This window comes from Phlebotomus papatasi, chromosome 3 (assembly GCF_024763615.1).
Source record: "Phlebotomus papatasi isolate M1 chromosome 3, Ppap_2.1, whole genome shotgun sequence".
Taxonomy (NCBI): domain Eukaryota; kingdom Metazoa; phylum Arthropoda; class Insecta; order Diptera; family Psychodidae; genus Phlebotomus; species Phlebotomus papatasi.
In genome coordinates, this window is record NC_077224.1 from 2,675,109 (window position 1) to 2,747,197 (window position 72,089).

General features: G+C 33.3%; 2 protein-coding genes across 4 annotated transcripts in view; both read right to left on the reverse strand.

Moving 5' to 3' along the window:
• Positions 1-502: 502 nt before the first annotated feature.
• LOC129806443 (G1/S-specific cyclin-D1) lies at positions 503-57,046 on the reverse strand. 2 transcript variants are annotated; one of them, XM_055855036.1, is made up of 7 exons: positions 55,453-57,046; positions 55,101-55,351; positions 40,944-41,165; positions 32,811-32,979; positions 10,161-10,303; positions 5,780-6,713; positions 503-4,176 (listed from the first exon to the last, which is right to left on the reverse strand). In XM_055855036.1, the coding sequence occupies exons 2-6, from the start codon at positions 55,347-55,349 to the stop codon at positions 6,519-6,521; spliced, it is 978 nt and encodes a 325-aa protein (XP_055711011.1). In that variant the 5' UTR covers positions 55,350-55,351; positions 55,453-57,046; the 3' UTR covers positions 503-4,176; positions 5,780-6,518. The 2 variants fall into 2 exon arrangements, with proteins under 2 accessions (XP_055711011.1, XP_055711012.1); XM_055855037.1 differs by having other exon boundaries at positions 5,869-6,713; positions 55,101-57,046.
• A 7,821-nt stretch (positions 57,047-64,867) lies between these two features.
• The window catches only part of LOC129806412 (protein lava lamp), a 38,780-nt gene continuing 31,558 nt past the window's right edge, over positions 64,868-72,089 (reverse strand). Inside the window, exons 3-5 of one of the 2 annotated variants that reach the window (XR_008752162.1) lie at positions 71,855-72,089; positions 65,910-66,111; positions 64,868-64,900 (exon numbers count right to left, since the gene is read on the reverse strand). The exon at positions 71,855-72,089 is cut by the window's right edge and continues 6,264 nt beyond it. Coding sequence is in view for 1 of the 2 variants with exons in the window: in XM_055854978.1 (XP_055710953.1) it covers positions 66,009-66,111; positions 71,855-72,089 (338 nt within the window). In the remaining variant the exon portion in view is untranslated. Of the gene's footprint in view, positions 64,901-65,687; positions 66,112-71,854 lie in introns of those variants that run through there. The other variant, XM_055854978.1, reaches the window with a different exon arrangement.

The following is a 72,089-nucleotide window of genomic DNA, read 5'->3' on the forward strand; positions in this document are numbered from 1 at the left end:
AATTTTAATGTTTTTTCACAATATTGTTGATTAGCAGAAACCACAGAACAATTGGAAAACTCCCTGAGCATGTAGATATAGAAGTTCAAAAATTATTAATCGTTTAGATGGTTACTATTATATTGGTTCAATCGGGTAGTAGAAAATTTGAATTGGGATTGTCAGTAAATTTCATTATGAATTTTAGACAACAAGCTTTACAACAAAAACCCGGAAAATATTTTACTGATTACAGCGAAATCTTTGATTGAGTAAAAAAAAATTGAACTAGTTATTTGATGGGTATCATCAATTTTACATTTTTTTACATTTTAACTTTACATGTTAAAAATGTAGCACACGTTAAAGGTTTTTTTTACTATGTAAAAATGATGTATGTAAAAAATTCGCCCAACTCTGGTTGGGGAAGAGACTTGAAGAGAATGCCAGGGCTATTGGAACAATTCCTCAACATCAGCAGCCGGAATCATGAATCCCAAGGCGAGGGGCAAGAAAAGAAGGATTTTCAGGAATTACCCTTTTTATTATTATTTTTTGTTTTCACTATATACATCACCTCTGCATCTCCTATAGATATCCCTCAATATACAGGGAATTCTTGCAATTTATCAACAAAAAAAATACTTAACATTGTATTTTATTTTCTTCCTCATCGATTCCTCACCTTCTCTTTCCATAAATTAATATTTTGTTTCAGTACTATGTGTCATTTTTCTTTTTTTTTTAAATAATTTATTATTAAAAGAGTTGTTTGCTAGTTTTTTTCCACCTCTTCTCCAACATCGACTCTCAATCTTATTTTTTTCATTTTATTAAAAATTAAAACATTGCAGTAAACGCTCTAAATTAGCGCGCTCTAATATGGCAGTTTAGGGTTTTAAATGGTTGTTGGTGTACACTCAGAAAAAAAATAGAATGAGAAAAAAATCCATTCGCAAAAAAGTAATAGAATTAATAAAAAATATTTAAAGAATATTTGTAGAATATATCAATAGAAAAATATATAATGCATCATACTCAACTAAAAGCTTTTCTTTTTCCTCTTTTGAATGTTTTTTCTTCTTTTTACATAAATTCAGTTGATAGTTCTTTGTTTTTCTTTTATGATATATTAATTATATAAAATAGTTTTAATAAAATTTTTCTTTTGCATTTCTTTTTAAATACCGAAAAAAATATATAAAAATTCGCATTGGTTTTCTTTCATTGTTTTCTTGTATAAATTATTGTGCCTGAAATGCAAGATAATTTGTAAAAACTTCACTTGACAGTGTTGACAGTTAACTTCGAAAATTCATTTTTCATTTTTGAAGATCCATCTTTCGAAATTGCGCCTTGCTGCAGTTCGAGAATCACAAACTTCAAGATTAATTTCGGTATTTGCGAAAGATTCTATTTCGAAAAGCTAATTTCGAGTTCGAAAAAAGACATTGCTTAAACATCTGAAGATTGTTGTACAATTCTAGTTTTCATTTATTAAAACTGTTGTTTAGGAACTTGGAATATTGCTTTTCGAACTTAGCGGTGATATTCTTCATGCGGAGGCAGCCAAAAGCCCGAAAGCCAAAATTCGGAGTGTTCAAGATCATGAAAGGGAGGAAATTATTCGAGCTTTTTGGCTTTCGAGATATTGACCGGAACCCACTTTATGACCTTCCGAATATCCAAACGAAATCCAATAGTCCAAGTATCTGATCACAAAAATGATATTTACCATCTTTTCCTTCCGAGAATTTAACGTACTTCTCCGTCTCTGAATTTCGAAATCAGTAATCTGACTTTCGTAATCTGACTTTTCGATTATTCAAGCAAGACTATCGAAATCACCGAAATGTTCATTACCGACCTTTTCTTCTAAAAATCTTTTTGTGTATTCCTTGTCATTAGAGAATGTTCTTCCTCATTTAAACTTTTCGAAATTCCGTTTTTAAATCACTCATTTTCGATCTCCGTGATATCATATTTCCTTGATCTTTCGAATATTCAAGCGCAATATACAGTTGAAATGCTATATATACGATTTTCCCTAGGAATATTTATTTTCGAACTTAGTGAAATCGTAACTTTTCAATTTTCGAATGTTCAGTCCCAATACTAGAGTTCAAGTCCTGGAAAAAAAATCTTTAATGGGCTTCTCTCAAGTTTTCGAAATGAGAAAGTTCGAAAGAGTGGGACAGAATTTCGATTACATAAAATTTTCTTGATCTAAAAGATGTTTCGAAACCATTTTAAATCGAAATCTGAAACTAAATTTGTGATTCCTGCTTTAGAATTTTTCTTTTTCTAAAGCAGTTTTTTTCTTTTTAAATTTCTCAGACATTCCGAAAGTTTCTTTTCCGAAAACTCCCTTTCAAATTCACTTAAGACAACCGTTTTTGTAAGAAACTGTTTTTCCTACAAAATTTATCCTCGGAATACTGAGGATAAATAGTTCAATTTTCGAAAACGTTTTAGTAGTAAACGAGTGTTTTTTTTTTCAAATTTTCGCAAACACTCCGCAAACTGTTTTTCAAACTTACTGAGGGCAACCAAAGATCCATTAAAGATTCTTATGAAAGAAATTTTGTAATCAAAAATTCGCAGACATTCCGAAAGCTTCTCTCAGAATACTGAGGATTAATACTTCAATTTTCGAAAACGATTTTGTAGTAACCGAGTGTTCTTTTCAAATTTTAGCAAACATTTCGTAAATTGTTTTTTGAATTTAATGAGGGCCATCAAAGATTCTTATGAAAGACATTTTGTTATCAAAATTTTGAAGTCATTCCGAAAGCTTCTCTCAGAATACTGAAGATAACCATAGATCAATTTTCGAAAATGTTTTTGTAGTAAACGAGTGTTCTTTTCAAATTTTCGCAAACACTCCGCAAACTGTTTTTCAAACTTACTGAGGGCAACCAAAGATCCATTAAAGATTCTTATGAAAGAGATTTTGTTATCAAAATTTCGCAGACATTCCGAAAACTTCTCTCAGAATACTGAGGATAACCATAGTTCCATTTTCGAAAATGTTTTTGTAGTAAACGATTGTTCTTTTCAAATTTTCGAAAACTGTTTTCGTAGGGGACAGTTTTGCTTTTCAAAATTTCGCAGATATTTCGAAAGAGGTTCTTTCGAAAACTGACTTTCTTTTTTGACTTTTTCGATCAAATTGTGTCAAGTCAAAAATATCATCATTTCAGGCATATTAAAAGTCTTATTTGCAGATTTCGTCCATCATCTCCCATCAATTTTATATTACTTGGATTTTATTGTCCAATGAGGAACACTCTTATTCTTTCGAATCATCTTGTATAAAACAAAAAAAATTCACAAAATAATAAAAAAAATATTTACAAAAAAGTGATTTTTTTTTCAATTATATTTGTGTAGAAATAACAGTATAAGCATAATGTTAAACTTAAACGATTCCTACTGGACTACATTTTTAAGAGTTTTCTCTTGTTTTTTATCTATCGTATTTGCATTATATATTACATGATATAGGATTTCTAAACACTATGACTATTTTTTTTCTTGCTTCTTTTTGCATGTTCGACAAATTCTTGAAAAATTTGCAAACATCTCCCACCGCAAAAGCTCTTTCTTGTGCATTTTTGTTTTTGCATCTCCTTTCTCTTGGGACGAGCACCGAAGTTTTTTTTTTGATTTTTTTGGGAAAATTGAAAAATAAGGGGTATAGGGGCGTATCTTTTTTTTCAAGAGTGTATTTTTTTAGAGAAAGGAGAGAAAAATGCGAAAATGCCTTTCCCGACTCTGAATTTAAAAAAAAAAAATGCTAAACTTATTTTGTATTTCAGTGTTGGATTTTTTCTATTTTTGTTTTTTGTTTTTTTCAGTTTTTTCTTTATTTTTTTTTAAATATAAATAAGCGTAATGAAATATTGTTGATTGTTTTTTCTGTCTTGGGATGGTATTTTTCTCCTTCTTCTGTAACATTGTTCTCATGGCGCTCATTTAAGAACCTCCATGGAAAAAGATTGCGTTGTTTAACAAAAAAAAAAGAACTACAATCAATAAATCAGAAGTGCTAGAGACGGAAATTTCTATACAGCTTTTTTTTTCATTCTTCATTCTCTTCAATCTTCATCTTTTCTCGCGAGTCAGCTTAAGTTTTTTAGCTAAATATTAGTTTTCTTGTTCTCCCTCCTTTACTTTGGGGGAGCTTCCTTCCTTCTTCTCAATACCAAAAAAAAAACTTCTACAGTGAGCGAAATTCAAATAGGGACGGCCTTATAATTGTGTGGTGTGGGTGGTCTGTAAATCGGATCGACCTAATATTTTTTTTTATAATATAGGCCTATCCAACAAGCAGGGCTGTGCTTTTACATAGTAAAAAATATTTTTTACATTTTACATGTAAAAAATATGTAAAAATGTAAAAAATATGTAAAATGTACAAAATGTGTAAAATGTAAAAAAGGAAAATTACGCATTTTTGAATCTTTTGAACATTTCCTGTAAGCAATACCAATATTGATATTTCTTATGAGAAATTTCAAGGAAACATTTTTGGGAAAACCATGAAACAAATTTCATTTTGAAAACCCATATGAAGTAATTGAACGATTTTGTACACATAAAACATACTGCCTGTAGTAAAAAATGTTAACTTTTTTCTAATTAACACTAAACCTATCGACTGTTTTTGGCCGTTTTTCGGTCAAGTGACAAACTGCGATAATGTAGGATTCTCAACAAATTTGTTTTGTAAAAGATCAATAAATTAAAATTTGAATGCTGAAAAATATGTTACATGCATATTTCAGGAAATTCATAAAGTTTGATAGGGGCATTGTACCGTTTAAAGTATGTGTTTATTTTAAATCGGTCAATTTGACTGGGTCTCGGTAGGTTTAGTATTAAAAGAACTTCGTCCTTTTTTCACAGATAGATATTTCAGAATGTTGTCTATATTAAATCCTTAAAATGTTAAGCTTTTTGACCATTAACGAAAAATAGAATAAAATTTTATATTATTAGTAAACTAAACATGTAAAGCAATGAGACATAAAAATATGATTATTTCACTATTCGTAATTGGCAAATGACGTGACTTGATCAATCAATTTTTAAAATAAAAAAAACTTTATTATTTTTTATAGTAATTATATAGACTATTTTTTATGAAATTTTGATATAACAATAACCGGCACTGCTTCAGCATAAATTGGTTAATATTGTGTTCAAATTGCGCGCAACTTACGCTTAAAATAATTTCACTTGTATGTAGTGCACTCATAGCTTCAACACGAAAAGAATAAATTACAAATAAAAAGCGCACAGTTTCAGCACAAAACGGTTAAAATTGAATATAAAATCCGCACAGCTTTCAAATGAAACGTTTAACAATTTAAATCGTTATTACTCGAATTCTGTGCAGCTTTCATTAAAAATCGATGTAATATCATAATTTCTGTGTGAATTTTTGTTTAATACGTTAGTCTCATTTTAGTAATAAAACGCAATGGTTTTTTTAGAATATTATCACAGAAATATTCATTACCACAGAATCAGTGTTAGCAAGGAGACACTGATTCACGAAGAATAAGATCTAAAGTCCATAATATTAAAATAATTCTCATTGATCTGATTTGTTTCACTTTTATTTAAAAAATCGGGATCGTCCCTATTTGAATTTCGCTCAAAAATCACCTAAAAATTTGATATTTGGCTGGCGTTCACGCACGAACGCAATTGCGCGTGGGTCACTACCATAAAAAGTCTTGTTGGATAGGCCTATATTATACAAAAAAAATATTAGGTCGATCCGACTTACAGACCACCCACACCACACACTTATAAGGCTGTCCCTATTTGAATTTCGCTCACTGTATGTAACATTCTGAGAAAAATCGATATTATTACCAAAAGAGTCAGATTTTATCTCGCGCACGCACTTCTTCCTCGATCTCCCTCAATCTTCGTTTTTTTTTAAAGTTACAATAGTAAACTTATAGTGTTATAAAGCTGGTTAACAATATACTACATAAATAGGTTTGGTGTTTTGGTCCCGAAAGAAAAAACATAAGACATTAATATAAGACATATACATAACAGATATTTCTGTTTCTATTTTTTTGATATATTTAACATGGGAAGCCCACAAAAAAAATCGCACAATCTCCTTTTTTTTCTCTTCTCAAATATATTAAATTGCAAGCACTAGAGAATTTATTTTTTTTCATTAAACTTGTTCATTTGCTGAGCAAATTCACCCCAAAAAAAAAATAGTTAAAGGAATTCACCAGCCGGGAAGTTCTCAAAAGGGGATTGACCTTAGGGCAGGGATCATCTGTATTTAACGGCAAAAAGATTTAAATTAAGGTACCTTCTTTTGTTTTTTGTTTTTTTTTAGCGGAAATCTTTTCTTTTAGCACCCAACAATTCACTTTGTCTCTCTCTCTCCTGTTAATGTTTGCAATCATATTTTTTAAATTTGTTTTTTTTTTAGTGTTGTGTCCGGGAGCCATTTCCATCTCTCAACTCTGACCACTTTCTTTTGAGAAATATAAATCCTAAAAATTAATATCCTGAATGTCCACAGGAGTACCATTGCACTCAGACTTGCACTTCTGTGGCGTTCCCGGAACACCCTGATGCTTAATACATGGACTACTTGGCGGGGTGTGATAGTAGTATTCGGGAGATAGTAACTTCTTCTGCTCCTGATATACTCTTTCCATTCGTGCCATACACTTGTTAAGTACTTCCTGCTTGACAATAATTTTTTTTTTGTTCATATTGCCAAATACGCGAACAGCAAGAAAAAAAAAGAGAACAGAATGAACCCATTAGTCACATGAAAAATCGGCCCCCTGGATAGCATTTTCTTAATCTTCAAAAGCTAACCCAAGAAGCATTTAAGCGGTCTTATATCGAATATCTTATAATAGAATTTTTAGAAAGCTTGAAAAACATGCAAGAGAGCATCTTAAGAAGCGAAAACCTACACAGAAAAACAAATTTTGTAAAAATGTTCGTAAATGTTTGTGAATTCCTACGGAGGACTTACGAAATGCTCGTGAATCGTATAACCTACAAATAAGTTCGTAAAAGTTTGTACTTTTTTCACAAACATTGTTCGTAAAATTATCACTTGACGAACATTTTTTGTACTTTTACAAACATTTGTTCGTAAATGTTCGTAAAATATTCGTCAGATAAACAAAAATTTACGAACAAATGACAAAATTTTACAAACATTTTTTGTGTGTTTACCAACTTTTACAAACAAATATTTGTAAAAGTACAAAAAATGCTCATCAAATGATCATGTTACGAAACAATGTTTGTGAAAAAAAGTACAAACTTTTACGAACTTGTTTGTAGATTATACGATTCAAGAGCATTTCGTAACTCCCCCATAGGAATTCACAAACATTTACGAACATTTTTACAAAATATTTTTTTCTGTGTAGCAATTTATAAACCATTTATTACTAAAGTTTTATAAAGCACCTGATATGGAATATGCTAGGATACGTATAAAAAGAAGAAGAATATCTTATAAAAATATTAGAATAAAGCCATTAAGGTAAAGTGTCCTCGAGTCGACCGGTTCCTCAAAATTGTTACTGATTCGTATTTATTTATGGAATAATTGACCTATTGATGTTAGATCATACGACAAATATTAGTGCAAATATAAATAAATTGAATAAATAACTCTACCGATCGAATTGAGGAACCGGTCGACTTGATGGCACTTTACCTTAGATACTTTTTAAATTGACCAAACAATTTAAAGGATAAAATGGAATATTTTGTAAGACTATGATCATTAAAGTCTTATAATCGAAAAAGTAAAAGGACATTGGGCAAAAGTGGTCTATGGCGCGTCCACCAATGAGACATACAGTACCGTTGAAAACATTAAATACACCCTTCGTAAGTTTAAGTACACCTGTTTTGGACCGGGAAAACGCTGTAATATCCAGTTCTATTGACTAAAATACTTTGATATATAAACCTAAGAACAGTTTTAAACAAAATTTGAGCAAAAACATTGGCTATAAAAATTTATAATTTGAGGATCAGTCAAAAATAAGCTTTTTGGACAAAAATGATCTAATATTAAAAATAGCTCTTACCGTGTGAATAGACGGAATTCCCACGACATATTTTATTCCGAACGGGAATTCCTTATGGAAATCCCATACTGAACTGTCAAATTTTTACCATCTGCTCTATGCGCCTCTGGTGGACTTCAAGCGCAACACAAAAACGCTCCGAAGATTTGAATTTTAAATTGTGTATTTTCTGAATATAAATAACAGAATGTGTATTTAGAAGATATTTCACGTACTTTATTTTATTAAAACGGCTCTATTATATTACGTGTTGTCTTTTATACTCCATTATTAATATGACAAAGTCTTTGGAATAATGCATTAAATTAGCTGTAGATTTATTATTCCAACTAAAGTGCTGATAATTTCAAATAACGTGTTGCAGAGAGATTGTTCGTGTTATTTAGTGAAAGACGTCGGTAAAATATTTTAAAACTCCATTTTCAATAAATTGAACGATAAAAAGAATATTTTTCTTTTATTTCAAAGTAATATTTTATATCCGAAAATTTAATTTCTAAGGTTTCCGGCTATAAATCCTATTAGTGAACTTCGACACTTTTTTTTTACTATTCTTTGTATTTCCTTATCTAAATTATTATATTCTTTCAGTTTATAATAATGGGATTTCTTGAAAAAGATATGTTCTGAATCTGCCTTTCCAATCATTAAAACCTCTTCTGAAATGTTATTGATGAATATTTAATTCAATCTAGAAACACTAATATTTTCAAAATTATTATATTACTATTATTCGGTTTCAAATTTGCTTTCAAAATAAATTTTTCGATCACTACAGTAGATCTTACAAGTTTTTTTCATATATTACTTGCTTAAAAACACTCCAAATTAAATTTTCGGAATTTTCCGGAAGCAAAAAGCTATCTCGAGTGACATAGCTTATTGCCATTTTGGGCATTATTGTAGTTGATTTTCAATGAAATTGATGAAATTGCGATACAAAATGTTACTTTTTTAAAATTATTTTTGTTAGATATATTCAAAATTTTATCTCAATATTATTTAAATTTTAGAAGATTACCTCAAAATAAGTCTCTGGAGCGCATAAAATAAATTTTTTAATAGAACTTCGCACTATTATACAAGAATCGTATGTATATAAAAGATAGAAATTGATATATGAAACTGAAAAAAATAAATTGGCGTATCTTATGATAGTTTTTATAAAATAATTGTGATTCTAGTTTCAATTACATCTTCTGGACTACAATTTTGTGTGTTGCTTGTTTTTTACGAAATATTTTCAACACTGATCGCATTTTCAGACAATCTTGCTGAATATTTTGTGTGAAAGTAAAGTAGCTAGGATATATTATACATCCTGCAAAAACATCCTTGATAAATAATTCAGTGATTCTCGATGGTTTAGAGATGCAAAACGATTTCGCAAAATTGAACACTTCACTCTCCAACGGAAAATCACCATTTGAAATTCAAAATTTTTGAACGCGTTAGGGCAGTTTCTTGCACTTTTGCTGAGGACGCTGGTATAGCAAATTTACCACTTCCTCGTGGGAATTCCATCTGTTCACACGGTTACATACTAAAACTGATCTAATCTTTTAATAATCGGTTAATTTAAGCTTTATACTATTAGCAAATATTATTAAGAGTAAGAAAACTGAAAAATTTTGCCGAGGGAATATTTTTGATATGGTTTGTGGTCGGTTCCCGATGTAATCTGTTCTTAAAGGGGTTTCTTCTTTAAATATTAAAATTTCCAGCCCAAATTCTACTTTTTCATATATTTTTTTTTATTATTTTTCAAACTGCTTCTTATTATTGTTGCAATTTTATTTCTTTTACTTCATTATTTTATTTAAAAAAACAAATTCGACAAATTTATCTCGCTCAATTTGCCAATTTCGCCATTTTGGATTTTCTACAAGAGGACAAGAAGAAGGAAATGCTACTTGGGAAACTTCGTGACACAAGTCAAGACGTTTATGCCATTGAAAAGTAATTTAAGCAGCTCCTAAATAAAAAAAGCTAAATATTCTGCCCACCACATGCGATCATTAGAGAACTCATATGTTTAATAAAGTGAAAAAAAACCAATAGTCTTACCTCAGTAATGTTGCCCTTTAGAATACGATCGACTAATTCGCGAATTAAATAGCACTCGTGCACCATGTCGCGCTTCAGACCATTCACAGAAACAACTACACTGGCAGCTGCTATCGTGCTGGGGAGGAATTCACAGAAATTTTCTGGAAATAAATAAAACAATGTTGTTTTTTTTTCAATAAATAAATAAAGTCCATTGGGACTTCCGTTGGGAATAGGGTGTTTGTCTTGCAACTGAAAGAGCGGAACTTGAGATGGGGTCAGGAAGGAAGGAAAGAAGGGAAAGACGTTATTAGATAATTTTGTGGTTTGATGATCTATCAGGTGTTTTAACCAATTTGTGGGTCATCTTCAAACGGTAAAAGTTGTTTAGAATGATGATGGTTTAATCGAGAGACAGCTTAGTGGAATAATGTTGAAAATGCATTAAAACGTTTTTCTGGAGATTTTAGGACTGTAATTTTACCATGAAGACCTTATAATCAGATATCAAAGGATACCGAAGTTTACGCTTGTTTAATGAAGATGAGAAATCATGTCCTTCCTCTACTCCAGGGGTATGCAAAAAACGTTTGAAACCAAATAAAATTCAAAATAAGTTTGTTCAGGTAGCGTTATGACTAGAGCTGGCCAAAATATGCAAAAAAAATCTTGGAAATATGCGACATAAAAATGCACGAAAAATCATAAAACATGCAAGAAAAATATGTATTTATATAATTCATTTTTTAACCCAAATAAGAGTGTTTTGTAGAACTTTCACATAAAAACCTTTATCCTTTGTAGTACACTCTTAGAAAAATTTAGTCCCAACTGCCTCATATACAGTTATGGAAACTATAAAATATAGTAAGCATAGACCCATCCATATATTTAGCTAGGGTGACGAAATGAAATAGTTGACCAATATTAGTTACAGTATCTATTTCATTTAGTTATCATAACTAAATAAGATTAGTAACGGGTACTATAACATATTAGTTCCAATAGTCAGCATAAACGACCTTAGTTGTGTGTAAAATAACACGCACAGACCAATCACAAAACGATTTAGATTGGGCTTAAAAACACGAAAAGCATAAATATAAAACAATTTATGCTCTTAAAATCACGCAGAGCTCAATGATACAACGGTTAAAATTGCGCTTAAAAAAGCGCAAGCGTGATTTTAAGCATATTGATCGTTATATGATTTAGCTGTGCGTGATTTTAAGTGCATTAACCGATTTTTCATTGAGCTGTGCGTAATTTTAAATCAATTTACCGTTTTATGATTGAGCTGTGCGTGATTTTAAGTGCATTAACCGATTTTTCATTGAGCTGTGCGTAATTTTAAGCCAATTTACCGTTTTATGATTGAGCTGTGCGTGATTTCAAGTGCATTAACCGATTTTTCATTGAGCTGTGCGTAATTTTAAGCCAATTTACCGTTTTATGACCGTTTTACGTGTGTGCTCTGCATGTATTTAAGCACAATCTAAACCGTTTAATGTATATGCTGTACGTGTTTAAGCGTAATTTTGAGCGTTTTATGTTTACTCTGTGCATGTTTTTAAGCGCAATCTTAATCCGTTTTACGTGTGTGCTGTGCGCGTTTTTAAGCACATTCTTAACCGTTTTATGATTGAGCTGTGCGCGTTTTAAGCACATTCTTAACCGTTTTATGATTGAGCTGTGCGTATTTTCAAGCTCAATCTGAACCGTTTTATGATTGACCTGTGCGTGTTTTTAAGCGCTTTCCGAAAAACCGATCTAAGGATTTCTTGTTCTTTTAGAATATGATACAGAAACTGTAATTGAATATCATTTCATCCTTATACAATAACTTCAATTCATTCCTTCTATCAATTGTATCAACGTGAAATGTTAAAGAAAAACATCTCAAATTATTTTGCAGATAATATGTTTAAAAAATGGTAATTAAAAAATCTTTAGTAAAATTAGCGAGAAGTTCTATCTAGTAAGATTAAATATTAAACAACACTAGTACGCTTTTCTAACTCCTTTAGCAGCTTTTTAAATCATTGGAGTGGTAAATGGTAGTGTCCTTTCTATGGGGTTCGAGCAGAAATAATTGAAACAGTATGGGAAAGTGGTCTGCCTTTAAATGCGGCAGCCTTTGGACATTTATTTTTCTTCCTTATTTCCTAAACCAAAAATTCTATTTTAATAATCGAAGTTAATAGAAAATAGTTGTATTGATTATAGTTTAGACGTTTAGAGTTTAGGGTTTTTGATTTGGAAAATAAGAGAAAAATTAAAATATTGAATGGCAGGCCACTTTCCCCTAAAGAAGTTTACTTTTCAGTTGTTGAATATCAAAATTTTCTACAGGTACAGAAATTACGCTTTTGCAGATGACATAATACATTCCTAAGAAATATTTAAAGAAAAAAAATTCGACTAAGAGTGTTTTCTTCGAATTTGTCAATGTGGGTGATGTTAGCATCAAGTAGTGTAAAGGGATTTTTTTTATATAACTGGATCCCAATATGAAATAAAGGGTCAAATAGGGCCTGAGCACCCTTAATAAAAACATGCAAATAAATATTTTGGCCAGCTCTAGCTATGACCATTGACGTAGACGTTTCATTTGACATTTGTTCGGTTTCAAACGGTTCTTGCTCACCTCTGCTCTACTCATTTTTTTCATTTTCTCCGACAAAATTCGCTATAGCGACCGAAATATTTGTTCGTTTTGGATAAATTTAGCTTTTTTGGAAAGGTATTGAATTAAAATATCTAAAAAAGATTTTCTTAATGTCCTAATTTTTCGATTTTGAGAGACTTTCCATAAAACATTGATCCATACAACATAAAGCATTCATCCAACTTTATAGTCCTATAAGTGGATTACTCATATCTCTTGGAATTTATGAATGAAACCACAAAACTGAGTAATGAAAGACAAAACCATCCATCCACTAAGCTAATTCCAAGTTTGAGATATCCTTGCAAAAAAACAGAAAGGCAGGAATTGTAATAAGATCCTCGTTGGATCTTTTTTTTCTCCTTAGGAGGAATTTAGAAGAGATGTTCAAAAATTGAGAAACTGTGCAATGAATCTCAAGACTTGATCTCTCTTCGGAATATTTTGTTTTTTTTTGCGTCCCATCTCTCGAGGCACGCAGTTTATTATATGTAGCCCAAAGTTAACAACAGTTGAAGAAACGAGCAGAAAAAAAAGAAGTCCAACATTATTCTCATCTTTGCGGTTTGACCGGGCCCAGGGGGCTTTCTATAGCAACACCCAGAACCTTCATCTCATCCCAAGAGAGCATTAACAGTCATTTGTGTGGAGATGAAACATGGACAATATTTCTGTTTATGTTGGCACATTGTGTGCCAAGATTGTGTTGATGCTGATGAGGGAGAGGCAAATGAAGTGATCGCCAAAGGAATCCCAAAAAAAAAAATTTATTTCGTCGGCGCCTCAAAATTTGTCTTCTTTCCTGCCTCCCATTCCTCCTATATGCTCTCATTCTTATATCTTGGGCCTAAATTATTTCAATGGGGTGATAAAACATATACACTTTCTGAGTCTCTCACACTCTTGCTCCTGACTCCCATCAAGTGCATGTGATGGATCGATTTTCACCATGTCAGCCAAACCAAAGGGACTGAACCCCTGAAATCTTCAGGGCAGACTTCCCTCATTGGACCTTTAAAGTTTCTGGAATGCATTTAAAAGGACCGTGACGAATTGCGAATGGTGTTGTGATTTCCCAGAAAGAGGCATAAAAAGGATCATGTTGGGCAGATGGAAGATTTTATGTGCTTCAAAAGTGCTTGGGCAACCTCTATTTGGTTGTTACAGTCACATAAACTATTACAGAAGCCTCTCTTAGACAGATCCTGGAATCTTAAGTGGAAGAAGGGTTGCAAAGTTAAATATTTTAAACTTGATTCAAAGGCCTTTCAAATGATTCCATTCTTGTTCAAATCGGTTAAGGAATACGCCTTCCAGAGCGGATTTATCCTTTGATTTTGAAAAAAGATCATTTCAAAGAATTTAAAGTGGTACTACTCGAAGTATTTGAGGTTATGTTATACAAAACACGCATGATTGTTACGAAAAGCTCCAGAATTCAAAGGCCTTTCAAATGAATCCATTCTTGTTCAAATTGGTTAAGAAATACGTCTTCCAGAACTGATTTATCTTTTGATTTTGAAAAAAAAACAACACTTCAAGATATTCACTGCCACTATTCAAAATGCCACTATTCGAGATATTTGAGGTTATGTTATACGAAACACGCATGGTTTTTACGATAAGCTCCGAAATTCAAAGCCTTTCCAATGAATCCATTCTTGTTCAAATCGGTTAAGGAATACGTCTTCCAGATCTGATTTATCCTCTGATTTTGCTAAAAGAAATCATTTCAAGAAATTCAAAATGCCACTACTCGAGATATTTGAGGTTTTATACAAAACACGTATAATTTTTACAAAAACCTCCAGAAATCAAAGACCTTTCAAATGAATCAATTTTTGTTCAAATCGGTTAAGGAATACACCTTCCAGAGCTGATTTATCTTTTGATTTTGAAAAAAAAAATCTTCAAAGAATTCAAAATGCCACTCGAGATATTTGAGGTTATGTTATACGAAACAAGTTTGATTTTTACGAAAAGCTCCGGAATTCAAAGGCCTTTTAAATTATTCAATTTTTGTTCAAATCGGTTAAGGAATATGCCTTCCAGAACAGATGTATCGTCTGATTTTGAAAAAAACAACACTTCAAGATATTCAAAATGCTACTACTCAAGACATTTGAGGTTATGTCCGGAATTCAAATGTTTTTCAAATTAATCAATGTTTGTTAAAATCGGTTAAGGAATACGCTTTCCATATCTGATTTATCCTATGATTTTGGAAAAAAATATTAGAAGGAATGGTCCAACGCAATTACTGGAGATATTTGAGGTTATACTGCACGAAAATTCGTTTGTACGATTAAAGCGTGAAAGTAATAGGTAATTCAAAAACCTTTTCAAAGTGTCTAAAAAATAATAGCATGACTATTTTTGACTTAACCAGTTTTGCTTAAATAAAATTCTAAGACGTAATTAAGTTCTCTGAACTAATATCGGTAGATTATGGTTTTTCTGCGTAGAGATCGCAAGATCTTCCGATTTTGAGACAGATATCGCGCGATTTCTCAGACTGAAATCGGAGAATCGTGCGGTTTTTGCACAGTGATCGCGACATCTTATAATTTTTTGTTCAAAGATCGCAATATCATGCGATTTCAGCTCTGTATTTGAAAGATCATGTATTTCTGGTAGAACGATTTCTACACAAAAGCAAGATCGGATCATTTCCGCACACAGATCCTGAGATCACGCGATTTCTGCATGGGGATCGTACGATCGTCAGATTTTTAGTTCAGATAACGTACAATTTTTGCATTAATATCACAAGATTAAATGATGTCTTTATAGGGTGTACAAAATCTTACGATTTCTTGATCAGAGATCGCAAGATCGCACGATCGCACGATTTCTGCCTTGGAATTGTACGATCGTCAGATTTTTGGTTCAGATTCGTACGATTTCTGCATTAATATCACAAAATCAAATGATGTCTTCATAGGATTTGTTAAATCTAACGATTTCTTGCTCAGAGATTGCAAGATCGCGCGATTTCTGCCTTGGGATTGCATGATCGTCAGATTTTTGGTTCAGATATCATACGATTTCTGCACTGAGATTATAAGATCGAATGGTGACCTAATACAGATTGCAAAATCTCACGATTTATTACTCAAAGATCGCAAGATCGTACAATTTCTGCACAAAGATCGTAAAATCACACGATGTCTGCATTGGAATAGCATGATCGACAGATTTTTGGCACAAATATCGTACGATTTCTGTATTGAGACCACAAGATGGAACGATTTGCGGAATGGACGCAATTTTTGGCTCTGCTATATTATGACTTCAGCATTGACATTCTCACAAATTCAGCCAATCGATCCTTTTAGAGAGATTAACAGTGAAGCGTATACTTCGGGAGCAAAGGCCATAAGGAATCAATTAAATAGAACATGCTCTTCAGAGTGAAATTAGACGCGTTTCAAATGTACAACTTGGTGGAACGTAGTTTATCCTCCTAAAGGTTTAAAATTAACCTTTTTTCTTCAAGATAAATCAATCGATGTTCAAAATCAGCTCTGAAAGGGTTATTTTTAACCTTTCGGAGGATAAAATCTGCACCAATTTTTCAAAAGTTTACTTTTGAAAAAGTTTCAAAAGTTTTTTGTATTAGTAAATGGGACAACTTTTTGGGGACCCCGCTCTGAAGCACAGTGATACTTTGCCAAGAAAACACCTTAGCACGAGATGTTTTCTTCAGAATTAACATGAACTAACTCTGAACGAACACAGTGATTAAACTATTTCTGTAGTGTTTTTCTTCACTGAGAAAAAAGGGAGTGCGATTAACTTTTTTTCCTCGTAACTTTAACACTTTTTAGGTGTAAAAATATATCAAAATTTCTTAATGTTAATTTTACTCCTTTTTAAGTGTAAAATTAACATGAAAGAAAAATAACTTTAACCCATAATACACTTAAAAAGGGTAATATTTACACAGTTTTCGGATCAATACTGCAGGGTCAAATTAACACTTCCGGAATGTTATTTTAACTTTTTCGGATTTCTCTCAGTATTGGTAGGGTAAATTAAGCTAATTCAAAACCTGCTCCAAATGGAAATTTTTCCCTATTTCAAATGGAAACATCATTGTTTTCATAATAAATACAGTACTAAACTATTATATTTATATGTTTTCTATACCTCAGTTTCATTATTTAGTTAACTTTGCTCCAAATAAAGCAAAAATCCATTCATATTCACAAATTTTAATTTGTTATTTTTTTGGAGAGATTTTCTTATTTTTTTAGATGGGAAAGGTGAAAAGACCAGGAATAAGAACAAATCCTGCACTCAGGAGAAACTCAACAAGGTTTTGGAAGCCTTTCGTCGCGGTTTTAGTTACACTCTTTGTCTCCAATTAGAAACTTTCCCTTGTCTCCATTTGGATTAATTTGATTCCAATTGAAGCATTTCACACTACCGTATTTTTCTTGTATTTAAGAAGTTTTCAAATTATATCTAAAGAATTTTCATTGAACAGTAACATTCTAGAAGAGCCAAGGAGCAAATTTATGTAAAACTCTTTTCAGAAAAAAATTGAAGTTAATGTGTTGAATCTTCTGTCAAAGTTAAAGCGTCTGGAAATGGTTTTGAATTAGGACATTTACCCTATATGTACCTTCTAAACCTCAAGAATACCCTGAACTCCCTCCGAAATTCGAGCACCCTAAATTGGATGGTTAGTATCTCGTGTGATCTTGCTCCCAATAGCCGATTATGTGGTCCGCATGTGAGAAGTCAGAGACGCAGATTGTGCTCCTGATTTTGTCTGTGGTCCCATCGTTTCTGGACCCATGGCAATCAAACTTTTTTTTTTGGGGAAAACGAAGAGGTAATGTGGAGAAGACGACCCGTGTACACAATCCCATCCTCAACATCTCACATGCAAATGAGGTCGTGCCGAAAATAACAATAAGCTATTGGAATTTTTCTTGTGCATTTTTCGTGTGGTTATTAGCTTTGGCGCAGCTCTTTGAGGATTGAAAATGCCTATATAAGAGAGGTATAGAGAGGAGCCCAAAACAGTCCCAGACGCCGCTTACGGATTGGAGAATGAGAGAACAAGACAAGGATTTCTTTTTCCAGGCGCGCGGTTTACGATTGTAGATCAATCTCACTTGTTCTTTTCCATCTTCTTCTTCTCCCTTGACTCTGACCAAGAGAACACACCTTCCCTCCCAGCCCCCAACCATATACCCACGACTTTGGTCCTAAACTTGTGGCTGCTGCACAAAATATTTCTCGGAAATTGTAATTTGATTTAGTGTAGTTCCTTCTCACGTCGTCGGCGTCTGTTGGTGTGTACAGAATCTCTTCTCAGGCTCTCTTTTTTTTCTGCCCTCCACCTCCCCTTATCCTCCTTTGTTTGATAGAATTGTTATCACCAGAGGAATTTTCTGTGTAATTTTCTTAACATTCCATGTATTATGTAAATCATACGCTGCGGTTGAGGGTGTTTCCAGCAGTGAGAGTGAAGGAGTTAACATGACCATTCAGACAATTTGCAATCAAATCCAAAGTCAAGAGATCTTATTTTAATGTTTTATGCACTAAAGTGAAACTGACTATCGTACTGATCTTACAAATTTAAGATAAAGAAACGTTGTAGATTCATGTGTTAAATCTACCCACGAATCAACTTCCTTTTGATCGTTTACATCTGACGGTGTTAAAATCGGGTTTTTGAGCTTTTATCGAGTGAAACTGTCTGTGATATGTTACCAAAATAATGTAATTACATAAACTATAGATTATGATCAGTTCTAACTAATTAAACTTCAGTAAATGATTATTTTTTAAACCAACTAGAAATACAATTGAAGTGAATGATTATCTTCATAACGAGTAATAAAGAAGAATTTGGGTTAAATTTATCACAGAATGGCGTATCAGTCTTGATTTAAAATAAAGAAAATGTTGTACTATAGGTGATCATAGTTTAATGTGTTAAATCAACAGATGTGTCTACATCTTTTCAATCCTTTATATTTGATGCAAGTGCAATTGGGTTTCGGGAATTTTCAAGGAAATGTTAATTTTACCCTGCAGTATTGATTCGAAAACGGTGTAAATGTTACCCTTTTAGGTGTATTGGGGGTTAAAGGTACCCTTAAAAAGTGCTAACCAAATATATGGAAACGGCATTTCCTGGTGAATTTTCGTTTAGGATTAGCAAAATTCACCTATCGGTTAGCATTTGGTGCTCGTTTGGAAGGCATTGGATTCATAACCTCAACATGGCAGTTGTCCTTTCTCTGCATCTTATAGAAGTATCGCAGAAATCTTATAGAAGTAGGTAGTGAAAATCGAAGGAAATACATTCCTAGAAATGCCCTTCACAGATTGCTCAGGAGACTGACAGAGGGGAGCGCCTCTCCAGATAGCAAGGGACCTATCAGATTGGCTACTAGAATGTGCAGAGAACTTGCATCATTATTACAAAAGTACAATTGCTGAACAGAGCAGATTTCCCGTGTGAAATTGCAAATTCTTTTCTTAATGTTATTTCTAGAACGTTTTTGATACTTGGTGTTGCAAACAAAATGCATTAGAAGATCAACTTTTTCCTAGGTGTCCGACTTTTCAAATTTAACCCTAAAGTGTGGTGGTTCAACACACGTTTAGTTTATATTTATATCAGCGTGTGTTTTGGGATCTCAATGGGGCAATAGGCAAGACCGTTGGCTCTTGAGCGGTGAGATCTCTGATTCGACTCTCACAGCTATGAGTTCGAGTCTCGCCACGTGCAAGCAACTGAATTTATAGAAAAAATACATTTTTTACTGTGATAAAACGTAATAAAATGTACCATCTCTGCCCAAAAAACTTCAGAAGCACGGCAGAAGCATTTACTACGGAAAAAGCGTTCCTGGGCGATCTACACTGAGTGAGAGAAATCCAAAAAAGTTAAAATAACATTTCGGAAATGTTTATTTTAGGTGTATTAGGGGTTAAAGTAACCCTTTTTTTATGTTAATTTTACCTTTAAAAGGTGTAAAATTAACATTAAAAAATTTTGATATATTTTTACACGTAAAAAGTGTCAAAGTTATGAGGAAAAAAAGTTAATCGCACCCCCGTTTTTTCTCAGTGTACGGTCAGCAGAATCTTCCAACACGGGGCGCATTGTAATAATTACATTGTAATAGTATATACATTGTAATAGTAATAGTAAAAAGTGTCTCGGCACGATTAATAATAATAACGTGTAGTGTTTCTAAACATAGTGATTACAAAGTAAAGAAAAAGATAACAAGGATAAACGTTGATTTGCTTTTTACTGTGATTATTCATGTACAGTTGCTCAAATTTGTATTTCGACAAAACGCGTAATCTGAAAATGTGTAATTTAAATTTTATATAATGGTAAACTGTGTAACCAACTGCGAATGATTACACAGTTGTGTACATTTTCTTACATGTTTCGTGTAAGATTAAACAGTTTTCAGACAAAATCTGTCCAAATTACACAGTTTTCAAACAAAATACGTACAAATTACACAGTTTTCAGACAAAATGTGTACAAATTACACAAATGTGTATCAGTACACGATTACTAATATGTAAAATTTACAATGAAAATTATGGTAAAGTAGCTGAAAATATTTTACCGTGTAGGGTATTTTCGAGCCCTTCTTTTACACCCACATGTATTGAAGCAACACATAAAACTCATAATTGAGTGTTTAGCATACACATTTAAATTAATGGAAGAGTGGTACATTCTCCTGAATTTATTCTGCAACAATATTTCTTAGTTTATGCAAACTAGCTTAATAACCCTGTCCAACTGAATAATTGTTGCAATGGATCATATTTATGGTGGATGTTATTTGACTCTTTGGTATGTTGCGTGGCTCATGCATTCCTTATGCTCAACATCGCACCAAAAGTCCTCTATTTTGTGGTCAGAGATCCATCTGTACTGGACCCTAGGAATACCAACTTCTTGACTCCTTTTAATGTCCAATTGTATGGACACCTCTTGGTTTCTCCCTCTCTCTGATCAGTTAATCTTATACAGCTTCTTTGTGCGTTTCTCTTTTAGAGAGGATTTTTTCACTCTGGCAATTTTCCCACACAGACCCCAAGCCACCGACACTTGACGTCTTGGTGGGCAAATTCAGTGTTTGGAGAACACGAAGAGAGCACAATCATCCCGCACCAAGGCAATCCGGTCGCGCGGGATGATGGAGTTTTTGCTCTTCGAACCCATTCTTCAGCCGAGCCAACATTCACGCACCATATTCATTTATATTTATATAGATTTTTTTCGTATTAATGCTCAAAACAGCCACCGACCTCCCTCATTTCCAGCCAACACTGGGAAAAAAAGCACCACATCTCAGGGACACGCGGCCTCAAGAGGATTGAGCTCTCTTCCCTGTTCTCGTGAGATCACAAGGATTGAATATTCAACAAGTGGGCATTTTTGCATTTTTGCACCAAAGATCACTAATTACCTTTTTCTTAGGAGTGATCATCATGTTTACATTATTATTGTTAAAGACTGGATTGTGTTATTTATGGCAAAATATTGTTTTTCTCCTGCCCAGAGGAGGTATGTCAATGGATAGTATTCTGTCCCAAGTACAAGACAGTTGAAGTTTCTTGAAATTAAAACTAAAAAAAATTCATGAGAAACCAAAGAGTAGAACGTATTAGCAAAGAGGTAATGATTATTTCCAATAACAGTGGAATCTATTTTAAGATCTTCTTTTTAATATGTCCCGAGGCTAAATTCTACACATAATTGTTAATTTTGCATTGAATTTGCACAGTTTTATGTGTTTATTACCTATAGCGATCTGTCTTCAAAAAACTCTTCAAATTTTAATTTAATGCAGTAAATAAATGTCTGTATTTTCGCGTGATTTGGATTTAGAAACGCAAATTTTGAGGTTATGAGAGATATTTTCGAGAACACATAATTATGGAGCCCCGAATGGGGCTAAAATATTATGAAACAGAGGTTCTTATTCTCTTATTTGATAAAAATAAAAATAAAAAATCATTTTAGAATTTGAGGTTATAAATGACATAACCACAAAAAACGTATTTCTCTTCAAAACAGTTCATTTAACAGTTCATTCTCATGCCATACTTCATAACATTTTAGAAACATTAAAAATATGCTAAGCGAATTTATATTGTAAAATAAACTTTTGTTCTTTGTCTTAATCTTTGAGGTTAGGGGTAACATAACCTCAAAGTTTTGAAATTAACGATTTAACAAAAAAAAAAAAAAAACAAAATGGCGAATCTTGGAAAAATTACAAATGTATTAAACATGATGAATTTAAATTTTAAATAATCTTTTAATCTTTGTATTGATCATTGAGGTTAGAAGTAACATAACCTCAAAGTTTTCAAATTAACAATTTAACCAAAAACCAAATAAATGAAAATCTTGGAAACATGAAAAATATGTTAAACATGGCGAATTTAAATTTTAAATAATCTTATGTTCTTTGTCTTGATCTTTGAGGTCAGGAGTATCATAACCTTGAGGTTAGGAGTAACATAACCTCAAAGTTTTCAAATTAACGATTTAACCAAAAAACAAAATGAGGGAAAGTCTTGGAAAAATTAGAAATATGATAAATATGATGAATTTAAATTTTAAATTTCAATTTTTTCTTGTTCTTTGTCTTGATCTTTGAAGTTAGGAATAACATAACCTCAATGTTTTAAAATTAGCGATTAACCCAAAAAAAAGAACAAAATGAGGGAAAATCTTGTAAACATTAGAAATATGTTAAACATGATGAATTTAAATTTTAAATAATCTTTTGTTCTTTGTCTTGATCTTTGAGGTTAGGAGTAACATAACCTCAAAGTTTTCAAATTAACGATTTACCCAAAAAACAAAATGAGGAATCTTAGAAAAATTAGAAATATGTTACACATGATGAATTTAAATCTTAAATAATTTTTTGTCCTTTGTCTTGATCTTTGAGGTTAGGAGTAACATAACCTCAAAGTTTTCAAGTGAACGATGCATCTAAAAAAAAAAACAAAATAAAAGAAAATCTTCAAATTAGACAGAAAGTCTTTCCTAAAATGAAAGATTTTTAAATTTTCCATTCAAGAAATTGCTCTTCTAGGTTATGTACCGCAAAATCCTGATAGAATTTAACCTCCCAAGCCTTAGAGTGCTCAATTAAAACCCTTTCGCCGGTTGACTATTGATGACAAAAACACAATTCATTCATGGCAATCACAAGAATGCGCTAGTGAAACAAAGAACACCATCACCAATGGTTAAAATATCAAAATTAACCAGATTCCATGAAGAGGAGCGCATTCCATCCTCTTGCATGTACTTCTAAGAATCCACCCAAACGATAAAACGGGCATTTAAAACTGCTAAAAAGTACATGGAAAATTTGCTGATGCTAAGTGCGCGAGGAGTAGTGTTTATCAGTTTGAACTTGGATGCATGTTGTTGGGCGACAAAAATTTTACAAACATTGTATATGTATCTCTTGGGAATTCTTTCTTGGGACTCTGATTTTTTCTCCAAGTGCTTTTTTTTTGCAGTAAACATGAGCTCAACATGCGCACACATACAGCCAAAGGAACTACGATGAGCGACGATTAATATAATTTCATTCATAAAATTTTGCCGGACGCAGACATCCGTTGAGGAAAAAAAAGCATCACTGAAGCACTCTCAGTGCATCCAGAAGTGGAGGAACAAGCCGCGAGCGGAGAGTGTGGCAAAAAAAGGCGAAAGACTTTGGGGATTACATGGAGAAGGGGTTATCTGAGGGGATTCCTAAATGAAAAACAAAAATGCGAAATAGTAGAATCAACCAAGATCATTTGAGTTGCTCAGAGCAAAAAGGGTCTATCACATATGCTTTTTCCTATTAAAACAGTAGAAATAGAAATTTTCACTTAAGAATATACTTCAGTCGAGTTAATTTAATTTGCAGTGATACTGTCATTTTGGGGTAGTAGTACTACTTTTGTTAGATATATTTGACAGCAATGGGAAAATAATTGTTTAAATTATTTTTTTAGCAAATCTTTTTAATTACTTCAAAAGATACTAATATTATAGTAAGGTGAGGTAACTGGATCGTTTTCCGAACAGTGCTACTTAAACGCTTGTTTTTAGACTGATGAAATTCTTTTTTACACTTTTTTAACTTGACTAAAAATTGTATAGAAAATATCAGTTATTTTCTATTAATATATATAATACATTTTGTTTGATAAATTCCAGTTAAAATATTGTTATTTTCCCTTAAAATTACGACTAAACATTTTTAGATCCATAAACAAGTCATAATATAATCTATTTTTGAGTGAAAATGTATAAAACTATGTCAAAAATTTCTAAAGTATATTTATCTTACATATTCATGCCATTATGTTCACATAATGTCGTGAAATTGTATGAACATCATGTTCTGATTTTGTGAAAAAAGTTTTTAAAGTTGATTTTGTGAAAAAATTTGTGAAAAAAGTGATGTCTCACATTAATTAGAGTGTTTAAATGCACAACCGTATGCAGAAAAATCGAGTATACAGATAGAAGGCATTAAATTCGTCAAAGTAAGTGCAAATGATGAAAAAGTAGTGAATTAACACTTCGTTTGTGAGAGCTAATATTTTCTTCCCTTAATTGCAGTGTACCGCAAGTACAAGCATTAGGACAGCTTCCAGATCATTTTTTATGAAATCAAATTGCAGAATGAGTGCCCAGAATGCAGAAAAAGTTTATCAAAAGCATTAGGGTCGGAGGAACGTCTGTTCGACAGGGAACCCCTATTGACACTTTTGTCAAAATGTTGAAAATTATTGAATGTATCTAGTAAAATATAAGTAATATAACGGGTTTTCTGTAATATACCTTTTACTATAAACAGAGATGTTCAAATTTCATATCCCAAATGGTACAGAGTAGGGTGTCAATAGGTGCTGACACGAGTTCTTGAAGTGTCAATAGACGTTCCTTTCACCCTATCTTTCAGTGTTTTGACATTTTTGCTATATAGTGATATTATTGTCGTAAGAAGTCTACAAAATGTAAATATGATATACGACATCTTGTAAATATAATCACTAAAATATATAAATGTGTTTTATTTTCTGCTTTTCTTACTTATTCGGGTTACAATACCTTGATTTTATTTTATCAGAACAAAATGAAGATTATGGCGTGGAAAAATACAGAAAACTGGCGACGCCAGACTCAAATTAATGGAAAAATTATACACAAAACATTGCAGTGCAATTATATTTGACCAAATTAGTGTTTAAAGGGCTATATTCTATCAATACACGCAGTAAAAATTTGAGAACCATAAGTTTTTTAAATGATGTAATGTAAAAAGCAATAAATTTATTCAACTTTGTTGTATTTAATTTCTCAGCTTTCCCTTAAGAATTTCAAGTCGGGAATGAAATTTTGTTCACTAATATTTTAGCCTCTAACGGAAAACAATTATTGCATTAAACTTTCATACGCGATAAAAGTGAACGAGGCACAAAAAATGTGACTGAATCGTTGAGGATAAATATTTATTCATTTGAGGAAAATATTTGACCAAGTCTTAAAGAAAAATGGACAAGGAATGACAGTTCTTCAGTCGATAGTTATAATATTGGTATGACAGAGTGATTATATTTTATTTAGTCATAAACAATACATTTTACCGTACACGATGACTTGATTAACTCTAAAATAAAAAATTGTTATATTTCGGCTATAAAAATTCCCCATTCACCCGAATATGGGCCTGTTTTATACGTTTATATAGAAGAAATTTGTAAAGTCTTCGCCATCATTTTCGTATAGATATCAGACATATCTACTCATTTATGGCGATAAATGCTCCTTGCATTCAATTTGCGTATGATGTATAATACCATGGTAAGGACTGGGTTAAAATACTAATTTCCACTCATTTCTGGTAACACTCATTGTAGAGCATAACAGAACAGTGAATTTTTCTCTTTACCAATATACTTCAGTAGAGATAAAAATTCTATTTGAAATGATTTTTTAGCCACGCCCCTTGCTTGGTAAAATCAACAAAAGTTTTTATAAATACAAAATTATGCAAAAGTTCTAAAATGAAATAAAGTTGTTAAGATACAATAGCATTACAAAAAGTTAATTAACAGTAATGCATTTTAGCACAGAGCATAGTAATTTTAACAAATTAATTGTTCCGAGTGTTGTATCCTCCCAGAAAGGGATTAAAGAGTGCAATTTGCGGCACCATCACAGCAAAAAATATTCAGCCTCAGGGGCCCCCATTGCTTTAATACAGTCTAGACGCGAGTGAGAGTGCAAGATGAGAAATTGCAAATCTCAACGCAACATCCAATGGTCATGGGCATTTGTTATGTAATAATTATCTAAGGCACATAAACAGCTGACACTCATTATTTTCGCACACATCTCACCAGAAGCAAAATCACATACTAAGACCGCGTCTCCAATTGAGAGACCACATCTTTGCTCCAGCAGCCTCTTCTCAAAAGATCAGCTGCATCCGTTGGTTGTTTTTGATCTTTTATGGTCGCTCACTCTCGTGAAAATTTCACACTCTCCCCCAATTTTTTATTTTCGTATAATATTTCTGTCAATGGGGCTCTAACACTCTTCAATGAAATTCTGCCAAAAAATTCTTATGAGCTGATTCATCATCATTTTATGAGTGGAACCGAGAAAGAGCCCAAGTGACACTCTCCCGGTCATTATTTGGGTAGAATTAACTTTAAGTGATTCACATCTTGGTCCCTTTTGTTCCCATTACCATCAATCATTTAGCTCTTTCCCGCAGCTTTTACTTCTTTTTTTTGCATGGATTACCAAACTGGTACAATTGAGGATGTTGGGAGACATTTATGCCAGAATTAATATGCATTAAAATTTAGTGCTCAAATTTGGGTACTATAAAGATCGAGGAAATTTGCACCGGATAACCCTAATTCTAGCAGTTTTGAAAATTGATATTTTTAATGAATGGTGAACTGCTAGAATGTTTTTCTTACTATACATTGCTAATTACAGCAGTTTGATATTGTTTCTAGAGAAAATTTTAAGGAGTAGGAGACATATTAAAACTGCTAGAATTAGGATTGACATGTACGTTTGATTGTAAGCAGAATAATAGAACACATGGTATGCGTGCAATTATTCTCTCCAGCCATGATTGACTACCTGCTTTCTGTAAGCTTTTCTTTAATTCTAGCACTTAAGGATCGTTTTTACCAATCGGATTGATGCAGATCATACTTAAGTGGCTAGAAGCAGAGGACATAATCACCCGAATCTATGCTAATTAGGTATATACACTCGGTCCCGGCATTACGCACTTCTGGATTATGCATCTGACGGGATTATGTATATTTGTCTACCATTGAGAGTCAACTTGTGAAATCATTCTTGAAATACGCCTTAATGTATACTATTTTGTGACGCGGGAAATTTGAAAACACTGCTTATTTTTCAGGATAAGACTTAAATTTCTTTTATTAAGGTAAAATTTTTAAATATTCTAACAATTTATTGAAGAACTCTGACCAAAAAGTACTGTTTCTTAATAAGCAAAGCTTTAAACACTTGAATCTTTTTGTTTGAACTACTTTTACTCCGCGCGAAAATCGTTCTACTGCCGATTTATTCAAAAGAAATCTCCTGTGGGCATGCAAATTTTCTCGTTGCATAATGCCCTTTAATGTGGTTTATTTCGGTCCCGAAAATGTGCTTAATCCCGGGACTTAGTAATAATCCTACATCAGATTTTTTAAAATGTCAAAACTGCTAGAATAAGGATTGCTTTATGCATTGCAAATTAAATATACAGCTTTGCGTAAAAATAAATGCTACTATAAATTATAACATCTATTTGAAATAAAATAAATAAATGTGAAGTCTGATTTAAAAAATTAAGCAAAAGGTAAAACTACTAGAACTATGGTTTCTATATGAAACGATAACGGTTTTATGCTATAGTATGATATAGTGATATGGTGATATGGTGATATGATATGGTTTCTATATGAACGATAACAAAAAAATCTTGTTATCGTTCTTTTCGTGAATAAAATGGATTCCAAAACTGCTAGAATAAGAATTGTACTACGTAACTGGTACAGAAAATTTTGTTATATACTTTACAAAAGCATCCTAATTACAATCTTTCAGCATTGAATATAAAATAAGGAAAAAATCTTGTTATCACATATTTCGTGAATAAAACAAATTCCAAAAGTGCTAGAATAAGAGTTGTCCTATGTAACTCAAACAGAAAATTTTGTCATATACTTTACAAAAGCATCCTAATTACAATCTTTCAGCATTAAATGTGAAATAAGGAAAAAATCTTGTTATTGCTCGTTTCGTGAATAAAAGGAATTCCAAAACTGGTAGAATAAGAGTTGTCCTATGCCACAGTTATGACATATTAGATATTAATTACAACCGCCTAACATTAAAAATATCAAATTGGATAACGATCTCTGCCAGCTCTCGTTTCCATTCTAGAACATATTTAGAAGCTGCTAGAATTAGAATTGGCCTGTGAAACTTACATTGAAAATGTTGTGTATATCTAAAACTATCATGTCCATAGCATTTTGTTACTAAACAAGACCTGTAGTGTCGTCCTCTTTAATTTTATAAATAACACTAAAATCAAAACTGCTAGAATCAGGGTTGCCTCATATACCCGTTTAAGGTGTATTATTTGGGATTAAAATTTTAAAGATAAAAGAATTAAAGGGATTGTTTGCAAAACTTTCCGATTGATCCGAAAATGGCGTAAATATTATGCTTTTTAGGTGTATTAGGGGTTAAAGTTACCCTTTTTCATGTTAATTTTACCCTAAAAAAAGGTGTAAAATTAACATTAAAAAATGTTGATATATTTTTACACCTAAAAATGTTAAAGTTATGAGGAAAAAAGTTAATCGCACCTCCGTTTTTTTCTCAGTGTTAAAGTATTTTGAATTCTAAGAACACGAGGATAACTTTTAAAAAATCCATTGAGCAAAAAAGTTAAGAGAACCCTAAGCCCTTGTACAAAGTCTACTTCTGAGTGAGACAAATTGGTCTCATTGAGAAATGGTCAGTTCTTAAGGTATGGTCTGAGTTGGAGCACCTCTTCCACCTCCCTCATTATCATCCAGCCCATTTTTTCTCCCTCTTCGAGCGCGCGATTTTTCTCGGGGAGGTGCAGCAATTTCATCTTGTAAATCTCATTAGCGGCCTGGTAAGTCTTTAATCTTTCTCCTCCTCCCAAAAAAAAAATGCCAACCAAGTCAGGGCATGAGAACAAAAAGAAATAAAAGAGATCCCAGTACAAGTCAATCGCCACTTAATTGTGAATGGATTTTCGAAATTGATTCCATACAAATTGGCATTTTTGTCTTTTGACCAATATAAATATATATTAATTCCTCCAACTCACAATCATCACGCGCGCGTACATTCGCGCATTTTTTTGAGAGTTGAAGGCCCCTAAAAGAGTGGAAGGAAATCGCGGCGACAAAATATTCCCACACATTAATTCTCTTCTTTTAACGTGTTTTCATCTCAATGGTGAGTCCACCGCCTCTTACCCCACTTCCCGGGACAAAATGCCTTACATATATATATACCACTGGAAGATCTTCCACATTATATGCTTATATATGTTATGGATAAAAAATGAAAGTAAATACAAGAATGCAGAGTTATTTGCCATAAGGATCACGTTTGACTCGATGTTTTAGCTCACTTTTTTTGCCCATGACCATCTCTCTTCTTCTTCTTCTTCTCCTCTGTCGTTTTTGTGTGCCCCTCGCGGGCCACCAGATGAACAACTAACCATCGCCAGAGACTTCTCTCATTCATATATGGGGAGAAGAAGAAATGACTGAGACTAAGAATGAGACTCCGCAACTGCTGTGTATACACAAAATATCGCGCAAGAGGCCAACAATTGGGGATTCAGTAACCTACATAACATAGGGGCCCTATACCGCTTGAAGATTAAGCTAATTCAGGGATCTAAGGGATTCCTATAACCTAGATAAGACCAGATTTGAAATCCGTAACTTCTTACTTTTAAACACCGACTTGAAAAAACGGTAGTAGTTCAGGAAACCGAACTACTCCAGTAGTCATACCGCTTAAAACCTAAAGAGGTCTTCAGACTAGGGGTTTAACCCAGTTTAATCCTGTCATTTCTCTTTCATAATTCAATTCTGAAGTAAATCTTCCAAAAAACTCTGATAAGAAATTAGGGTAGACCACATGCCTAAGCCTTAGGTCTGAAGCCCGTAAAAGTTAAGTTCGATCTCCTGGATTCTAATATATAAAGAGGAATAATTTCCGAATACAAAAGGTCAAGTAAATAAATTCTCGTTTGTTCGTTTTCTGGAAGCCCAGCAAAGATTAGTAGATCAGTAGCCCTATACCGCTCTCATTCCAAGTTAATCAAGAATGTTTGGGGATCCCAATCATTAAATATAGGACACTTTAATATTTTGAAGACTGTTCCTGATTATTTTCCTTATAAGACGTAATAGAAACTATTCTTAGTTTCCGGAAATCAAGCAAAGTTAGTAGCCCTATACCGCTGTGATGCTAAGTGACTTATGAAACATCTAGGACTCTAGACATAAAATATAAGATAATTTGAGAAAACATCCTAATTACAATCTTTCAGCATTAAATGTGAAATAAGGAAAAAATCTTGTTATCACTTGTTTCGTGAATAAAACGAATTCCAAAAGTGCTAGAATTAGAGCTGTCCTATGTCAGAGTTATGACATATTAGACATTAAGTAATTTCAACCTTAATTAATTGGGGTTTCAAAAAGTGTCCTTTATTATTGTTTCTTTTTAAATAAATTAATTAGAATTTAAAAAAGAACAATTTCCGGAAATCAAGTAAAGACAATAGCCCTATACCGCTCGTATACAGAGTTAATCTAGAACGTTAGAAGCCTCTGATGAATAATATGCGGAATGAGTTAACACTGTATAGCGTCCATGGCTATTTTTCATATAAATCCAAAATAATAATAAAAATCTTAGTTTCCGGAAATCTAATTAAGTTAGCAGCCCTGTATCGCTTACGTATTACGTCTATACAGAAATTCAGGATTTTAAGCATTCAATAAAGCTATCGGTAAGTTCATTATAATCAGAAAAAAAATAGATTTTCAGGGATCTAGCTAAATTGGTAGCCCTGTACCGCTCACGTAACAAGTTAATCAAAAATGTTCAAGGTTTATAGTCATTTAATTTAGAAGAATTTGACATTTTAAAGAGTGTCTCTATTAATTTCCGGTACAACGTTATAAAATTACTAACTGAGTTTTTTGTTACTCTCTTTTCAGAAGGGTTATTTAGAAACTCAGCGAGCTGTTTATCGTCTTTGTTTTTACTAAAATTAGTCTTAATACATTTAAAAGTGAATTAATATGTAAAGGCGAATTTGACTTAAATTTTGGACCCCTTGTTTGTAAATTTGGACACTTTGGTTGTAATTTTGGATACAACCAAAAAGCATTTTCTCTATTGAGAACCATTTTCTCCATTGAGATGTAAATAAAGAAGCTTCTTGAGGTTTAAAAATGTTAATAACCAAAAAAACTTCTACTAGGGAAAGAGCTCATAATTTTGGACAGGATGCTTATGAGCATCAATGTTCCAAGTTTGAAATGCGATATTCTCAAAACTAATTGATATTTTTTGATACTCTCTTTTCAGAAGGGTTATTTACAAACTTGGTGAGCTGTTTATCGTCTTTGTTTTTACTAAAATTAGTCTTAATACTAATTTTGGACACCATGGTTCTAAATTTGGACATTTTGGTTGTAATTTTGGACAGATAATCCACCTCAATAGGATGCCCATTGTTCTCCAGTTCAAGACCCTATCTTACCAAGTCCTCTTTCTGTTTATTCAAGGGAACTGTAGAATGTTACAAGAAGCCGGGAAAGTTTCCGTATCATTCTTTAAAGTGAGTTGACTTCGGTACTCCAAGTACGCGCGGATTCGCGCATTCCCTGACCTTTCCGGGAGCCTTTTAAGGCTTTTCTCACTACAATTCGGTCGGAGAAATGATGCTTCTCGTCGATTTTTCGTTTCTAAATCGTTCTTGTTTTATAAACGTTTTCGTACTACGAAACCCATCCCCTTTAGTCAACGGATCAGGATATCAATTATCTCTTTTCAGGGAGTCCTTTTTTAGGTTTTTAGGACAGTTTCACTTGATTGATCAATCTATCTCGGCTCTTAATAGAGATTCCTTCAAGGGTTAAAAACGGTCATGAGCGATCAAAGTGGACAATAAAAACATTTTCCCACGATTTGATCCACAATAATCTCTCTTTTTTTTCTGCCTCAACGAGATTCTTTAGTGAATTACTGAGGCTTGTGCTTTAAATCTTTAAAGGTCCAGCAAATGGAGATCAGTTGATCGTGACGAATGGAGAGTCATCAGCCCCTGGGTATGTACTAATAAAGTGTCTGTTCGCCACCCCGCATACAGGCCACAAATGTGTGGCCACCAGCACAGAAGAATTTCGCGATTAGAGGTGTATTGAGCTTATAGTTGAATATTTTTTTTTTTATGTTACTTCACAACGAACTCTGTATGCTTCTTGCGAAAATGCTTTTGCGCTATAAGCTTCTCGTCTGTTATACATTATGTAGAAGAGAAGAGACTTTTATATGAAAGACGTCGACGAAACTCTTACCCGACCTTGACCGCATCAGTGTCCGTGAAGTTTTGAGTCTTAGAATTTGATTAAACCACTTTCCGGCGACTCTTTTTTGGGCAGCCACGCAGAAAACTCTCGCGAGTAGAGTTCTCTGCAAATTGGGCCCCCCTAAGAACATCCATGAAAAATCTTATATTTCCCCGGATCAGTGGACAGTGGTCAGGGCCAGGGACAGGATAAGAAGGGTGGTAAAAAAAGGAGACAAGAAGGAGAGGTAAAGTTGAAAAAGAAACTTTGGTATTTACCTTGTGCAGCCATCGAGATGAATGTCTGAGCGTGTTCTCGCACTTTGTCCACACGGATATTCATGGAATTCTTGATGTTGAGACGTGTGAGAATGTGCTCGAGGAAATCCAAAGGAGTCACCACCGAGATGTCCCATTTTAGCGTATTCAGCACAAGCAATTCCCAATTCTGTAAAGTAAAAGAGAGACAAATACCACTTTCAAAGCACGCACGATAAAAGTTAGACTCCTTGAGATGGTAAGAATTCTCTCCTGGTCCGGAGAGATCTTAGGAGGATGCTTGGACGAAGAAAAAAAAGAACAACAAAATAAGCACAGAATCACAGAGAAATATTTGTTTATCTTGGTAAATAGGGAATGAAAGATACCGAAAATTTGTCTAATAGCATAAAGAACCATGTTCATCTTTTTTCAATAGATTCTCCAAAGACTCAAAATTTCATGAAAATTTCACAACGAAAAGTGTTATAATTTATAACAGTTGCAAAGAACAGAACCGCAAGCATAGAAAATGCTCAAGCAATCTCAGAGCCCACAGACCAAAAAGGTTTTGGTGTAGGATATGTAATACAACTTAATAAACTGCTATAGGGGGAGGCTTTGATGTTTCGCACATACGCTACCATCGGACACTTCGAATTTCTCCGGTATTACTTTATAACTTTCACTGATGGCTATATATTTTAGTAGCTAGTCTTAAATCACACCTTTCCTGAAAAAATTGGGAGTCTAATCCTTTTCCCCTAGTTTTAGGAAACAAAAATTAAAAACAGGTCCAAAACTGTAATTTTGCTGTGCAATATTTCATACGATTGTGCAGAATTAATATCACTTTTCTGAAAAACTACTATCACAGAGGGTAGAAGGGTTATTAGGAATCAGATTTAAGTAAAAATCTTTTAGGCTGAACAGGCACTTTTTGTGGGTGGAACAAAATTCACAAACTTGACTCAGATTCATCGATCGCACATAGAAGACATGGCTTCTCTCACATTTTCCAAGAAACTTCATTTTAGATGCGATCCCTCATATTCACATCTATTGTAATCTACCGATTTGATCCACCACTAAAAAGGAAAACTTAAAAATCGTAAAGTTGATAAACAAGAAGTAATTTGACTCAAATAGGCTGCAGTTGAGTAATTATTAAGCAATTTTGGATTTCTTTGATATAAAAATATTTTTCAAGCTTGCACAAACTGAATGTGCAATGAAAGAATCACATCTGCAATAAGCTCATACAGTTTACAACTGCTTTTTGACAATCTTTGACATAACCTCACTATTGTGTTGTTTTGCATGACAAAGAAAAGAAATTGTCCGTAAGAAGATGTTTTGTGAAAATTTTAGCTTGTTCACCTGCTGAAGCTCAATATCTGTGCTAAATCCCGATTCCTGCAGCTGCAGGAACAGAGAAATCTTCAATGATGCGCATTCAAACGTTTTTGTGCATATCCGGCTCCGTGGAGGAATGGTGGAATCTTGTGTGGTCTTCTCGCTTGCTGAGTTTTAGTCAATTTTTAGCTTTAAAAACTTATTGATTCGTGTAAATTTGGTGATATTTGGACTTTTCAAGAAAGTATTCATCAGATTTAACCGTTTCCGGAGTGAAATTCTCGTAGAATCAAGCAAAAAAATGGTTTTTAATGTCAATAAAACATCTCTCAGAAAAGTTCCAAAAAAGTGATATTAAAATGTTTTATTCATTATAAAAATGGTTTAATCAAGTAGATTAGAGTTCCCTTTAAACAATGATGTGCAACTTTTAGTGTCCGGTGCAAAATTTACGGTGAAAATGGGGTGTTCAATGATGGCGTGAATCGTGTGCGATAATAGAAACTTGATTCATCTATCGGACAAATCGCCATTAAATTTTCATTTTCCTCTGGAGGAAAATCTAAGGATTTCCTGGGATTTTGTTTGGTGGGATTATGAACCTTATAAGTAAGACATTTTTTTGGCATAGTTGGAGAATCCATACGGTTTGCATGGTAGTCAGAAAAAATCACTGAACTTGAACATCATTTTTGTGTGCGAAAGTTCAAAGCCTCCCCCTACTATTATTTTCTTTATAACATGATGAAAAATCTGCAAATACTGCAACTTAAAAATCATAAATATTAAGCAGAAACAAAGACAGAAGAATCTGAGGAAAAACTTTACTCCACTGATAGATTCAGGGAAATTTCAACTGTAACTGTTATAATTTTTTAATTGCGTCCTGATAATAATGAAAAGAACAGACAAGCCTTGATTGGTATACTACGTTAACTTAATTTAAGAAATTCTGTAGTATTCTACTAAGCCAAGTAGGAAAAATTATGCTTTTCGAGGTGTTTCAAAAAACACCCAGTTGCCCAACTGTTATAATTTTACAACAACTAAGTCCTTAAATATATTCCATGAGGGTATTTTTTCATTTTATTGATAAGAACTGTTTTAAATCGACCATTCATCAAAATTTCTGTTAGATTTCGTTACAAAATGTTATAAACTGTTATAAAATCTTGCATTTGAAATACGGATAGTTGAATACTTGTATTCGATAATTTTATGATTTCATTAAAGAAAGGTACATAAAACATTTTGTCATACGACTTTCAAGTCAAGTCACGCAAATTTGATACAACAATTGCATGATATAATTTATAACAGTTTAAATATCCTTGAAAAATAAACGAATGCAAAGTTATATATATCTTTTTTTAAATGTCTGTAAAAATCTAATTGAATTGATAATCTAACCCTGAGATAACAGGTATATAGCGCTTATTTGAGAAGCACTAGGCCAAGCTCAAACTGTTATAAAAAATATATTTCTTTTCTATTTCTGTGTAATTCTAGAATATTAGCAATAGGTTTCCTTGAAATTGCATTATAAGCAAGCTCCCGACTATAAATAAATTATTTTCGCCATATAGAGCAAAATTTAACGACTGTTATAATTGACATATTTTCAAAGCAGTTTTCCAAAGCAGTTTCAGTCAATACTAAATACTGAATGCAAAATTCAGAACAACAAATATAAAAAGAATAATAACAACACTGTAAGATAATGCAAAAAAACATTTAGCACAGTTTGTGGTATGGGACTATTATTACAGATTTTAATTGTAAATTACAGAACAGGAGAATAAGTGTAGTATTCTTAGAGCATTGCATGACAATTGTAAGAAAAGTTCAGTGATCAATTTTGTAAGTTCTCAAATTTCCTAAACTTGTCGTAAAAGGAATTTAAAATGTGTTATAAGGCAGCTATTAGAAAAAAAATCCCTGGGAACTGTTATAAAAGTCATGTTTATTGTTAATTTAAATTGATTTATAGAGAAATATAAGAGATTTTTACCTCTTGAACAATAAATTATTTGGGAAGACAAATTTATTTGCTTTTAGTAATCATTACAATATCAGAAACTGTTATAAAACTGATATTTGATAACTGAGAGTGTTCAATTCTCATCATTTGTACACTTTGGCTTTTCAAAAAAACAACTGAATATCCAATAACAATGAAAATTTAGTAGTATGTTGATATTACTTTTATACCACAACTGTTATAATTTGTAATATTATGTTTGAACTAATTTTGTTGCAATGGACAACATTTGAGAATTGTATTTAAATACAATTTAAAATCCTCTTGATCCTCATTCGAATGAATTTAGAATATACTATAAGATTTGTATCGTTAGAAAATTTCTCCATTGAAAACTGTTATAAAATCCACATTTATTGTTAATTTTAATTAATTTATCGAGAAATATCAGAGATTTTCACTGCTGTTGCTGTATGAAAAAATGAATCGAAAAGTAAAATATAATTCTCTTGTTATTTATAATAGAGTTTTCAGAAACTGTTATACAAAGCATATGTATTAATAGTGTTTAGTTCTAATCATTTGGATATTTTGGACTTTCTTGAGACCGATTCAACATCCATACCGAAGAGAATTAAGAATAACGTTAGTACGATTTTTATAACACCTGAAGAAATTCAAAATGTGTTATAAGGCAGTTAATGTTAGAAAATTTCTCCATTGAAAACTGTTATAAAATCCGCTTTTATTGTTAATTTTGATTCATTTATCAAGAAATATCAGAGATTGTCATTGCTGTATGCACAAATTAATCGAAAAGTGATATATACTTCTCTTGTTATTTATAATAGAATTTTCAGAAACTGTTATAAAACTCATATTCATTAAGAGTGTTTAGTTCTTATCAATTGGATTTTGGACTTTCTTGAGACCAATTCAACATCCATACCGAAGAGAATTAATAATCATGACAGTACTATTTTTATAACAACTGTTATAATGTTATAAAACACAATAGATCTTAACTACTCAGCTGTAATATAACATTTCAGTACTCCTTAAAATCCCCTTAAAAGTCAATGGAAGCTTTTATAACAGTTTGAAAGGTTTGAAATTTATGAAATGTTTCCATAATTTCAAGTGCACTCTTGTACATTTTGTATAAAGAATATATGGGAATTTTTTGGAGGATTTCTCAACATTTGTAGTATGATTTTCTCATCTTATGAGAAGTTTTGTGACTTTGTGTCTTGTTTGAACTCTAAATATCATATCCTGTGTTAGTTTAGAGAGTGTGAGAGGGAGAAGTTTATATGCAAACAATACAGAAATTCCAGAATTCATTCATTCACAAATGTTGTGTTCTGGAAAAAGAGGTATGAGGAGCAGAAGAAGTGAAAAAATGAGTGAATACAAACGCCAGTTATTTGAATATTAACATCTCATCTGAAAAACTTCGCGACATGATGGAATGGGCAGTATCTCTTTTCATGCAACATTGTACAGTGAGAAATGGGATGTTATGCAGAAAAATCATTTATCCTTTAATTATTTGGCTGTAGACGGTGTCTTCAGAGGGATAATTTGATTCATTTATCACCTGGAGAAATCATCCTTTTCAGCGATGATTTTTTTAACATGGTGATTTTCTCATCTCTTTTCACCCTCAACAATAGAGAAACTGTTGGGATGATGATCTTTGGGCATTACTTGGACGAAAATCATTAATAACGAACTCTGCTGAGAAATTTACTAAGTCTTTTTTTTTCGGGAGTTGGAGGTGAAGATATGAGAGAGATCTTCTTGGAAAATGATGCGGAAAAAATATTTTTCGCTCAGGTAATATTAAAAATAGCTGGTTTGATGGTGAAAAAAAAGAGACTCTGAAAAATTTTTGTCGGTGTCTTTCCTTTGTGCTCTTCACACTCAAATAGACGGCAAGAAAACCTATTGGAATCTTGACACACAGAACTAAAATTCAACAAAAAAAAACGGCTAAAAGCGGAAAAAAGTGGCCACACAATCAGCCGAAAAATGAATTTTGAACAGGGAAGAGAAAAAAAATTCTCCAAAAACGGTTTTCTGTCCTTCGAAGAATTCCTCAAACTCTGTGACCATCCCGAAATGGACAATATCCTACCGAAAAAAAAAGATGTTTATTTAACATTATTAGTTTCATTCTCAAAACTCCTCTCTAATATGACTCTTCTTTTCGGTACTTTCCACTTAAAGTCCTCTTCTGCCCTCCCTCCATCCACCATGGTCACATAAATTTTCATATTAGTTCACATAAGATTGACTTAAATGTCCTCCCGGCTTCTGCCCATTCATATCCCAACATGTGTTTGTCTTCTAAAGCACCCTCACACCCTCTGTCTCTCTCTCAATCTCAAGAGGAAGTCCACACATTAATTTATTGTTTATACGACTCTCCAGAGAATCCCTCCTGAAAACTCCCCAGAAAATTGCCTAACAAGTAAATGAACAACTGATTCGTATTTTAAAAATAAATTATCAAAATCGGAAACTGTTATAAAACTGTTATACTAAACAATTTGGAAGGAATTTGATTTTTATGTAAGGTATTCTTCTACTAGGTATTTCTTTCTTTCAAAATTAACTAATTCCATCAAATCGTTGTAAGGATATGAAAACTGTTATAAAAGTAATTTTATGAAATAATTGTTGTTTTTGTTTGTATTATTGGAAATCAATCTTTACGAATTGGTTTCAGTAATCATTTAAACTGGAATATCTAATTGAAAGGGATGTGTAATTTTGTTTTTAGAACATAGAACAAGCTTTTATAAAATACATGATCACAAAAATTAATTCTAACTAAAATCTGATCATTTATAAATATATATACCAGAGACATATTTATAAATTTCCAAAATTGTGTAATTTCATCAACTTGGAAAGGATATGAAAACTGTTATAAAATTAGTTTTATGAAATAATTGTTGATTTTGTTTGTATTATTGGGAAAATATCTTTACGAATTGGTTTTAGTAGCCTTTTGAACTAAAATATCTATATTGAAAGGGATGTGTAATTTTATTTTTGGAACATAAGATATAAACTGTTATAAAATACATGATCACAAAAATTAATCAAAAAAATCAGATCAGTTATAAAAATATGTACCAGGTACAAATATTATTGAATATCTTCACAATAAAATGAAATTTACATTTAAAAGATGTTGAAGAAATCAAAGAAGATTCAAACAGTCCGATGTTATAACTTGTATACGAAGGATAACTAAGCTAACTTTGTCTAATTTAAGTAAGCATAGAAGAAGGAATATGGGTATTTTCAAAATCACTTATCAATCTAATCACAACATAATGCACGAATTACTCTGAAAACTTTTAATTAGGGAATAAATTATATATAAAATAAATACAAAAGGCGGCAAACTGTTATAAAACTCTAAAGTTTTTTAATCAAATTTGGGTAACTTATAAAGCGCATTACAAAAATAATGACAAACAATATTTCCATTATTATGAGAGAAGTTCAAAGAGAAAAGGTTTTAGAATCACAACAAATATTGAGAAACTGTTATACAGGTTAATGCAATAAAATATAATAATTTAATGATTTATGAAATAATTTTAAAGTTCACTGGTTACTGGCAAATTTAGATGATAAATTTGTCTTCCCGAAATATGAAAAGTGCATACTAAATTTATTTCCGAATATGGTAGAGTCTACAATTATGGATGTTATACACTTATTGACAGCGTGCAAAAATCTTAAGTCATAAAATTATAAGTTTAAGATGTGATAAACAAATTTTGTGATTTTTCGAAATCTGTTTTATGCAATAACTTCAGTTTTTTGCACACTGTAGTTAAGTGTATAAAATACATGCGGAGAATGTTCAAAACCTGTTATACGACTCATATAAATCAATTTTAGTCAAGTTTAAAATATAAAAAAAATATATGACGTTTGTTATTATTCTTTAAGATCTATTACGAGAAATTTCAAAATGAAAGAAGAACTACGTCAAATTTAAAATGAATTAAAGAAAACATCAAACTGTTATAAAATTCAGAGTGTTTTTCATCAGATTTGGATAACTTACAAAGAAGATTGAAACTTTATGGCTAGTTTTGAAATAAACAATTTTTCCATGAATATAAGAAGAGTTCAAAGAAAAAATGTATTAAATCCACAACGAATATTAAGAAACTGTTATACAATTTAATGCATTAAATTTTTATTGAATTTGTATAACATGCCAAACGTGTTTCTTAATGGGTTTCTTTTAGATTGAGATAAAAATTGCTTTCTCAAAATATGAAAATTGTAAAATAATTTTTATCCCAAATCCGCAAAATATATTAAGAAACTGTTATAACATTCAATTACAAGTTCATTAATTTTTATTTAATTGGCATGATTAGTAATAAACCACATAATTTTGCTGCATAAATGGGTAAGTCGTCAAAAAACCATAAGTTTATTTTCGAAATAAATATGGGAAGCTCTGAAACTGTTATAAAGCTTGTATAATAAATCTGGGTTATTTTTGATGACAGAATCGGTTTTCAAATTGCTTTTAAAGAGTAAATATAATTCTTGAAAAATGGAAACTTTGCATTTGTTTTCAGAATAAGTATATAACAAATTTTATAACAGTTTTATAACAAACTGTTATAAAACTGTTATACACTTACTTTTTTTTAGACCTGTTTAAGAAATTGCAAGAATTTAAAATGTTTTCGCGGAACCTATATATAGCCGCATCTTCAAGATTTATCAATAAAAACGATAAAATCAATAAAAGTCAAAGTTCTACTTACAATTAGTTCATATTTTGTGATACTGGAGTCGGTGAAGTAGACAAGAACATCCGCTGAGAGGCTCTTGCAGCTTGGCTCTCGGAGTTTTGAGGCCAAAAGTAGGCAGGCAGATGCAAGAAGTTGAAGACTAGTCTTGGGAACAATTTTCCTCCTCAAATGCCGATCCATGTAGTTGAGGGCGAGTATGAAAACCTCCTCCTGGCACTTTCTCTGTTCGCACAGCTGCAAGAAATCAAAAGAAAATTTCCACTTGAAGGAGACTCTTTAAATGCCGTTGGAAATCCAAAAGAGAACTTTAAATGCTATTTAAGTCGAGATTTCTAGGAATTTTCTGATTAATTTGTGCAGCTCGATATAAAAATTTTTTCCCTCTTGTTTATTTGACAACAATATTCATATCAATTTCTAGGAAGTGATAGAAATATTATTAATTCCACACGTTTTGAATTGGTGTGACAAATTAATATTGTGGTAAAAGATAGGAGAGTTATTTGATAGAGAATCAACATTTAAAAGGCAGAAATTTGTGGGGATTTAAAAACAGTAATACTATTACTTAGTGCTCTTTTTCAGGAAAGAAGTCCATTTATAATCGCAGATTTTTAATTTTGCAAGTAAATTCCACCAGAAAGAGAATAATATTTAAAGGAATAATAGAATGAGGAAGAATCTTGAAGTTGTTGATATTTGATAATGTTTATCACTTTCGAAATATTTCATATTTATCGCAATAAAGATCGCTGAAATAATTTTATTTTCTGCAATCTTTAAACCTGCAAAAAGTCTTGTCACCGGACCTAATTAATTTTGTAATGACGTTAATTAGAAAGGAATTTGAGGTTATCATAAACATAACCTCTAATAAAATCTATTCACTGAAAAAAATCCGAAAAAAAATCCGGAAATGTTAATTTTACCCTGCATTATTGATCCAAAATCTGTGTAAATATTACCCTTTTTAGGTGTATTGGGGGTTAAAGTTACCCTTTTTCATGTTATTTTTCCCCTTAAAAAGATGTAAAATCAACATTAAAAAATGTTCATATATTTTTACACCTAAAAAGTGTTAAATTTAAGAGGAAAAAAAAGTTATTCGTAGCCTCTTTTTTTCTCAGTGTTCAAGCTTTAGTAAGAATAAATTTAAAATTTCCCCGAATAAAAGGAATAACACTTGCAATTTTATCTGTTCTAACCACAAATTCGCCGATTTGATAAGGTTATATTTTTATTTTATTATTTTATTATAAAATTTACGACATAACGTGATATTCTTTCATTCTCGTAGCAATTTTAGAGAATAAGATCGACTTGCAAATCAATAAATTTTTAGAGCACCTTGCTTAAAATATTGAGAAAAAAACGGGGGTGCGATTAACTTTTTTTCCTCGTAACTTTAACACTTTTTAGGTGTAAAAATATATCAACATTTTTAATGTTAATTTTACATCTTTTTAAGGGTAAAATTAACATGAAAAATGGTAACTTTAACCCCCAATACACCTGAAAAGCATAATATTTACACCGATTTCGAATCAATAATGCAGGGTAAAATTAACATTTTCGGAGTGTTATTTTAACTTTTTCGGATTTCTCTCAGTGAAGGAGAAGAGGTTAAGAATATAAAGATTGAGAATGTGAGGTTAAGTTTGGAGTAACATAACCTATAATAATACTTTGATTAATCGACTCGCTTACCTACATTGGATTACATTTCTTAGCAAAACTTAACATTGAGAAGCTTATTTGAAAGTCAAAATTAATTTCTCTAATCTTTCGGAAAACAAAGTCATATTATTTGTCAAGGTTATGTCCCGAAAGTATAACACCTTCAATTCTGTTCTAAGAATAAATGTGCAGTAAAGTCTTTGAAATTTAGTAAGATCTTTAATTTCTGCATTAAAAAGCATTATGTTAAAACGAACCCAAGTATATTAAAAATATTTGGTTTAAAGTTATGTTGAATATTTTTCAGAAACTTCAACACTCAAGTGTTTTTTTCAATGAGATTTAAGTGACTTTTAGAAGATTTTCTACATGTCAGTACGTAAAAACTCTAAATATTGGGTCAAGTTCTCTCACTCAGCAAAAGAAGTTAATAAAGAATATGAGGTTATATTGAACATAACCCCAAAGAAACTTAGTCAAACTTTGAATGGAACAAATTGCAGAGTTCTTGGAATTAAAGATCTTTTTTAAATACATTTGTTCAATTGGGAAATAACCCTAGAGATCTTCTTTTTATTCTAAAAAATATTTCATTCTAACCTTAAAATATTAAAGTCTGTTTCAAAAACAAAGTATTTATCGGAAACCAAGAAAAACATATGTCTTATCAATATTGTTTTGTTAATATTCAAATTTGAGGTTATATTTCATCAATTATAACCTTCCTGAACTATCCAAAGTTTAAATGAAAAACAGAACTTCTGGGTATTTCAGAAGCAAGAAAAAATCAAGAACGCAAAATATGCTTGATTTAGACTCTTTAGAGGTTATGTTTATTAATTTTTGGCTACTTAAAAATCTTTAAAAGTTCTTCGAGAGAGTTTACTTTAGTAATCAAATTTGTTTTATAAGAGCTGTTTCATAAAAAAGCTAAATAAAACATTAGTATATATTCCTCAATTTGTAAAGGTTTGAACCTTTTCTTCCGCAGGAGGGCTCTGTTTTCTCCCGCAAGTGGCGCTCTAAACTGTTCTCAATTTTTAGTTCTAAATATTTGAAGTTCATATTATGGCCTAGATTTAATAAAACTACGAAGTTTTTTCTAAACTTTCGTTTTTCCATTATATAAGAAATTAATTAATTAATTTAGAGCGAAAGAGTAGGGGAAAGTACTCTACCTTCGAACGTTCATGCCTTCGACTAATGTGAATTTTCTTTTAGTTTTCCTAAAAGACTTTAATTGATGATAAGCTTACTAATATTTAATAGAAATGTATAAGTCTTTTAGGAAAAACAAAAGAAAATTCACATCATTCGAAGGCATGAACGTTCGAAGGTAGAGTACTTTCCCCTAGTATTAGGCATCTCTTGCAAGATGCATCCCTTTCAGAGATTCCCTGAATTTGCAAAAATCGCAGGTGACACGTTGAAGGTCGATTAGAGGAATTTTCTCGAAAAACTCCAGCAGTTCAGAGACTTTTTAGCTCAAACAGTGCGACATGTGAGAAAAAAAATTGTATGATTCATTTTATCTCAATCGGCCCTATTGACACCCAAAAAGAGTCAATTTTTTTTTGCTCTTCTCACTCTCAAACAGACTTATGATTCGGGGATTAAAGAAAGAATTCGTTTGTCAACCTTCTGTCAGCTGTTTTATCAGGAGACAAACTCGGTAGCTGGGCAAAACGAGAAAGAGTGAATGAGAGAGAGAGGAAGACAAGGAGACCTCTGGAGAGATTATTTCAACCCCCGGAAATTGTATTACCGGAAATTGAAAGTGTTACACTGTAACCATCCATCGCAAGCAATAAAGACAGTCATTGTTAGTTCGACGACGACGACTCTTTTTTTTTTCTAGAAGCCCCGTGGACGGGAAATTGTCGACAATATATAACATTTAATATGAGATTATGCGACTATTTAGTTGATTTAATACATTGTTATCAATTTTATGTATAGTTTGTATGAAAATTGTCGTAGGAATCTTTCAGTTTTTGCTCGACTGACGAGAGGGTTACATGTTTTGATTCATCTATAAGACCCAGAATGTAGGCAATTAAACTTTTAGACAAATCAAAATGGTGGTCGTCGAGGCCAAATTTTCTTATTATTTTTGGGATTTCTGTTAAATGGCTTTACCGAATTTAACAAATTTAGTACCGTCGGAAAGGTCTTAGAATCCTCTACAATCAGCATTTAAGAATTATCAAAAACTAAAGAAATTGTAATCGGAATTGCAAACTAAAAGTGAAGTCGAAAGAACACCTCTTCGAAAGAGAACCCTTATTGACACTTTTGTCAAAATGATTAAATTTATTTAATGTTAATTAATTAATTAATTAATTTATTATTCAGAAACATAGGAAAAATTTTGTCATTATGAAGCTTGGGACGTGCTTTTCCTTACTGACATAAAGCAACAATAAAATCCCATCCATCGCTTTAGTTAAGTTTCTCGTAATACTTCTTAACTAATCTTCAGTAAGTTGAGTCCAATTTTGTCAAGTAATTTCCGCATTTTAATTTGACAAGTGTCAGCTTCATCTTTTTGACAGATGTCAGTGTAAGTTTTCACATGACAATTACATATAAAATTCAGAATAATTGAGCGTTATGGCTTATAATTTGGAATTTCTTCAATAATCTTTAGCTAGTTGCAAATAACTTCTAGTCTCTGCCATATTTTAATTTGATTAAATTCAGCTTGATAATTTTGACAGGTATTTGACAGAATGAATTTTCGGTTTGATGGGACTTAGCAGACAGTGTGAACGGAAAAATGGACCTCTCTTGATTTTTACTCTTTAATTCTTCATGACGTTTCGAAGATGAATGTCGTCTTCATCAGGTTTCGAATTGGAGGGAAAAATCACGTCAGATGGGAAAATTTGCTGTTGCACAAAATTGTGAAAAAGTCCAAGTGAAGTGCAACAGTAAACTTTCTATTTTCCCGCCTGTACGTGAATTTTCTTCCAATTCGAAACATGATGAAGAGGGCATTCATAATCGAAACGTCGTGGAGAATTAAAGAGAAAAATCAAGAGAGGTCTATATTTCCGTCCACTATCTGTTGACAGTTACGTCTTTCAATTAAAAATAACGATTTGAATTAGAAATAATTGAGCCTTATGGCCTACTCCCTGGCAAGTGGCCTTCAAAGTTGAAGCCACTTCTCACATTCACATATAGATTGTTATGGAAATTTTTCTGCACTCGTAACCGTTACACGTTATATGTCACAATTGAGGTGTGCCTTGTACACAGGACTCTGTGTCTTGTAAAGAGGGATAAATATTCTATATTTCCATCTAAAAAGTTTTTCGGAATTCGAAGTACAAGCTGAGTTTGGAAGCAATTTATGAGTTGGCTTCAAACAGCTCCACATAAAAAAAAACTTTTTGCCAGGGGGTAGCTTATGGCCTATGACTAAGCATTTCATAACTACTCCTTCACTAGTTGAACATAGCTTATTCTAGTCACTGCCACACTTTAATTTAATTAATTTCAGCTTGATTGTTTTGACAGGTGTCAGCGTAGATTTTGACAGTTACAGCTCCAAATTCAAAATAACGATTTAAATTAAAAATAGTTGAGTTCTATGGCCTATGATTATGCATTTCATAACTAATCTTTCTCCAGTAGAACATAGCTTACTCTGCTCACTGCCACATTTTGATTTAATTAACCCTCTAACAGATAAAACCGTCTCAAAATAGTCTTCACAAAAATCACATTTACAGCGACAATAAAGGTTTTATTTATTTAAAAGTATTATAGTGTCCTCGGTAAAAGTCTTACAAACATCTCTTGAAAGTTTGAACTCATTTTGACTCTTCGTTAAGTTGCCATTCCCAGTTTTGTGTGACGGGTCAGAGAAAAAGCAACAAAAATACCGACTTAAAGTTATCTGACTGAAAAAAAAATTTTTACTGAAAGATTTGTAATTCTACTTTGTATATTTTATTAAAAAAAAATGGAAAAAGTGAAAATGTGAATTTTAATAGCAAAGAGTTTCAAAAAAATCTATAGTTTTTCACTTAGCGCGTAGAAGACTAGAGTAAATTAAGCTAATTCAAAACCTGCTCCAAATGGAAATTTTTCGCTACTCCAAATGGAAACGTCACTGTTTTCATGATAAATACAGTACTAAATTATTATATTTATAAATTTTCTATACCTCAGTTTCATTATTTAGTTAATTTTGCTCCAAATAAAGCGAAAATTTATGTCATATTTCTGGCTAATTTTAGTTAAATTAAGTGCTAATCTTTATTGTTAACGGTACGTGAAGTTTTCAAATGAAATAATTACCTATTTCGTGAACAAAAACGGTTTTTCTGAAGTGTCTTCTTTCTGAAGCTTCAATAGGAAACCGCGGAAATATGATTTTTGGGAGAGATTTTCTTATTGTTTTAGATGGGATAGGTGAAAAGACCAGGAATAAGAACAAATCCTACTCTCAAGAGCAACTCAACAAGGTTTTGGAAGCCTTTCGTCGCGGTTTCACTTACACTTTTTGTCTCCAATTAGAACATTTCCCTTGTCTCCATTTGGATTAATTTGTTTCCAATAGAAGCATTTTACACTCGTGTATTTTTCTTGTATTTCAGAAGTTTTCAAATTATATCTAAAGAATTTTCACTAAACAGTAACATTCTAGAAGAGTCAAGGAGCAAATTTATGTAATTTTCTTCAGAAAAATATTAACTTAATATGCTCAATCTTCTGTCAAAGTTAAAGCGTCTGAAAATGGTTTTGAATTAGGACATTTACCCTAAAAGAGATAATGAAGAATGGATGGTTTTTCCGACTTCATTGCATCATAATTGTCCTAGAAAACATTGTTTTAGAACTTTTTTCGCATATTAAAGAAAACACTGTTAGAGGGTTAATTTCAGCTTGATTTTTTGACAGATGTCAGTGTAAATTTTGACAGTTGACAGTTCCAGCTTCAGTTGAGCATTGTAGTCTATGACATAGCATTTCTTAACGAATCTCTAGCTAGTTCTACTTGATTTTTGCTGGCCTTCGTCACAACTTAATACTCAATCGACAAAAATTTTAGCCTGGCCTCTAATCAGTATAGATAGCGCAGTTTCGCTCTCGTCAACCCTTTTTTTTTATTCTTCTCAAACATTTCTTACCCATTCAATAATGTGCAATATTTATTAATTATATATTGGCTTTAGACAACCATCTCCCTCTAGCATTCGTCTTTGCTTTGCCTTATATAGAGCAATATTGCTACATTTTATATGGACATAACATGTGTATTTATTTACACTGAAATTGATTAGATTATTTCTCTACTGAGATGATAACATTTCTTTTTAAAGAAAACTCTCCAATATATAGAAGAAAATTATTCCCCTTGTGCCTTTGGTTCTTTTTTTTGCTGTATGGGGAATTATGAATGAATTAGGAGGAAAGTGCATAGTGATGGGAATGTTGGAGGAGAGATTTATTAGTCCAGAAGAGGGTCCTGATCTGTTGGGAAGAAAGCATGAGAAAGTTTAGGTCTAAAACCCGCATTTTCTCAGGGAAAGAGCAACTGGCTAAATTTATGCTTCAATGCTACAATTTGCCCTTTTTTCAACCCCTGTGCACCCAGAAGAATGGTCAAAATGAGCAATTTTGAAGCTCAAAAAGAAAAAAGTTAATTACTTGACATCTGCATTCACGCACACGATTATTTTCCCCTTTAATATTATATATCTTTTCCAACTAGACATACGCATTCGTCTGTTAAAACGACCAACACATGCCTTTCCTTCCTCTGTGAAAGAGAGGTAAAGCTATCAAAAAAAAAAGTTGGTTAGGTGTTACATGAACTTTTTATTTAGCGTTTTTTTTTTCACTTTGAGCGCTCTTTAAATTCTCATGACTCGTATATGCTATATCTTATTTATTTCGGGGTATATGGAAAAAAATTATGTGGTCACTCGTTCATGGGTGTACAAAGTCAGGGAAGGCACGACGACGTACTCCAACAAATGTTTAAAGCGTAGAAAGAACCTCTACTGAAGTGAAACATGAATCGGACATTTAAATTTTAAAATACCCAGCAGTGTTGGCTTTTAAAAAAAAAATTGGCTGAGTGGCAGAATGTGCCAGAGAGACACTCAATTTAATTTTTGTTGTTATTGCAAAATTACCAAGCAGATTCGCACACTTTTTATATACCATTTGGCACATTTTTCTTCAAAATATTTAAATGGGAAAAGCTCCTCAAAAGGATGCTTTTTATTATTTTCTAACAATTCTTTCACTTTTTTTTTTAACAAAATATAATGATTTTTTTGCATTATTTTTTTACTTAAACATTGGTCAAAGATCTCGATTCTTTAAACAGTTTGGGCAGGGGCCCATCAAGCCTAATAAAAAGTGAAGCTATTTTTCAATTTTCCTTGTAAAAATTTTGCAAATATTGCACCGCGACTTAAATAAATTTCCTCGTAGTTCTTGTATTATTTCGGCGACCATTATGAAATATGTATTTATAAATAGCTTTTAATGCATTATTTCGAAATATATCAGACTGATAAGTCAATTCTCTTTAGGAAAAAACTTGCCAATAGTTTTCAGTATGGAAAAATGAAGTATTGAGAGGCCCCTGGTTTAGGAGGGAAAAGGACATGGTAAACCCTTCAAACTTTATAAAATAATGTTCATTTGTGTTTTTTTGCAATATTCTGAGGGGAAGATAATTAATTTTGTGTATCCTTCCCAACTGATGATCGAAATACTTGATTGTTTAAACACGGGATTATTTTTGATACGAAAAGGATATTCAAAGAACTTTTTCTTTATATTCCAGAAGCTGACAGTGCTTTGTATTTTCTGCATTTATTGGAAGGAGAAAACTAATCTTCCTGCATTTCCTTCTCCATCTATGATCAATGACTTTGATTCTATAAACACTGAATTATTTTTTATACAAAAACGATATGTAGATTTTTTTCAAAATTTCCCACAAACGGACTATCCCTTGTGTTTTATGGATTATTATAACACTGAGAGAAATCCGAAAAAGTCAAAATAACATTCCGGAAGTGTTAATTTTACCCTGCAGTATTAATCCGAAAACGGTGTAAATCAGAGGCGTGCAAGAACCGTTGAAACCGAATAAACGTCAAAAGAAACATGTACATCAATGGTCAAAACGCTAACACAACAAATTTATTTTGACGTTTATTCGGTTTCAACGGTTTTTGCACACCTGTGGTGTAAATATTACCCTTTTAGGTGTATTATGGGTTAAAGTTACCCTTTTGCATGTTGATTTTACTCTTAAAAGGTGTAAAATTAACATTAAAAATGTTGATATATTTTTACACCGAAAAAGTGTTAAAGTTATGAGGAAAAAAAGTTAATCATAGCTTCTTTTTTTCTCAGTGAAGGAGAAAAACAATTCGCCCATTTCTTCTTGACCTATTATCAAAAGCTTCGATTCTTTAAACAATGGATTATTTTTTTAAACAAAAAGTATATTTCAGTAGCTATTTTTCCAGAAATTATCTGTTCTTCGTACTTCCTGCATTATTCTAAAGAGAAAATAATACATTTCTTTTTCGATGTATCAGGTACTTCGATTCTTTAACCAATTGAATATATATCAAATGAAAAGATATTTAAGTAACTTTTAATAGTTTTGAAATTGAGGGTCCTTTGTCCTTTGTGTATCATTTATCATTCTATAAATCATCTATTTTCTGATTTTTTTCTCAATTTGTGATCAATAACTTCGATTCTTTAAACGCATAATTATTTTTGGAATGAAAAGTATATTTTAATATCCTTTTATCTTCCACAAATTGAAAGCCTTTGAGTTTTTCTCCATAATTCTAACAAGGTGCTAAAATGTCTACATTTCTTTCTCGATTTTTAATTAATAGCTTCGATTCTTTAATCCATGGATATGTCTTGTAACGAGAATGATATTTAAAAATTCCTTTAAGTATTCCATAAAGTGTGTTCTTACGTTTACTACATTTATTCGAAGGAGAAAAGCAATCTTCCTGCATGTATTTTTCAATCTATGATCGATAACTTTGATTCTTTAACCACTGGATTATTTTTGAGAACAGAAAGGACAAGTAAATGACTTTCTAAATTCCATAGAGTTTTTTGTGTTTTCTGCAATTATTCGAAGGAGAAATCCAATCCTCTGAATGTCTTTCTCGATCTATGATCAATAACTTTGATTCTATAAACACTGGATTACTTTTAGAACGGAAAAAACTACTAAATGAATTTCTAAGTTTCAGAAATAGACTTTTCTTTTAGTTTTCTGCATTATTATGAAGAGAATATAATTTGCCCTGTTTCCTTGTCAATATGTGATCAATAACTTTGATTCTTTAACCAATGGATTTATTTTGAAACGAAAAGGATATTTAAATATCTTTTTAAATTCCAGAAAGAGACAGTCTTTTATGTTTATCCACTTATTTCAGAAAGAAAATAATTTTTCCTGCAAATCTTTATCTGTGATCAATAACTTTGATTCTTCAAACGCTTGTTCTTTTGTCAAACAAAAAGGATATTTTATATCTAATTTTGAAGTAGGACTGTTGAGCCTAGAGGAGTTGGAGGGCGAAAGCCCGTCCTGACGAAGACTTCTCTAAGCCAACGGTACCAATCGCTGTTCAGCTGGGGTGGTAACTCTGAGGGGTGCTATAACGGCGACTAACCTCAAATTACGATATCGCTATGGTTCCGCTAGACGAAGTTGTAGGTGCTCGACGAATTGAATAATAAAAATGTCTGTTGAATAAAAATCACTTTTCTCTCTGTTTTTTTCACTATGTTCTAATACATCTTTATTTTTCCTATTTTTTTTTGTGATCATAATGATCAGGAGCTTCGATTTTTCAAACACAGTGATCAATGATCGACAATTTTATTCCATTAAGTATTGAATAATTTTCAAAGAACTTAGTAAAATTTCTAAAAGATTAATCTTTTCTGAGGAAAGATACTGAATTTTAATCGATTTTTAACCGAAGATCACCTGAAGATCCCTTTCTATAAAATGTTCTAGATCTTTTTTATCTTCCAAAAACATTCCTGAAGAACAAATAAATCCTGTAGGGAGAAGTGGGGCACATTTGAATGTGGGGCACCTTTGAAATTGGGATTTTTCTCCTATGTTTAAGTTGAACTGAGCCGAATCATAATGCAATTTAGCTTCTCAATCTGTTTGTACATAGGTGAAAAAACTCAATTTCAAAGGTGCCCCACTTTCAAATGTGCCCCACTTCCCCCTAAGGAATTTACTCAAAAATTCAATTGATCGCAGATCATTTCAGTGATTATTTATGATTTAATTATTTCTTATATTATTCTTGATTTCAAAAATACTTTTGCTTTTCCTCGTATATTGATCCCCCGGGACAAATTGTCCAATAATAAACTTCCTACTGAAATTGGCAGACTGAATAACCAATTTAAAGTCGAATTATTTGTAAATTTCCAATTAAAGATCACTTTTAATAGCCTCCGACGATCCTCACGATCACCATGGTTAATAACATTTGCACTTTGATCACTCTGAAAGAAGCTTCTCATCGCGAAAAATGCCTTTTTTTGCGCCTCAACTTTATATCTTGTGCTCTGACAAGAAACCATTGTGCAGAGGAAAAAAACTCTCCTCCCGTGTTAGTGATCAAGTGCAAAATTTTCCACTGAGGATCACATTCCCAAATACCCAGATCCCACCTGAAAAAGAAATTCAATACAGTGGATATCTTCCTGAAACTTTCTCAAGGCACTGCTGATCGGGTTTAGAGAAAGGACCCCCAAAGATGATCTGCAAGTGATCCTCAGATGATCAAATGCAAGATCACAAAAAAAAACTGTGAGAGATCATCCCAGAAATTGCCGTGGGTTGTGAAATTTTTATAATGCCGGGTATCTAAAATTAGTTGTGATTTTGTCATGACAAAAAGGGGGGACTATACGTTGGAAATTAGCAAACACCTTCGACACGATCGTGATGGTGAATTTTTCTCATTACCCGAAAAAAGACATGTTAGACGGGTGGAATGACCACACGAGGTTCATTGTCTGTGAATTTCTTCATATTGTCCCTGCCCCTCAAACCCCCCCAAGCTCAAGCAATACTTCTGAGTCAATATATTCTAATGTTCTGGTGAGCTAAAACTTCGCAAGAGCTAGATGTTTTTTTTTCTTATTTGTCTTGGGTGTCTCCATTGGGAAGAATCAGCAGAAATAGCACTTTCACTGAGAAAGAAAATTTGGTCAAACTAACAAAAGTTTAACAATTGTTCTTCTTGATGAAAAAAAACCTCAATATTTTCCCTTTAAACTTCTGTAGAGCCTTCCTTTATTCTGAGAAATATATTTATACTCTTACTGTGTTATCACACATGCACATTAAAATTTTAATATGATTCACATTAATTGTCGTTGGGGAGAGTCCAAATGTGTAATTTGTGTGTTTGAATCATTTTATATTCAAAATTTGATCTATTTGTTGATAAAAAGGTAAACTTGGTTCGCAAAATTTGATATAAATTTATTTATAGCATTAATGCGAAAAATTAATGCGATTTTCTCCTTAATTTTTTAATGTGAAAAATATTTATGCTTTAGGTAAATTTAAACTTATTTTTGCAGGCCAAGTCTACTTCTTTATCAATAAATAGAAAAACCCCAAATAGTAAGTGACTCAAAGACACAAATAACATATTTGGACGCTCACAAGCGACAAATAATGTGAATCACATTAAAATTTTAATGTGAAAGTGTGATAACGCCGTTAAAATTTGTAAATTTAACAAAAGTTTAATAAAAAGAAACTTTGTATATTTTACAATCAGTAAAAATTTACAAAAATTATTAATAATTGGTCATTTGATCTTGTGCTCTGGAAAGAATCAACAGTTCTCATTTCAACAGTTTTTCAACAGATTTTCCATTTGATCTTAGTAACTCTGACAAATGTTTAATAAAAAAAAACAAACTTAAATAGCAATCAAATCATTTAACCAAAAAAAAATTCAAAATGTTGATTAGATCATTTCTTCCAGAAAATGATTAATATTTTTCCGTCAATTGCTGTCAAAAATGAAAAATAAAGGTTTTTGACTTTGTAGTTTTGATAAAAGATTAGTGAAATCTCTTGTGTAATAAAGTTATTTATCCTGTAAATTGCTGAAACTAAATTCAGGAGATAAATCTACGCAATAAATCTGTAGAAAAGGTCACTACAATGCGTAGTGATCTTATTTCTAGAATAAGAAATTGTCGTAACTTCCCAACGACGATATCGTTAGTTGTGATCGTGACCTTTTCTTAAAGGAATCGTAGTAATTTTAACAAGAATATTGTAAAAACAAAATCAGACAACCAATGACGAAAATTCCCATTAATTTTCCCCTGGCAGGGGGGTGACTTTAGCCCTGACCGTTGGATCTTGGGCAGTGAGATCCCTGACTCGACTCTCAAAGCTGTGAGTTCGAGGCCCGCCCTAACAAAAGAAACTGAATGTCGAGAAAGACATTTTCACATCGACCGCTCAGAATAAGAAACGAATAACTTCCAGTAGGTAAATTTTACAGGTGAGCGATTTGAAGCTGAGATTTTACATGCAGAGTATAGGATTTTTGAGACTTAAAATCTCTATAACTTTGAAAATAATTATCTTTAGAAGTATCCAAAAAGCCAGTAAACTGATTTTTCGAAAAAATCGAATTGTTCGACTTATATTCTGAGTGGTCGACATATGAAAATCACACAAATGTGTAATTTTGACAATTACACAATTACAAATTACACAAATGTGTGTATCAGTACACAAGATTACATGTTTATGTACACTGAGAAAAAAGAGAGGTTGCGATTAACTTTTTTTCCTCATAACTTTAACACTTTTTAGGTGTAGAAATATATCAACATTTTTTAATGTTAGTTTCACACCTTTTGAGGGTAAAATCAACATGAAATAAAGGGTAACTTTAACCCCTAATACACCTAAGAAGCGTAATATTTACACCGTTATCGGATCATTAATTCAGGATAAAATAGCATTTCCGGAATGTTATTTTGACTTTTTCGGATTTTTCTTACTGTAGGTGTAAAAATATATCAAAATTTCTTAATGTTAGTTTTACACCTTTTTAAGGGTAAAATTAACATGAAAAAAATAGTAACTTTAATCCATAATAAACCTAGAAAAGGGTAATATTTACACCGATTTCAGATCAATACTTCAGGGTAAAATTAACATTTCCGGAATGTTATTTTAACATTTTCGGATTTCTCTCAGTGAAGGAGAAAGAACGTAGAAACTTTTTTGGTATTAAATCAATACCAAATTTTGTTGATTTAACAAATTTTTTCTCTGTGTGTTGGGAGGCGTTTTGAGCCAGATGATCGGGAGGTTTAAATCGGCGGAAATGAGTGATCTTTTCGTGGGTGATCGTGCGAAAAAAACAGATAAGAAATCTGTGCAAAATTCAGACTCACCTCTAGCATCCAGGTAGCCACAATCCTCCTCATGTCCTGTGTGATCTCCTTGGCAGCATAGCCAGTGATCTGTGGGGCAGATTCGGACTTAAGGAGGTTCTCAAAGCAACGATCAGTAAGGAAGGTTGGATCCTTCTTAGCTGTTCGCATATGATACAGTCTCTTGTCGTAGCCTCGACTTGTGTAGGATTGCTCTAGGACATCGTCATTCTCAACATCAGATTCCAGGCAATACAGATCATCCATCATGACTGGGTTAACCAAACACGGTAATTTCACAATTAAAAAAAATTGTTCTTGTTTTTTTTTTTTTAAGAGCGATATCTTCGCAATCTGTATTCGTGTTACTAACTTTAAGCTTGTGTTTGAGCTTTCGTGCAATTTATAAGGCAAGAAAAAAAAGTTTCTGATTGCGACGCGTCGTATCCAAAAAAAAAAGCGAATGATAAGGTGCCTTAATCAACTCAAATATAGATTTTCGTCTCACAGTTCATAACTTTTCTTGAAGATAGATCTTCTTTTCTTTTTTTTTGTGTTGAAACTAACTATGATCAAGATCGCGCGATCCTTCTCCCTGGACAGTTTATCTTGAACTGATTCACTGTGTCATTTCTTGAGGCTGATGTTGCCTGGTCAGAATGGTTTTTAGGAGGGTTATGATCGTCTTCTCTCTTCCACTCCTTTCTTATATACTTTGTGGATATTTCCGAAAAGGAACAAAGAGACTCTGCCCAATACAGAGATGATCTTCGTGATCTTCGCATATAACTATGTCTCCTCTCTGAGGGATCTTTAAACATCCATCGAGTATGCTCTTCGCCCCTCTTTGCCAATTGCTACAAGATCTCAGGGTCTAGGCACACAATGTTGTACCGGTGATTTCGTAGAATTTCCCTATTCAATTTGCTGGATTTTCTAGCATTACCCAGCTTCAGATATTTACTTAAAATTTTTTTTTCGTCTGTGTATGCTTTTAAAACAGATACACTTTGCAAATTTCTCTTTAATTTTTTTTCTCTCTCTTCGCTCCTTTTAATCACAGAGGCCAAACAATGTTTAAATTTCTTCTATATACTTTCTTGTCTTGCCCCTCGATCACTCCCCTGCCTTGCCTTCTTCAGAAGATTATCGGTTTTTCAAGTGCTTTTTATCACAAAATACGCAAAAAAAAATTTAAAGTTCTTTCTTCCTTCAGTGCAAAGAAAACCGAAGATTCCTGGATTTTAGAATTTAAAAAAAAAACCAGGCCTTCCCCCTTGGACAACAAAAAAAACTGATCAACGATCGGTGATCGAGCTGAAGATCAGATGTTTCAGCGATTTGTCAAACAGGTCTGTTTTGGGATACAGAGAGTATGTTCTGTATGTTTTTCGGGATGATGCTGGAGAAGAGAATCAACCAGTTGCCACGGATTACGCACACTGACTGATTGTAGCCAGGCCAGTCCAACAAACTCTACCTCGGCTTTTTATAAGTCCTCCTGCGTGTTAGTGAACTTAATATAGGGGAATTCTCATGAGTGCCAAATATAAATAAAACGGCTCAAAAAATTTTTCCCATCTTCAAGTATTAGTGCACAGTCGTTCTCTATATATACATTTTTTTTTATTATTATTTTCTTTAAAGCACCCAAACACATTGCCCGCTCGGTTTTTTTTATTATCGGACACTTCTTCATCCAAACCTCCTATATACGACGATCATAATGGTGCTATCTCACTCAACTCGCTATTTGCTTCAGTATTTGTCCCTCCTATTTACTTTGGCGCAAAACATTGCCACATAATGTACAAGCCAAGTACATGGAATCCAAGTTCCAATACAAGCCAGACACAATATGATTCTATTTAGGCGACTTCTTTTGCCATCCCAAGGCTCTCAAAGGAGACTCTCGAGAACCGGGAGAATGTGGCAGAAAAGAGGGTGAGCAAAAAAAGAAAGATCAGTAGCAATCCCTGATAAACTCACAGTATATGGGATTCCCCAATGAAGACTTTACTTTTACAGATCCTTTGGGAATCTAGGCTACTCCCTGGTAAGTGCCCTACATAGTTGAAGCCACTTTCTCACATTCACATACCAGATTCAAAAGGAAATTTATTTGCACTCTTGAGGTTTACACGATACAAGACACAATTGAGGTGTGCCTTGTACACAGGGCTCTGTGCCTTGGAAAGAGGGATAAATATTCTATATTTCCATCTAAAAAGTTCTTCGAAACTCAAAGTGTAAGCTGAGTTTTGGAAGCAATTTATGAGTTAGCTTCAAACAGCTCCATGTCGCTCCTTGGAAATTACAAGGGGCGAACTCACTTTTTGGCGATTTTGAGGTTTTAATGCACTCAGACAGAGAATTTAATAAAATTTCAGATGATATGAGTCAATAAATTTCGTTATTTGAAAAGTTTTTCAATATTTTACTCTTTATGATTGCTTGCGCGGTTTTGTTTGAAGTCAAGGGGCACAAAATAGATTTATTAATAGATTTATTTATTTAGGGCCTGAGAACTCTGTAATAGATGCAGCCAAATCAGTCTTTAAGATATCAATTTACCTTCAGATACACCAGGACGACCTAGTTTTTAATGAATAATCAACAAGGATAATGATGTCTGCTCTAAAGCAATCTGGGCCTTAAACCCTGTAATGAATGCTGCCAGGGAAATCTTTAAGATCCCAATCTATTTTTAGAGCCACGAGGACGACCTAGTCCTTAAATAACAGTCGACGTGGATTATAATGTCAACTCATTAAGGATGCGAAATTCTAGGGCGTCCAGGGGCTTGTGAACCCGGCAAAAAGCGTAGTGAGGACAGCCTTTCAGATCAGACTCTACCTTCAAAAACGCGAGAACGACCTAGTTTTTAGTGAACAGTCGATGAGGATCATGATGTCTCCTAATTAAGGATGCGAAAGCCTAGGGCATCCAGGAGCTCGTGAACTCGGCAAAAGCGTAGTGAGAACAGCCTTTCAGATCAGACTTTACCTTCGAAAACACGAGGACGACGTAGCTTTCAGTGGATTATGATGTCTGCTCATTAAGGATGCGAAACTTCAAGACGTCCAGGGCCTGCAAACTCTGTAACAATGCAGCTAAGACAGTTTTTCAGACCCCAATCTAACTTCAAAACCAGGAGGACGACCTAGCCCTCAAAAAAAAAAGTCCGTAGCCAGGACACTCTCCAGGACAAGAATCCAGCTTCGAAAACACAAGGACAACCTAGCCTTCAATGACAGTTTTCGTACATCATAATATCAGGTCATTAGGGATGCGGAACCCAAGGACTTCGAAGACCTTTAATCACTGCAAGGGGTACAGCAAGGATCAGGATCAGAATCTATCTTCAGGAACACGAGGATGACCTATCAATGGACAATCGACGAGGACTATAATAGCTGATTAGGAGTGCGGAACTGAAAAACCTTGAGGGCCTGAAAAGTCTATAAATGGCAAAGCCAGTCAAGAAACATAGGATAATCTAATCGTCAATGAACAGACGGCGTGGAACAGGACGTCAATGGATTGTCAGAAGAGTGAGCAATTCAAGAGCCTAAAAATCATGGAAAACCTTCAAAGGACGCATACTGGACAGTCCTTAGGGACAGATTGTATACTTCAACATGTGCCTCAAAGACCTCAAGCACCTGGCAATTCTGCAAATACCTCAGCGGGGACAGTCTGTAGGATCAGAAAGTAACTTCAGGACCTCGAAAATGATCTAGCCAGTAAAATTCAGGAGCAAGACAACATTAAAGCCTAGTGAACATTGAAGATTTTATAGGAAATAGTTGTTTAGGATTAAATATTCAGGGCAAATGATTCATTCGATTTTGAAAAATCAATAGAATTGCTCGTTATTAAGATTTTTGAGACCTTCGGGAACTGGGCTAAACCTCCAATCTGAGGCCGGCTTAAAGCAGTTTTCAGAGTAGAGGTTTAGCTCCGTTTCCCAAGGTTTCGTAAACCCAAATAGCAACCAATTTTATTGGTTTTTCAGAATCGAATAGATCATTTGCCCTTAATAGTTGAATCTTAAGTTAAATTTTTCCAAATAACCTTGACTGATAAGAAATTAGAGCAGTTAAGCCGTATGGCTAAGACCGTCGTCAGATTAGGCGTTTAGTCTAGTTTCCGAAGGATTCAAAATCCTAAATAGCAACCAATTTAATTTTTTTTGGATTTAAATAGATTAATTTGTAAGGGACAAACCAACATCCATTCTAATTGTGTTATCACGCTTGCATATTAAAATTTTAATATGATTCACATTAATTGTCGTTGGGGAGAGTCCAAATGTGTAATTTGTGTGTTTCAATCATTTTATATTCAAAATTTGATCTATTTGTTGATAAAAAGGTAAACTTGGCCCGCAAAATTTGATATAAATTGATTTATAGCATTAATGCGAAAAATTAATGCGATTTTCTCTTTAATTTTTTAATGTGAAAAATATTTATGCTTTAGGTAAATTTAAAACTTATTTTTGCAGGCCAAGTCCACTTCTTTATCAATAAATAGAAAAACCCCAAATATTAAGTGACTCAAAGACACAAATAACATATTTGGACGCTCACAAGCGACAATTAATGTGAATCACATTGAAATTTTAATGTGTAAGTGTGATAACGTCGTAATATCTATAATAATTGAGAATGACCTGCTTATGCATCTACTGGTGTGGGCTCCAGACTGACGCGAGCTTCCGCACTACGTCCTAACACTTTCACGACTCACCAAGTACTCACGTCCGTACTCACTGAGATCGTATGATCTACTAACTCTAACACAGTCGTCTTCTCCACCACCAGAGGCGCTGGCCTAGAAAGGAGACATTGCGTCTGGAATATTCGGGTTGCTTTAGCGGAGCATTTATTGCTATTTAGCAGGAAATTTGACTGCTACAAATTCCCCTTAATAGTCTATTTCTAAGTCAAAATTTTCCAAAAATTTTCGACTGATAAGTATCTAGAGAAGTTGAGCCTTATGGCTAAGGCTTAGGTCTGAAGGCCGTATAGTCGATATCCCTTACCGTTTTTTTTTCTTTAACCCTTTAAGGATGAGAAGGTCAAAAATTGAGGGTCAGAAAAAAATCATTTTTTATAACTTTTTAGAGCAAAATACAACTTTAGAAGGCCGTAGGAAAAGTTTAATTTTTGGGTCACTGGTGACCCATTCGTCCTTAAAGGGTTAAAGGCTTTCATATTCGTGATCTAGGAGCATCAAAACGTTATCTCTGAAATTTTAGGCCTGATCGAACAAAGTCAAATTTCCCAATGGATTACACAATGTGGGATTGCAAAGAATCTCTATGAAAAAAGTGGAATTTCTCGCATTGAACCATCTTCTCAGAGGTTTGTGGTATGTCTTCAAGTGGAAGAGGGACAGAATTGTGGGCAAAATTGATCGCTTTTGAGGCCTCTAAGGCTTCCCCCTGGAGATGATCATTGTTGATCCATTGAGGATCACTTGACAAGGACCCTTCCTGAATTCCTGGGAATCTCTCAATCTTCCTGAGAATCATCCATTGTCTAATTTTCTCCTCTTTTTCCTAACTTTAACCAAAATTTACAGGATGATTGCATGGAAAATGCATGCGATCACCCATGTAAAAGTCTCCCCTGAATTTCCACAGAATTTCATCGGTGGATGTTTCTGGTGGGAAAAACAAAGAATGCCAAATGATGGGCCACAAAAAAGTAATTCAACATCTCTCTTGCTCCCTACATAATTCTTGCTATGTATATCTCTCCTTTCCCACCGCACCAGCGCAACTGAGGGCTCTTGAAGCAGCAATAACAAACTTCAGAAAGGCAACAACAAAACAAGCAAAAAAAAAAGAAAACCTACCCAGTCAACATACATATTTGCACAATATATGTGAATGTTTGGCTCCATTCACAAAACCACCATCATCGTGGCATTCGCAGACTCTTGCTGCAGAGGCCAAGAACGGAGACCAGACCAAAGTGATCAAGGCCGTGATGCTGCATATGCTGCATCGCATTATCATGAGAGACTCATCGTGCTTCTGCGCCAAATGATCTGTTTCTAAATATCTGGCAAGAAACGGACTTGCGTGGTAAGCCAAGACGATTGAATGACGATCATACACCCCCTTTTTGAATATTTCAAGAACACTTTTATCGCTTTCTTTAAGTGGTTGCCGTCCCAAGCCAAATGCGTAGAGATCGCGCCAAGATCAAGTATTTTCTCGAGAGCATTGATCTATCAAGTGCTGAAAGTCACTCCTCCTTATTTACATCACTTTTTCCCGCACACAGAACGATAGATTCACCAGCATTGGGTAAATTTTCAATAATACATTTTACTTTAAAAGATTTAAAAGGACAAAACGCGAATAAAATAACTATGTAGCCAAGGATCTAATATCAGGAAAATGCTGTAAAACTTATTTAAAGTTAAAGTGGGTTTTAGACTGGAGGATCAACCCAGTTCTTAAAGGTCTCGAAATTCTAAATAAAAGCCAATTATACTGATCTTTTAATATCTGATCAATCATTTGTCCTTAACCCTTTAAGAACGAATGGGACACATGTGTCCCAAAATATAACACTAATGCGGGCTTTAGACCTAAGACCGTCTTCAGACTAGAGGTTTAGCCTAGTTTTCGAAGGTCTGGAAATTCTAAATAGCAACCAATTTAATTTGTTCTTCTGATTTAAATAGATTATTTTCCCTTAATAGTCCATTTCTAAGTCAAACTTTTCTTTTCAAAGTTTTCGACTGTTAAGAAATTACAGAAATTAAGCGTTATGGCTAAGCCTTGGGCCTGAAGCCCGTATAAGGCTTAGCCATCTGGCTTAACTCCTCTAATTCCTTATCAGCCACAATTTTTTAGGAAATTTTTGTTTAGGATTGTATATAAGGGGATATTATCCATTAGATTTTGAAAAATAAAAAAAATGCTTGTTATTTAGATTTTTGAGACCTTCGGGAACTGGGCTAAACATCCAGTCTGAAGACAGTTTAAGGGTGAAATAATTATTTTAGGCTTTTTCAATTCAATCAATTTTTTTCCTTTTTTTCGATCGATTTTTTTTATTAGATGACGTTCTTAACACTCTCACATTCTATAATTCTAACAAAATTTTATGTCCTCTGATCGGACTCAAACTTTACCACAATATGTTTGGCCACTTCCTGAACACGAATATATGGATGGCTGAAAAACGTTCCCGTCCGTCCATCCAGCCGCTCTTTGAAGCTTAATAGCTCCCGAACTAAGAAAGCTATCGACTTGCGGTTTTCGGTAAATGTTATATAGGGTAACGTGCGTGGTATTTCGGGACACTTTTTAGCACTTTCAAGTTTCAATCAGTTTAACGACTTCTCAAATTATTTTTTTCTTTGTTGATACAAATATTTATGTTCCTTATGCTACCCAGAATAAGATTCTTGTCGAAAAATGTTAAAAAATGTATCATTTTTTATAAAAAATAGCAAAAAATGTAAAGAAGTAAGAGTAGTATATTTCGGGACAGTTGGGTATTTCGGGACAGACAAAAGCCGCTATTATGCACATAAATTTCACCGAGTCTGATTATTTACCTTTAAGTAGAAGGTTTAAATTTCACTTTTTCATAAAAGTTTTGTTTAAATTTCACTTGTAAAATGGTTAATGTGACACTCACAATTCACGTGTATTTCACGCTTTAAATTAAATAATATTTCAGAAGTTTTATATTTATCTGATGCATAAAGAGCTTAATATTTCATACAGAACTTAAAAATAATAAGAAAAAACATATTTATAGGATTTTTTATGTGTCCCAAAATACCCATATTATGTCCGAAAAAGCACCTTGTCCAGAAATACCACACGTTACCCTATCGGGTGAAAATTGCAATTTGATGCATTGACCCCCTTCTCTCTACCCTTCCTACCGCCATTTTGAATACCCCCTTTTTTGTTTTTTCAACAGTCCCGCCCGTTCCGCCCCTATAACATCGATCAGGCTCAAATTTCAGTATGAGCTGGTCCGAGTTATAAGGGTCTAAAAAAAATTTTAAAATGGTCATAACTCCGGTTCTAATTGTCGGAATTCAAAAAGTGAGTGTATTTGGGAAAGCTCTTGTGAAATGCCACTTCTTTCTCTGACATCCTAAGTTCATAAAACCACCGCTGTGGGCGCAATTATTAAAAAGAAAAAAAAACAATTTTCTAAGTTAAATAAATCAAAAACTCCATTGTGCATCGGGCTCAAATTTTAGTATGTTGTAGCCGCAGATTATACCTATCAAACAAAAAAATACTTAAGTCGATCGATAACCCCTGACCCGAGCTATAAGGGATCAAAGTTCGAATATTGACCGGCCTCTATCTCCGGTTCTAATTAAAATTTTGACCTAAATTTTGGGTTTTTGATTTTGTCTCGATGGGCACTTTCAGATGGAAGTTCAAACGGTCACCACAGGTGGCGCTGCGATAGCTTCAAAAATTTTCAAAATTCAAACTCATTTTTCTCAAAAACGGCATTGTTCAAATTACTCAAATTTTAGAGTGTTGTAGCCTAGGCTATTGAGTTTCCAAAAAGTGGCGTGGATTCGCTGTGGTTATAATAGAATCGGAGATATGAGGGGTCAAAGTTCACAAAATTCAAAAAATCATATCTCCGGTGCTATTTGACCGATTTTGATAAGTGATAGCTCAAACGAAAGATCTCACGAAAAGCTACAACTTTCTAGAACATATGAACTTCGTGGGATCAACATCAGGGGCGCCACAATCGAAAAACTAATTTTCATAGCACATAACCTCAATTATCTCGACTGTCGCTGAACCGATTTTGATGATTACTTCGACATAATTATAGAGGACATTTGTCTCTACATTTCGTCCTTACATAATTTTCCGCTCAGACTACGCTATCACTCCGATTTTGCCATTTAAGTGTGAAAAAATTGATTTTTCCCATAATAACGCTTTGAAATCACTCACAGATGCCAATTTGACTGCCTCTACTCCACCAAGACACTTAAAATAGGGGTTTAAATGGAAAGTATCACAAAAGACAACAATTCTTTGATATAGTTGAAGTTCAACAAATGACTACTTGGGGAACTCTGGATGAAAAAACGAGTTAAGAAACAAAAAACCTCGCTTATCTTGGCTTCTGAGTAATCAATGAGATCATGTTCTATGGGAAAATTATAGAGTACATTCTGGTCTACATTTCACCCATATATTACTTTTGTGCCAGTTCATCCAAATCCTTGATATTTTGGTTTAAATACAAAATTTGTATAATTTCACGAATTTGATTCAAGAAAACTGAATGGTGTCCGAGTTAGCTCACGTTAAGAATCTCACCTACAATAAGCTGATCTAGGCTTATCACTAGTATTAGGAATTTAATCCAACCGCATTTGAGGTAATTTAATTAAGAATATTAAAGTTCTAAAGAATATTCGTCAAAAGGAACTTACGAAACTTCCAGAAGTTTGATAAATTCAATGAAAAAAATATTTCGAACCTTTCAACCGACTGACTTAATGCTTTTAAAAATCTTTTAAAATATATTTATAAAAAAGTGTTCAGAAATATTTATAAATTCTAAATAGAAAATTTCAAGTTTAACTTATATCTCTTAATTTAAGAGACTAGTTTCAATGGATTCTTATAAATTGCATTTTTAATTTAGAATTTTAAATGATAAATCAATTTTGTAAATTACAAAATATTGTCGAAAAATTTACTTACCAAATCTGGTCTGCCAAAAATCGCTAAAATCAGTTTTCCCTTTCTCGTCGCTTTTCATTTTTTTCGTCGTCTGAATCTCCTGCATGAATTTTAAAAAATTGTCTTCTAATATTTTTGAAAATTATTTTTGTTTTTTTTTAATTTTAGGCTACTACTTTTAACTTTAATTTTGAATGGATTCTCAAGTTTATTTTCTTTATGTTAAAAGAGTTCAAAACTTTCCAGAGACCAAAATTAAACGAACCATTAAAATCTGTTGAAAAATCGGTTAAAATCGGTTTTCAACTTTAGAATTATATAATTTTAAGTTGAAAAATCCGAAAAAATCGTTTGCCTTGAAAAAAATTAAGAATCCAAACACAAAATAAAAGTTGCATTGCAAGATACAATGAAACTAATAAATTTGGTTGAATGATAAACCGTACGATAAGTTGCATGCAACTTTGAGAGTGTCTTTGTTATCTTCAGTACTAAACGAAATGCCCCTGAAAAAGATGAAACATGAATCTTCAGCTGGATCTCGAGACAGATAAAAGAGAAATATCAACTGTGCATTCCTTGAATAGTTCTGAAGATACTTTCAACTCAAAAAATAATGCGAAAAATTAAAATTTCTATTTTCCCGAGGTTTCAATAAATTCGCAGCATAAACAGAAAAGAAAATGCTGGAAATATTGCAGGAAAAATACCTGAAATCCGGCTCATTTTTGAAGGGTATTTAAATACCATTTGAAATATTTCGGTGTCCATTTGCATCGAGAAATAAAATCATTTTGCGAGCAGATTTTTCCATTCACACAAATAATCAAACGCCAAAGCCTCAAAATACAACATGATCTCACCACGAGAGTGATTAAACAGCAGAATAAACGTCTATACATATATTTCAAAAATATTTCCCCCCGGAACAGAGTGTTTGCAAAAAAAAAAATCTGCTCACTTGCATATGGAAAAAAATCAACTTAAAAACTCTGTACAATCGCTTAAAGTTCCATTTTTTTTTTTAGTAAATTCTCTCTTATTTTTTTCTCTAATATAGAAACTGCATTAATTTTTCGCAAGATACCACAATATTATTGTTGCTTTACCTCTCACCCACGCCGTCTCCCCGTTGCGCATTTGGATTTCGCGCCCGTGTATGCACAAATGCACTTTCCCATGAAAGAACCACCGCACAGTCGGATGTATTACGTGTTGCTCCAGAACCATGACATTTGCTTGTGCCTCTGTTGTCGCTCTTCGTGGAAATTCTTATCTCTGGCATGACTTACGGATTGCAACTCGGAAATTCTGCAATAAAAATAGATGAAGAGAGGAAAACCTTTAAAAAAAAACTATTATATGGGGAAAATTTGATTATTACAATTTTGCAAAACTCACTAAACTATTGAGCAATATGCTGGTTAGAATTAGTTTATTGTATTTTATTTTCCAATAGAAATTTTGGGCCAGGGGAACAGAGTTGAACAAATCCGAGTTAAAATGAGTTTATAGATAAAATTGAGATAAGGACGGAAAATTGAAAAACAATAAAATTATTTAGAATTTGACATGTTATGATATTTAATACAAATTAAGAGTTGTCGGTTAGATTGACCCTCTGTGAAACATATGCTGCATAAGACCCTTAAGTAAGATCCCTTGCACAACTCAAGATCCCCTGTATGAGATCCCTGCACAAGATTCCTGCATAAGATCCCTTCGACAAGATCCCTGCATAAGATCCCCTGCATAAAATCCTTTGCACAAGATCCCTTGCACAAGATCCCCTGCACAAGATCCCCTGCATAAGATCCCCTGCGCAAGATCCCCGGCAAAAGATTCCCTGCACAAGATCCCTGCACAAGATCCCTGCATAAGATCCCTGCATAAGATCCCTGCATAAGATCCCCTGCAGAAGATTCCCTGCATAAGATTCCCTGCACAAGATCCCTTGCACAAGATCCCCTGCACAAGATCCCTGCATAAGATCCCCTGCGCAAGATCCCTGCATAAGATTCCTTGCACAAGATCTCATGCGGAAGATTCCTTGCACAAGGTCCCTGCATAAAATTCCTTGCACAAGATCTCTGCAAAAGGTCCTCTGGACAAGATCCCTGTATAAGATTCCCTGCACAAGATTCCCTGCATAAGATCCCCTGCACAAGATCCTTTGCCCAAGATCCCCTGAACAAGATTTCCTGCAAAAAACCTCCTGTACAAGATTCCCTGCACAATAAGATCCTTTGCACAAGATCCCTGTATAAGATCCCCTGCACAAGATCCCCTGCATAAGATTACCTGCACAAGATCCCTGCACGAGATCCCCTGAACAAGATCACCCGCGCAAGATTCCTGCATAAGATTCCTTGCATAAGATCCCTGCTTAAGATTCCCTGCATAAGATCCCTGCATAAGATTCCCTGCATAAGATTCCTTGCACAAGATCCCTGCATAAGATTCCTTGCACAAGATCTCTGCATAAGATCTCTGCATAAGATCCCTGCATAAGATCCCCTGCATAAGATCCCCAGCTCAAGGTCCATGCACAAGATCCCCTGAGCAAGATCCCTGCATAAGATCCACTGCACAAGATCCATGCATTGGATTCCCTGCACAAGATCTCTGCAAAAGATCCTCTGCACAAGATTCCCTGCACAAGATTCACTGCACAAAATCCCTGCGTAAGATCCCCTGCACAAGATCCCTGCATAAGATCCCCTGCACAAGACTCCTGCGTAAGATCCTTTGCCTGAAACCTTCTGCACAAGATCCCTCCTCAAGACCCCTAAATAAAATCCCTGCACCAGATCCCTGCGTAAGATCCCCTGCACAAGATCTCTGCATAAGATTCCCTGCACAAGATCCCCTGCACAAGATCCCTGCATAAGAAAAGATTCCTGCATAAGATCCCCTGCATAAGATCCCCTGCATAAGATTCCCTGCATAAGATCCCTGCACAAGATCCCTGCATAAGATCCCTGCATAAAATCTCCTGAACAAGATCCACTGCACAAGATCCCTGCATAAGATCCCCTGCATAAGATTCTCTGCATAAGATCCCCTGCATAAGATTTCCTGCATAAGATCCCTGCACAAGATCCCTGGATAAGATCCCCTGCACAAGGTCCCTGCATAAGATCCCCTGCACAAGGTCCCTGCAGAAGATCCCCTGCACAAGATACCTTCATAAGATTTCCTGCACAAGATTCCCTGCACAAGATCCCCTGCACAAGATTCCCTGCATAAAATCCTTTGCACAAGACCCCTGCACAAGATTCTTTCATAAGATCCCCTGCATAAGATCCCCTGCACAAAATCACCTGCGCAATATCCCTGCACAAGATCCTTTGCACAAGATCCCTGCATAAGTTTCCTGCACAAGATCCCCTGCGCAAGATCCCTGCATAAAATCCTTTGCACAAGACCCCTGCATAAGATCCCTGCACAAGATTCCCTGCACAAGATCCCCTGCATCAAATCCTTTGCACAAGACCCCTGCACAAGATTCTTTCATAAGATCCCCTGCACAAGACCCCTGCATAAGATCCCTTTATAAGAATTCCTACACGAAATCCTTACATAAGATTCCCTGCACAAGATCCCTGCATGAGATCCTTGCACAAGATCCCTGCATAAGCCCCAGCACAAGATCCTTTGCCCAAGATCCCTGCATAAAATCCTTTGCGCAAGATCCCTTCAAAAAGCCGCCAGCGCAAGACTTCCTGTTCGCAATCCCCTGTATAAGACCCCTGATGCGGTTTTGCGTTAGTGTGCGAGTTTTAGAATGCTCAGTTGTTTGTCTGGGATTCTCCCACATTTTCTTAGTTTTTCGCTAATTTCTTACATTTTTGTGAAAAAATAACATTCAAATTACTTGAAACAAGTGATTTTCCAAAATATAGTGACGAAAAACTAGTGAAAACAGTTCAAAACATGATTGAAATCTAGAAAAAACCGAAAAAACGAATTATAACCTAACTTTGAAATGTCAAATGGACTCCGATATTTTACTTCGAAAATTGGGCCTAAGTTATCAAATAGGGCTTCGAAATCGGTAAAACTTTGTTGCCTGATTCATGTGCAAGTAGTCTTCAGTGATTTTTACTCGAAATTAAGTCAATTTTTAATAATTTTAACGCAATCAAAATACACCAATAACTCCCTGATAGTTCGTCTGTTAAATCAGCATTTGTCGTAACTTCCTTTTGACAACTTTTCAGGAGACGAAATTTACAGTTCAGCATTATTTTTCTTAAAAATGAGCCCCGAATGCGATACTTTTGAGTCAAAATAATAAAAGTGGCACTAATAAACTATAAGTTAACTTGAGAAAATCTTTATAAAATGATTTAAAAGCTGAGATATTGAGATATATGTTAGAAGAAACACAGTAATATTTTATCGTAACTTGCATCGTTTATAAAGCCGTAACTTCTAATGTATGGAGATCTTGGAAGTTACGACAATTTTCAAAAACGCATTATATCAATTTTAATTAGGGTGAAAGGAACGTCTATTGACACTTTAAGAATTCGTGTCAGCACCTATTGACACCCTACTCTGTACCATTTGAGATATGAATTTTGAACATCTCTGTTTATAGTAAAAGGTATATTAAAGAAAAAACGTTATGTTACTCATATTTTACTAGATACATTAAATAAATTTCAATATTTTGACAAAAGTGTCAATAGGGGTTCCCTGTCGAACAGACGTTCCTCCGACCCTACTCTAGTGATAATGAGTGCCCTTATTTCACTAAATTAGTCAATTAAACTGTGGTCATTGTCACTAAAAGCTTTTATTTCATAAATTTTATTTAATAAATTTTGTGCGCCACATCGCTTGTTTTGTTTTGAAATAATGACAGATGGGCAGGGATTTTTCCTCACTTTATTCTCACAAATATCGAATTAAAATGATTTAATGTTGCATTATTCGCACTGTCTTTGGATATATGGAAGAGTTTGTGAACGTTTTAATGAGAAATATTAAATTTTTGCTGCAAATTACAAGCCACGCAAGCGAGCTAAAAAAGTTACGGCAAATGCTGATTAGAGCAAATTTTGTATGAAAATTTGTCGTAACTTCCCCAAAAATGGAAGTTACGACAAATTCTGATAAATTTTTATTAATTAAGGGCACTTACAATAATTTTTGTTTAAAATAATTTTTAATGGGCCTATAAATGTTTCTTTTTCTCAAGTGAGTTTAATAAACAAAATTACGCCGATTCTAAATATGTATATATCCCAAAATCGCAAAAATGATGTTACGACAAATGCTGATTTAACTGACGAGTTAACTCCCGGACGGACTTTATGCAAGAATGGAGCCTTGTGATTCTTTCGATCATCTAAAATAGGTTTTCAGTAATTTCAACGAGAAATTAAGTGATTTTTGTGTAGTTTTGAATGATACAAAATACGTGAATAACTCCCGGATAGTTCATTCCCTGACGTTTTTTTTTCTACAAGATTGAGGCTGAGTTGCACAGTTAATCGTGATTAAATGTTGGAAAAGTAAATCTCTGGATAAACTCATAAAAGTTTCTAGTGATATAAACCAGAAATTTAGTAATTTCTGCAGTTTTAAATGACTCATAATACATGAAGAACCACCAGATAGCTACCTCCTGAACGATTTTTTCTTCCAGAAATGGTGTATATTCAGAGCGGCAATGAGTTCGAACTATAATAAAAAGTAGACAAGACAACTTATTTGGAATTTTATGATTCTCGATAGGGTTGAAAGTTTGTAAACGATACCAATAGACTTATGAAAGCCGCAAATCGAAAAAATAGTGAGGAATACTTGGAAATTTCCACTAGTTTTTGTTTGTTTACATTCTCCCCGCATTGGCAGAGACATCAACTGATTAATTCTATTCCGAAAAAGCACAGACATCAGCGCCATCTTTTCTTCAACACTTGTGGTGGATATGGATAACCATTTTTTGGTTATCGAAGCTTTCAAAAATGGTTTCCGAATCTTTCGCAAAATGCCCCATAGCAAAAGAAAGCGGAATAGGAATAACAAGCGAAAAAATCCTCGGAATTTTCCACTATTTGCCTTAAAAAATTCCATAGGAATTTTCCATAATAGGTTCCAAGGAAAATTTAATGGATTTATGCTGGATTTTTCATATAGAATACATCCATGGAAATGCTCGTGGAATTTATGTGGATTTTTCCACCAAAATAAAATGGAGAAAAAATGAAGCTGTCATATGCACCTCGTGATTTTACTTCCGAATATTAAAGAAATAGCAAAGATTACGAGGATTATAATATGTTTTACTAAATCAGCAATAACGAATTAACACTTAAGCAATAAAAAAATATTTTGTAAAAAAAAATAATTTTTTCGAAAATATTTATTAATTAACATAAAAACAGTATTATTTTAGGTTGGCGACCTATTTAATGTAATCACTTCATTATTATCTACACGAAACGCAGTGTCGCATAATTAATTATTATAATTGCCACATGAATCACTAGAAATGTTTGCGGAAGGTTTGGAAACAAATTCTAAAAGTTGCCGCAACACCATTTTATTTGTTTGACATTTCAGAAAACTAGTGGAAAAATCCATATAAAACAATATGGAAAGATAGTGGAAATTTCCATATGTTTTTTCCAGCTTATCCCGCGGACGTTTCACGTGTGAGTTTCCATATAAATCTTCCGCGGAATACCGCGGAATTTAACGCTGGAATTCCAGCATGTTGTACTAGTAAATTCCATGGAGCACTATGATTTCCATGGAATTTCCGGCTTTAAATTCCATAGGAAAACTTAGTGGAATTTTAGCGTCAAATTCCAGCGAATTTAGCCATTTGGACGCAAGTTTTCCATTGGAATTTTTGCGGAATTTTGCTATGGGGTGGTTTCCGAATCTTTCGCAAAATGGTTTCAGAAAGCTCGGGTAAAAATTTCTCCTAGCTCTGTGGGCACACTCAGCAGGGATAGTAAGTAGGTATAGTAAGAAGGAAAAGCAAAGAAGGAATGTGTAAACTATAGAAAAACACAGTAATAAGGTGATTTACTTGTCTGAAAGGTGACTTCCACTGTCGACTGTGGCATTTGAATTGGCAACTGGACTTCCATCTGGCGATGCCACCTTCATACGCTCAATCTGTCGAATGGCACTTGACAGCTTCAGCTGCAACGTATCCCTTTCTTCCAGTAACCTCGTGAGCTCTAGCGTCAGCTCTTCGCATCTCATGTCACGCTGGTGCAATGTATAGAGGGCCAGATCGAGATCTGTGCGCGGTGGAACGT

What these genes read in the sequence shown, in the direction of transcription:
- LOC129806443 (XM_055855036.1), bottom strand. Translation starts at nt 55,349, where the DNA reads ATGATGGATGATCTGTATTGCCTGGAATCTGATGTTGAGAATGACGAT. An exon ending in TGGCTACCTGGATGCTAGAG is followed by an intron (nt 41,166 to 55,100) that starts GTGAGTCTGAAT and finishes GATTTCTTGCAG; the next exon opens with CTGTGCGAACAGAGAAAGTG. An exon ending in CATCTCGATGGCTGCACAAG is followed by an intron (nt 10,304 to 32,810) that starts GTAAATACCAAA and finishes ATTTATTTCCAG; the next exon opens with AAAATTTCTGTGAATTCCTC.